Consider the following 72,089-nt stretch of genomic DNA (forward strand, 5'->3'; position numbering starts at 1 on the left):
AAAAGTTATGACTTTCATAGTTTTCTTTAAATCATTTGGATCATAAAAATCAAGACGAATGTAGAGTAGGATTTCTACCAATTGGTTTTTGTTTGTTTTGTGAACTTTTGTTTGTCTTTTTATCTTTTTCTTTTTTGCTATGTGATTGTCAGTTTATTTTCGACTAACGAGTTGAAATGTCTGTTTGGTAGTTTTCGTCTCTCTGATTTTTTTTTGTCTTCAGATTAGCAAAACAAAGAAGCGGCTGTTTTTTGCTTTTACATTACGTATGTTTTGCATTACAATACTTGTATCTTTTTTTGAGATCTTAGGAACCTGATTCAGAAAGCAACTCAAGGCATTCTGAAAATCAGAGGCTATTGAATTAAAACGCAACTAGAGTTTTTTTTTTTACAAAAACACGTTAATTTACAAAATAATGAACTGGGAGGAAAATTGACAGCATACCATATAGATAGAAAAAACGGATGTAATATTCTAGGTCAATGCGAGTTTTGTAGTAAGATATCCTACATCTTTATTAAGCAATGTCTGGACATTTATTATATTTATAGTTTAATCATTACAATCCAACTCATAACATAAATTAAAGTTACAGATCACACGCAAATGAATATACTGTGTGACATGTTTTGGGAACTATGACAGACAACAGCTGATAAGCCAAGAAGGCTCAACACATACAAAATAACTGCACTTTTTTCTCAGTGACTTAAAAAAATGTATGCTAGATATGTCACAAGTATGGCATCAACAACATAGAAAAAAAAGTTAAGGTAAATAAAAGATTATTTTTTTTCCAGAACAGATATAGCTGTTATTATAATTATTTGTTTACCGTTAAATATATTATAAGTCGGTATTTCATAAAAAAAAAAGTACAAAAAGCACCCCACCTAATGCTACACGTTAAATGTGTGTCTCCTCTTTCCCGATAAACTAGAAATGGATACTGTTAAATATGATACTATGACCAGTATTAGTACTTCTAAAACATTTGGAGTCAACCAATCCTCAAAGAAAAACCAATAAATTGTGTTATCATATTATAAAACAAAATCAGATATGTATTTGACTATGAAAACATTCAATTGCTTAAATCAAGTGTTAACTTTTGTTTAAAAATTATGTATGTAAAAGTATTAATAATACACCAAAATACCTTTTGATGTACATGAAAATATACAGAAATATGTCATGAAGGTGGACTACAAGTAATAACGTATGATACAAGACATGTGCTACCTGAAATGTAAGAGAAGAAAGCATCTTAAATTTCCGACATAATGTGAACACCAGTTAAATCAATGCATAAGTTACCAAAATTTATGTATTCTTGTATTCGTAAGCAGTCAGTTACAATTGGCATTGTATTTAACATTCACGAATACACGAAACTCTTCTGTTTTGTTTGTCCTTTTCGTGTTTAAAAGGCATATCAGAAATGTTTTATCTATTATAAAAAAATTAACAAACAAAACCAAGAATTTGATTTTAACAATCTATTGTATAGTACATGTAATATACTTTCTGTGATATGAGACATATTCCTTTAATTAAGAATCGCTTGAAAATTCCTCCATTAAATCTATGACTTCTTCAAGTTTATGTGCGAACTGAAGGGTTTTGCTTTCCTCCAAGTCCTCAAAATCATCAATAATCTGAAACAAAGACAGTATATGTTTGTACCGCTACGTTAAAACTGAGCTGATGAAACCGATCCTTTAAAGGTTTTTAATTGGTGAAGTTCTTTAAGAATATGTTGCAACCGGGAAAATACTTGTGGATTATATTTTCTGGCAGCTGAACAAGTATAAATAAAGATTATACCACTGCATCGAGTGTGATACGATATTTATCCACTCGAGACATGCAAATTTTCAAAATTTAACGCGAGGCTCGCCAAGTGTTGTAAATATTTAAAATTAAAATTGGAGAGTGGATCCATATCGTATTACACGAGATTTGGTGGTGGGATCTGTTTTCTAGTGATTTTAAACAATATGCAGACAAATTCAATACTTCTTTTCAAATGATCTGCAAAAAGATGCGTTCTTTCTATGTGACGTCATCAGACATGGTCGCCTTTTTACGTGCCGTCACAAAAGGTTAATTCAGAGGAGAAGAAGAAAATTCGACGTCATATTCGAATTTCGACCAATTAAGAACTCATCAAACGATCCACACGTTGATTAAATAAAAAGATAAAAATTGAACATTTTACAACTTGAACCTAAATCAAAGGCGCATGAAATGTAAGAAACATCTACTCGTGAAACTACTCGAATTATGTTAACATAGCAGTGTTCGATATATTGTAAACTGGAATGAATTTAAAACTTGGGAATACAAGTCATTTAACTTTATTTTAAACAAAGAGAGCTACTCCGCACCTAAGTGATTTCTATTTGGATATTGTTATAATGGTTATTTTTATAAGTTTTCTTACATCAGATCTATACTTCCCAATAAACAAATTATACAGTTGATGAAGAGTAGCTTGTCGACTGAAATTCAATTCTTCTTTCTGTGTCTGTAATGAATAAATCACTTTGTCTGCTTAGTACTGATTACTATTACATTTAATAAATTTAAATAAACTTTGAGGTCCATTACAATTGGCAAAATCAAAAGCTTTTACACTTCAAACGAATGTTACAATATAACCTTCGCTAAAATGTAATCAAATGACAAGTGCGAGGTTTGGCATGCCACAAAACCAGGTTCAACCTGCCATTTTTCCTTTAAAAATGTCCTGTTCTAAGTCAGGAATATGGCCATTGTTATATTATAGTTCGTTTCTGTATGTGTTACATTTAACGTTGTGTTTCCATTGTCTCGTTTGTTTTCTCTAGTCATGCTAGTGTTTGAGTGTGCATTCACATTACTATAATACCTGTCACGGTACTTTTCTATCCCAAAATGTGTATTCGGTTTTGATGTTATATTTGTTATTCTCATCGGATTTTGTCTAATGCTGAGTCCGTTTCTGTGTGTGTTACGTTTTTTTGTTGTGTCGTTGTTCTCTTCTTATATTTAATGCGTTTCCCTTAGTTTTAGTTTGTTACCCCATTTTGGTTTTTTTCCCATGTATTTACGAGTTTTGAACAGCGGTATACTACTGTTTCCTTTATTGATAAAGGAGTTTTGATATACCTTGATAATTGTACAGATATAGAATAGACATAAATGTGTCATGAACACAACAAAATTGGTAAATTGTACATCATGTGAAAACAATGTTTGACCATCTCAAATTGTCCTTTAGATTTCCTTTTTTGGTTTCACCTATCCTAAGTCTGGAATCTAATGTTCAATGGGTGTCGTCTGTTATGTGGTGCATATGTGTTCTCGTTTCTTGTTTTTTTATATAGATAAGACCGAATTGGTTTTTGTCACGTTTAAAGGGTTTTACACTAGTAATTTTTGAGGCTCTTCATAGCTTGCTGTTGAAGACAGAACCTTGACCTATGATGATTTACTTTTAAAGACTGTGTTTGGATGGAAAGTTGTATCATTGGCACTCTTACCACATCTTCCTATATTTTTGGGGGAATCTCTAATAAACCTAAGTAATTGATAAAAAAAATAGAGTACTAATTACATTTGATATTTCTTCTAATTCACTCCAGAATTCTTGTTCATTCACTTGCTCTACTCGTACGAAGAAAGGAGCGATGAGTTTCCTGTATCTTGGTATATCTTTATGAAACAACAGTTTCTGTGGTGGTGACTCCTGTTAAATTTAATGATAAATAATTATTACTTAGTTACTTATACTTGCCTCTCTCTTATAATTGTAATAAAAATATTCACGTGCATATATTTTTATTGAAAATGTTAGTGTTTCATGTTACCGCCAATTTTTTATTTTTAAATCGAACCTATTCCACAACACAATTATTCGACATTCCTTGCATTCCGTGTATATTGTGAGAAATATTTCATAGCATTTTTGAAGTAATTTAGTGAAAATTAAAGGTGCCAGCATAAACTAAAACTGTCTATAAATCTGCTCATTCAGTAGAAAATAAATCTGACCTTGTTCACTTTGTGAGCTGTCTGTGTGAAGCTTTCTACAAACACTTGTCTTAGAATGTCCAAACATGGTTCCACATGACCAGGTACATTAACATCAAACAGTATTTCTGGTTTAGCTATGAACGGAGCCCACACTCGCGCGGCATAACTAAATCAGAAAACACAAAATTAGAAATTAAGATCCAGTTTTTAAAAAAAACGTCTAACATGATGTAGTATGATTGCCAATGAGACAACTATCCACAAGAGACCAAAATGACACAGAAATTAACAACTATATGTCACCGTTTTAAGTTCTTGGTATGCATAATAAAATTCTTCGTATTTTGATTAAATAATGTAGGTCATACAATATCTTCCGAGTATCATGCACTTACATACTGTGCAAATGACAAATATGATTGATGGATTTGCTTTTTTTGAGGTCCTAAAACTCTGTCTTATCTAATAAATGTTTGGTGTTCCAATTTTCGGTTTTACTTGAACCGTCGAAGGAACCCTCACCCCCCCCCCCCCAAAAAAAAAACCAAAGCGCTTCTGGTGCATCCATTTTATAAAATGTTGTTTTAGAGTTTTTTTTTTTAAAAACACTGGGTCGATACCGTTGCTAGTTGACGATCAGTCCCCAGTTGTATCATCAGCTCAGTATTCAATAACTTGCAAGTAACATGAATAATACCAGGCTTTCAAAGATTGTTCGTTTGTCAATTCAACATTATTCAGAAACTCAATCAGGCAAAAATTATCGTATATATTTATGTAGTTTTTTGTCATGTAAAACTTTTAACTCTTTCATTCTTGTACATCTTTGGCTTTCTTATACTCGTCCCTGGGCGTTTCTGATGAAAATACATCCATAAAAGCGTTTTGGACAAATACAATTGATCAGGCAGTGTTCTCCTTTTTTGAACAATACAAGAGATAAGTTTCAGGAGCCTGTTATTCAGTGGTTGTCGTTTGTTTATGTGCTACATATTTTTTTTTCGTTCATTCTTTTTTATATAAAAACGGCCGTTCGTTTGAAATGTTTTACATTGTGATATCGGGGCATTTTATAGCTGACGATGCGGTATGGGCTTTGACCATTGTAGAAACCCGAACGGTGACCTACAGTTGTTAATGTCTGTGTCATTTTGGTCTCTTGTGGACGGTTGTCTCATTGGCAATCATACCACATCTTCCTTTTTATATTCAATAAGACATTAAAATAAAATGAAAACGGATATTTAAGCATATGATACAAGAAAAATTAAACCGACAGGGTTTCCCATTAAACAGATGTTTATATGTCTATAAATTTCATTAAATTGGGCAATAATATTAGTTGAGGTAACTTGTCTGTGTGAATTAGTATAAGGAACACTCACCACTCAATTTTCCATGCTTGTAAAACATCTGACTCAATTTTATAGTCATTTCCAAACGTGTCTAACATGCAGAGGAAGTATCGAATTGGTATGGACAACGATTGCGAGTCTATCAACCCCTCAAACGTTGAGTCAATGTAGTCGGATAGAAGCAACTGGAAATGATTAATAAATAGATATATATATTTATTTTCTTTTAAAAAGTCTAGATATTAATAATCGATCTTTCTTTCGGCGGCGTCTACGAGTACTGATACATTTACTCAAAAATTGAATTACATTAACGCCTAAAAAGTCTACAACAATATTTGAAAAAAATTACGAGTTTTAATCGCAGGGTGTTATTCGTTTAAGATTTATAGGTACGTAGCCACGTTCAGTTACTTACATGTAACCTTTGTCAAGTATTTTTTTTGTTATTATCATCAAATTGCTGAAATTAAAGAAATGTACCAGGTCGATCGTATCGCACACGATTATTTTGTTTGCGATACTATGGAGTTGAATGATAAAGGATTTATTATATACAGTGTTTTGTTTGCTAACTTTGACTTCAAATTAAAAGAAGTTTTTATTTGAATCTTACCTTTGTATGGAATAATCTATTCAAGAATATGTCACCAAAATCAGTTTCTTTATTAGACTTTACGTCATCAGGAAGGTTTGGCTGAAAATATATAAAGTCTCATTTAATTGTACGCAGTAGTATGCGTTTGTTTTTAAATTATGTCAAACAAAAATATATTTATAATTCATTCAGAACATGACACAAACAAGAAGAAACATATTACTGTTGCCTTACCCAGTATATACAGTATAAAATGTAAAATGCATAAAATGTCCAAACGGCATATTGAAAGGTCAACTAAATATGATCTAAATACACAGAAATAAAACATTAAACACAAACGAGAAACAAATATATAAACAACTCAAACGATGAGATATATACAATTTCTAAAAAGTGTACTGAATAAGACCTGAATAATCAAGAATATGCGAGGAAATGTAAAAGCTAGTTGTTTACACTATTTAAGTTTATACTTTTATTCCCAATAATTTGACCTGAACCGTCATTCTAAATCATTGAACTTTAAGTCACATGTGTACAACCGAGCTGAAAATTATACCCGCAGTTAACTGTTCATTTATAGTTTACACTCTTTGACTATAGTTTCAACAATATCAGAGTCTAATGTATAGTGTGCATTTGCACTTTTTAGCTCCGGTTATTCAAAATAATAAAAAAAGATCCTTCTAAAATAACGTCGTCATCAGACTTATCGGAAATATTTATCTATTTATATTTATGGTTCTTCAAATTTCAAGAATTCAATTAATTATATTTAACATTTCGATCAAAGATCAAAGATCTGTTGATCAAGTAAACTTTTACATTGATTGCTTGGGGTACATAATATTGCAGTCGTTCGTCACGAAAAATGTATATACAATCAGAAACGCTAGAAGAAACGGAATACATTAGCAAATAATTAACTAAATTGCAGTATTAAAAGTTTTATATGTATTTTATTATGTTAATCACGTCAATATTGAAGTATAACAATTGTTTTATGGTTTAACATAAATAAAAAACAAAACACCTTACAAACCATCAACGCATGAACGAATACTTAACAGAGTTAAATGATGAACCGATACATTTGTACATTGTTGAAGTACCATTCTCTTAGACATATCTTCAATTGAAAACTTGGTACATTGGGGTCCATCTGTCTCATCGGCTAATCAAAATATTCAACATCTGTTTTTGGGGTCATTTCGAGTTTTCACTCAAATCACAAATTTATGGGGTATTCAGTGGTCACTTACATCCTAACTTTAGCATAAGTCTTGCCAATATTTTCTGGCTAGAAAGCTCAGACAAAGGCTTGTGCTAATTGTTTCGCAGATCGGCTCTCTCTGGCTTTCTACTATATCTTTGGCTACTTATCTGAATCACAGTTCAGATGCTTATCAATCACATGCTTTGGAACCAGGAGAGCGGATAGTGCATAATATAGTGTTTCTGTAGTAGCTTTAAACTAGATTAGACACTGGGCACTAACCAGCCGATCTGACAACTTTAAAGTTATGTTTGCAAGCAAACCGCAGTTTGCCTACAACTACACTATTTCTATTGTTTTTTCAAAAAATTCGGATAAAGTGACCATGCACGCTAAATTGCTGAGACAGCCGTACGCCAAAAATGTATTGTAAATATTGTATAATTGTATTAGTTAATATGTTTTTGTAGTTTAGCAATAAAATTATATTCCTAGTTGTCTTGTGTATAAATAAGTACCAACCCTTAGTATACGATATAAACTTATCATATGATCAAAACATCAATTTACTTACTGAAAAGTTTTCATCAATGAAAAAATATTGAAAATTATCTGAGACTGATTAGGCATGGCAGTAATTGGTTTTGAGTTTAAAGTGTTTAAGTGTTTGTGTTTAACTATGCATTGTATCTTCACAATCGATTTTTAAGATTTGAACATCAGTAGACTCCCGTTGTCTTGATATGTCATCCATTTGCTAGTTTAGGCTCAAAGTCAATGACTCCTCAATTTAACAACCAGCACACAATGAATGAATATACGTATACATATTCAGAGCGGAATGAAAAAAATGTAAGTAAGTTAAGTTGTATGCATTGAGAATTCTTGAATAGAAAACTATTAAATATGTAATAGATAAAAAGCACCAATATTAAGTATAAACTCAAAATCGTACCAGGACATCAATTTACCAACTAAACAAGTTTCCTTCAGAGAAATTTATTTACAAAATTGACATTTTGACATGGTGTGAATTCGTATGTCGATTGATGTATTATACCAAGAGAAAATTAACTTTTGATGCGTCCAGTCTGGTTTTTAAGTTCAATGAGTCCTTGTTTGTGACCTTTATTTTTCTCACGCTAACCAAATCACAATTTTTGAATATCGGTAAACTACTCACGCCTTAATTTGATATATTTTTCTAGCTCAGGGTTATACATATATGGCAATGCGATTGTCGACCAGAAACAAACTTAGAAGAAATAATCAACGAGCGAATATAAATACATAGTGAAATGGGGAAAACACTAGAGTGGATCGATCAATTGAAGTGTTATTGAAGTAGTTACTGTACGAAGTCTCTTAAAATAGAGAGCTTTTAAAGTGAGCATTTCCTGTAATTTATCATTAATAAGCAAAAAAGAAGAGGTATATGTTAACATGACAATCAGGACATCAGTTTACTTACCGAACAGGTTTCCTTCAAAGAAATGTATTGCAAAATGAAAATTATAATCATAAAAAATTAAAACAAAATTTACATTGATGAGGAAAAGGCATTGCAGATACTGTCCCTTTCTGTGTTTTTTTATAGCTCGCTGCTAATTGTTATCACTTTGTAACTCGGTTACATTGTTGAAGACTTGGATATATTATGTCAGAGAAAAAAAAGCTATCAAATTTTTATTATAAACATATATTTGCACTGGTTATTTACTTTCAGATTAAACTACAAACCACATGAAATTAATATTCAGAATGATGGTTTAAGCATAGTCTTCTTTAAAGTATTTTTTTATTAATTTTTAAGTAGCACCTTACTCACATGATGTTTAACTTAAGATTATCAAATGTGTCAAGACTTAAATATATTACATCAAATATAGTTTATATTAAGTATGTTTTTTTCTTAGAATTATTCATAAATGTTTATGAGCAAAAATGTATAGAGAAAAACAATGATTCAATATACTTGTACATGTACCAAGTGCCATTTTTGCGTTTCTGTATCCTCGCCCTCATCACTACCCGACACCAGTAATTGAATATCCTCTGATGTAACACTTTCTGTTCGAACTCCTGATGAATTAGCTAGTTAATATAAAAAAGTTCTCAATACCAATCTAGAATAATACATCATAATTTATCATAATCGAAGAATAATATATGAACTGCCTTTAAATCTCCTTTAATACATATTATTCGGGTTATTAGTAACGTACTTCACTAGTAAGTCCTTGCCTCTGTACATGTAAATGTTTCATGAAAAATACAAATTATCCGAAAAGGTTTCCTATTTTTGAAGGAAACATTTCAATGAAATTCCACTTTTACCTATTATAGGCACAGTAACGAGAATACCACTAAACACTGATTGAAATGAGTATTTTGTAAACCAAAAAATTAGAAAAAAATAAGCAAAAAACCTACAATACAAAGTTTTAATGATATAACGTAGTTGATATCGGAAACAATACATGTCTATGCTAAAGTTATAGGGCATTTAACGGTTCGAATACTATGATGAAACTATCTAACTCTACATATATGCTTATAAGTGTACATAAAGCCATATAGAACTAAAACCGACACTTGATATGTAACAGTATGAAAAGTTATTGTTTTGAAAACTGCAAAACATTAGAATATATTCACCATATACATCTTCTTCGTCAATGTGCTTGTACATAAGGGCCATTCTACAGTTGTCCGTAACCATATAATGTTTTAGGGTATTTAGACAGATCAATCCGTTGTTTCTGTCACTTGTATTGTCGATATCATTCAAAGTAAGTTTGCCTGATCTTCCTTCTTGCCATTCTACGATATAGAGATTGAATTAGTTCTACTACTGGTATACCTCAAAATCTAACGTATCGTATTATCTGTATAGTCATTCAGTATAAGATTAAAATGAACACGGTGTCCATCTAAATGAATCACATTTAATCTGGAGAAAAGGAAACTTTCAAATGTATCTCCAATAAGCGTAAACCTCGAAAAAAATTATCAAAAATTTTGCTTAAACACAAACACACTTGCGACACTTATTATTGAACAAAATGTAAATAAACTATGTAGCAATTTTACCTGACCATATCGGGAAATAGGTATTTAGTCGGATCTTAACACGTTAGTGTGATTTGTTTAAACCGGTTTTCGATAAAAATCTACGAAGAAATGTCAAAATGTTTAGGACTTAATTAAATCCGTATTTCGGTAAGATTGTGCAAGCATACGATTTTTATTGCGTCAAGTGGCTAGAGATTTTTTCTTGAGGAAGTTTTAAAAAAGTGCAAAAAATATTTTTATAGTGGGTTAGCTTTCATTAGTCTTCACTATCTATAGATTAACAACTTTTGGTTATATTTATAAATCAGAATCATCATTGAAGGTGGAGCGCGATTGCGCAGTTAATTAATTATATGGATGTGCCATTTGTATGATGAGTGACATTCCGTGGTACTATGTGCCAATTCGAAAAAGTTATACGAGAATTGTCTCCCCTTAACAGGTTCATTTTTTTTATAATTATGTTTAGGTTTCTGATATAATTTTGAATAATTACAAAATGAATCAATGCAATATATTTCAGTTTTTGTTATTGATGTATCAAAACAATTGATGTACGAATATAATTTCATAAATTTGAAACGTTTAAAATTTTTACATACCAATATAAAGAACTTTTTATCATTTTTGAAATATACTATGAATAAATAATGCATGAAATTACTTCCCGTCATGATAGATTGATTGGGAAATGGGCCAGAGTTATCTATTTGTGATCACAGAGAGGGACTAGCAAGCAAATTTTGATTGCAGCTAATTCATTATTAAAACAATGTTCCGCTATAAACGAATGTTAGTTTATACAAATATAAGGACTAAGTTAGCTAAATCTACAAATTTTATTTGAAATTATGAATTTTTATTGCAATAGATTAATATGCTAAACTATGTTCATATGCCTGATAACTACTCACATATTGTTCAAATTATATTGTAAGCAAAAGTGGAAAAGCAATATAGCATAAAGCAGATGTAAACATATTATTTAAACATCCTCATGTGTTACTAGATGCTTAAATTGGCAATCTGAAACATTTTAATTTATGGTTCAGGTATCACATGTATTAATTGAGTAACCTTTATTTCTATGATTATCTACAATGATTACAAACACCTCTGAATTATTTGCAAATGTCTATGCCCACACGTTGCAAACACAATTTTAGGATTTCAGTCAACCGAATAACTTTATGAATAACTATAATAATACCAATAAAGAATGATATAAAAATGATATTACTAAAGATGTGAATACAAATATATTTCATTAGCATCACTGACTTTACGACAAGGTTTTTTTCTCGCTTTTGTTAGAATAATGTATGTACGTTAAAACGTTTAACAACAAAATGTTTAGATACAAGAAGAGGTAAAATATATGATAGCGTTCCAACTTGCAAGATGGTTTGTTCTACTTTGTGTATCATGGATAATCATACCTTATTTATATATCAAAACAAACATACAGTGATGGTCTTGTGGTAAGAATTCTTCCGATGTTCTGATTTCGGCATAATCCCCCAAACTTAGAATGTAGTTTCAAAGTTCTCGTGACTTCAAAGAAGTCATATTATTTCTTTCAGATGTGAATTTTGTATTTTTCTGCTCATATGAACATGACAATACCGATTATTTAAGTACGATTAAACTATAATTTTTTTTTTTTATAAATAGAATAATTAAGTGATATATTGTTCCTTGTAATCTACGTTTACCAAAAGTTGTATGCAACAGACATCTTTGAAGGCTTGACAAATTATTCATAATGATGAAAAATAGTTTTGTAAAAAGTTATTTGCTTTTAATATATATGTAGTTACGTACCTAAAGACAGTTCATCATTGTGTGGAATCTCTGAAGCAGGTTTATTCTTATATATCTGCGCACAACATTTCTGTTTTACCTGTGATATTGTATCACAGTCAAGAACTTTAACAGGATAATGCTGGTCACTGTTTCCATTCAAATCTATTTGTAAAGTCTAAATAAAAAAAAAACTTCTAGAATACGACTCTATGATGGCATGGTAATACAAAGCCATATTCGTTTCATATACAGTTTGTTGTGTACTCTATGATAGACCTTGAATTTTTGAAACAGACTCACATATTCATGGATAAAAAGATGCAATGAATATGTCTGTTTTACCTTGATTGGCAAAATGTAACCAATCTTTCTTCTATAACAACTTGTAAGTGATCTGCCTATTTTCTTATTTTGTGTCTTAAAAAAACTAAAAAGATTAAAAATGAGTTCAGTTGAACTTTCAATTTTATTGTTTTACATTGATGAATTATACATACAAATCAGGAATAACAATCTATTGATTCATAAATACACAATTTAATCTAAACGCAATCGGAAACATTGAAAACATAAACTGTGTTTGAAATCACGCAAGAGGTTTTCCTCAGTCTTCCTAGAAACATAATTTCAGTTTTACGTACAAAGTAAAATTAAGTGAGTGGAAACATATACGTACAATAGTTTGATGTTCAATCCTCATTTTAAGTAGTTTTTCCTCTGCAATGGTGTTTTTAGAGTTAGCTGTAAGTGCATCAACTGGTGCCATTTCAATAATTGTCTGTACTGCTTTGTATAACATGAACAATTGCATACCACTGTGTGACTGAAAACATGAATGCAGAATCAATATTTTCGACAGGGAGTAAGCAACATAAGTTAATATGTCATTCATTCCGTTTTTACCTTCAAACTCTGATCATATATACAATAACAGGAATAAACTATGAGTATTTTGTTTATTTCATAAATATTCGTTTGAAACATGAATAGTGATAACGGGTATACATTTAAGATTTCGTGCCATAAATATAAGGAATATTGAAATAAAATTTTAAAAAAAATTTGATATCTCAAGCCTTTTAAAAATAGTATGCATATTTACATATGGTAAAGACAAGTATGTACTCAGACAGTATAAGTTAAACATAAACAATATTCTAAAACATTCCACCTAGCTAACCATGTTATGCAAATGCGTGTAGCACAATTGAAAGTAGATGGACACCAACTAATTTGCCTGTTTTTACTTTTTTCATGAACTTTTCAATACCTACTCTTAATTGCTTATACAGTCCTGTCTGTAGCCAATTGACCATTAATCTCATGGTTATTGAATCTAACCTACAAAATAATAAACCGATACTGTATTTTCGGGAAATTGTGATGTAATTCATGAAATGAATTTATTACAATATAAGAGAGTGCATGTCGTAAATACCCTAGAATTTGAATTTGCAATCGGTAGGATTTTTATTTAAACCAGAAATAACTACACTACCTTCTAAATAAATTTTTATAGTTCTTTTTAGTTGAGGTCTGAATAAGGTCTACCAGCAAACAATGAACCAATCTACAATAATAAAAAAAAACATTATGTGATAGTATTAGGTAAATGTGTCATTGCTTGACTTTGTGCAAAAACAAACAGAAGAACTATTAAATATGTGCTCTGAGGCACTATAGAGCAGATTATTTCAGTTTAATCCATACCAAAATTAGAACAGAACAAATTAAAATCTGGCAGTGAAATTCCAGAAAAGTATAAGACGAACCTAGTGATTCATTTAAGTAATATTTATTCATCTTTTTAAATTCATTCATTTATCAATAGATTACTAGTATTTGATGAAGACATTAATTTATTCAGATTGTAGAATAATCATGTAACTAATCTTTGGGATAAACATTGATATTTCTGCATATAGCAATATATATATTTTAAGCTAAAAAGAATAGTACAAAAAAAATTATTCACTGATGTCTCATTACACATTATAGTTAAAGTCGGTATATTCCATACGTAAGCGTATGTTTAAAATAAGTTACAAATGAAGTAATATGAACAAGCATGGTCATGACGTTAAATATAATCGTTATAGAAAATATCACTGTGCTATATGAACGATATAGTTATCTGTTATGCAAATCAGTTACGTACTACTCTCTGACATATTAGACATGTTTTCCATGTTATGCTATTAAAATGAAAAAAATGTCTGATTCAAATATTTTAAACTATGAAGAAGAACCCGAACAAACAAGTTGTGTCTTTACAAAGAAGTTTTACAAAAATAAAAAAATGAAGACTAATTTTCATTTTTACCTTAAACTTCAGCATATTTAGACGGATATAAACTAGAAAAGATTCTTACATAAAGTAGTTTTAAATACTCTATATCGTAACCGTAACCATTGACAGTATTCAAGGTTAGAACTAGTCATTTATAAGAGTTTCATAACAAATTGTTCTTATAGATCAGATAAGGTTACTCCAGACCTGTGAATGATCCGCAATTAGTACATGACACACAAAAAGCTTCCCAATGATATGTTGTTTACTCACAAGTACCGATAAATATACATTTTATGTTTAATGGAATTGGAGTCATGCGACATACACATCTGCATCATTCAAATGCACACTTTGTTTTTATTAGAAATGAATGGAAATGTGTTGTAATCGAAATCAAATAAACTTACTCAAAAAAGAGTCTCATATTTCCAAGCAATGAAATCGACAAAACTGAAGAAAAATGAGCCCTGAAAAATACAAATGGAAGACTTGTGAAATATCCTTTATGATCGAAAGCAATTAGTTAATAATAATTCATCAACTCGACAGATGGTAATATGTCTAAAATTTGAATAATCAAATAATGATTTTTAATCTAAAATAGAAAACTGAGTGCTTAAGGGTATTTAATTACACTAAGAGAAAAAAAAACCAATGTGTTTGATAACATCAATTATTGCGATTAAAATATATATGATTATCAAAAAAGTAGTTTCGTCAGAATATGACCTTAGAGTGTACAAACATGAATACAATATTTAATGCACTTAAGCTAAATATTTGTTGTTTGAGCTAAATAATACCAACTTACTTGATCTTCCTTATTATATAAACATTATATTAAAAATTTTAAAAAAATGCATTTATAATACTTTTCTTGCATTGTCAGCATATTCGGCCGATCTAATGTTTGAACTAGTGACTTCAAGAAAAGCTTATTCGACAACAATGTTTCAAATTTTTCCATTGGATTCTGTATTTTTGTTTTCTTTGCGTCTGTTTTCTGCAATAGAAAAAAAGTTTTCTGTTTTCAGACAAATCAATCTAGATATAACAAGAGGCTCACAAGAGCCTGATTCGCTCACTATTATTTGTTGCTTCAATCTTTCATTAATGATTATTTTTGCATTTTGATATATATGAGTTGCTTAAAAATTACATTTTAAAGTTCAAAAGCGAATAAATGCATATTTATTGTAAGACTACATTCATCTGAGAAGAATTTCTAAAGTTAGAACACAAACAAATTGGTTAAAAATGTCCTTAATGGGTAATAGCTCCTTATGTGATCAAGTGAAATTTTTGTCATGTTGACTTATTTGTTGATCTTACTTTGCCGAACAATATTGTTGTTTCTAGTTTACCTTTATCTATAAAATATTCAAGACAGTTTTCCAAAACTGCAAATTTCCTGATGAATCTGAAATTTTCATGGCAAATAGATCTAACATTAACATTCACATGTTTTCCGCATGTCCGATTTGCTTTAAATTCTTTAGTTATTGAGATATAAGCTAAAACCTGCATTTTATATTCTATTTTTATTGTTTTTATGGATAAAAAATTCGGATAAATTTCATAAACTGGATTTCTAAAGGAACATTCATTTAAAGTTTGGAAGTAATAGTCACAGTAGTTTCAGATAAGTAGAATTTGAAATGAAAGCAAACTTGAAGAACAAATTGTGAAAAAATGTCTTTAAAAGAGGGACGAAAGATATCAAAAAGATAGTCAAACTCATAGATTGAAAATTAACTGACAACACCATGGCTTAAAAGAAATAGACAAACAGACATATAATAGAACAGAAGATACAACATAGAAAACTAAAGACTACGCATCAAGAACCCCATCTAAAACTAAGGGTTGATATCAGGTGCTCCGGAAAGGTTAGCCTATCCTGCTCCACATGTGGAACCAGTCGTGTTACTTATGTTGTGACAAATTCGGGTAATAGTCTAATTCGGTAGGTTGCATTCGTGAAAAAGGGAAGGATATATTAGTTTCGAAATAAGAAACATATCCGATATCATCTGTGAAACATTTATTTCATAACAGTTAACCAACTCGTTAAGGGGCAATTACTTCTGAAGGGGTCTATTGGCAATTTTGTTCATATTATATTTTTGATAGATCTTACTTTGCTGAACTTTATTGGTCTTTATAGTCTATCTATATATAATAATATTCAAGATAATAACAAAGCAGATGCTCCGCAGGGCACAATAATATACGACCACAGAGGTCGAATCCTGAACATTAGGGGCAAGTATGGACACAACATTCAACCTTGATACAGTTCTGAATTTGGGTTGTGATTAAAAATTGACACAGCAAAGGTTTCTGACACAGAATGAATGTGGTCTAATGAACTTGGAAGTTTGTTGCTTTTGAGCATTGAAAATGAATCCCCTAAAAAAAAAAATATTTGAAGAAAAATCGTTTTTAATTTCTGAAATCTGAAATGAGTAAATTTTCATCCCCCTCCCTTTTTCCCACAACTAAATTTGTTTTTACTTTCCCTTATTACAGAAATAATCTCATAAGATTTTTTAAATTTTTTGAATAGTTTACGACGACGGACGACGACAGACGATGACGACAACGACGACGCCGGAGGCCAACGCACGACGACGGACGCCAAGTGATGGCATAAGCTCACATGCTGCTCTTTGGGCCCTGGTGAGCTAAAAACTGCAATTTTGTTTTAAAATTACCAATTTAGTGGAAGCATCCCAACTATGTGTTGTTCAATTTGTCTGAAATTTGAGTGCTGATAGATCAGACCAATCGCAAATTTTAACCCCAGTCAGATTTGCTCTCGAAGCTTCTTTAGTTTTTGAGATATAAGTTAAAAATTGCATTTTACCCTGATGTTCAAATTTTAGCCATGGCCTCTATGTTTATTGATGGATCACAACTTCAGATACCATTGACAAATAAGATACCTTTAGGTACATTCAGTTAAAGATTGAAAGTATTTGGCCCAGTATGTTTTGAAATAGCATAAGACGACAGACGACGGACGACGAAGGACGCCAAGTGAAGGCATAAGCTCGGTGAGCTAAAAAGGTGGTATGTAAAATAGAACTCGGGAATTATAATTGTCATTTGCCAAAATCGTGTTCTTAGGATGATGCAATTGTCTACTCTGTACACCATTACTTCTTAAATAACTACATTGTTTTTATTTTGGAAAAGGAGAGGCGAGAGAGATACGAAAATAGGGACATTCAAACTCATGAGTAGAAAACAAAATGAAATCATGATGGCACAAAAAAAACACACGTAAAACGAACAAATGACGGACAAAAGTTTACAAAACAAAATATAGAAAACTAAATACTGAGCAACACGAACCCAACAAAAAATCGGGGATTGGGGATCATTGGTCTTCCTGAGTGGAAAGCACATCCTGCTTCAAATTTAATAAATTAACATTTGTTTGTATACTATTATGTCTTTGATTTAATAACTTAAGTTTTCCAACAGAAAGACGAAGTTATCAATATGAATTCCCATTCGAAACTACAAAAAAGACAACAAACAGTAAAAACAATCAAATAAAGAAACTTAAGACTAAAGAATCCCACTCAAATCTTGGGTACTCCCAAAGAATAGGCAGATACTGCTTCAAATACACTTTCATCTTTATTTTCAGTTATTAAAAATTGAAATTTCTAAAGCCCTACAAATCAAAACCAATGAGGTATATAAACGTATTCAGCATCTGGATAAACTGTTCAATTCATATCTGACGAATAAGCGTAATTATGTATATGCCTACTATGTGTTTTGCCCCTCCAAGAAAGTATAATGAATTGTAACTGCGAGTACTCACAGATCTTCTGTTTTTAGTGTTTTGTTGTTGTTTGTTGGGATATACATGTACCCGGCCACCTTCACTTTTTATCATTTGAATTTATAGTTGTAACCACCTGATGAGTTAAGCCTTCTTCAAATGATTTCAAAAGTTAATTCATTTGTTGTACTGTTACACCAATCTCACAGGTTAGGTGGAGGGTTGGGATCACGCTTACATGTTTAATCCCTCCACATTCTGTATGTATGTGTTCGTCCCATGTCAGGAGCATGTAATTCAATGTGGTCGTTTGTTGATGTATTACATGTTTGTTTTTCGTTCATTGTTTGTACATACATTAGGTAGTTAATTTTCTCGTTTGCATTGTTTTACAAATGTCATTCCAAGAACTTTTATAGCTCACTTTGCTGTGTGGACTTTGCTCTAATATATGCAGTGACCTATAGCTATAGTAGTTGATTTCTGTCTCATTTTGTCCCCCCCTTTTCCCACAACTAAATTTGTTTTTACTTTCGCTTAGTCCAGAAATAATCTCATAAGATTTTTAAATTTTTTTGAATAGTTTACGACGACGGACGACGACAGACGATGACGACAACGACGACACCGGAGGCCAACGCACAACGACAGACGCCAAGTGATGGCATTATCTCACATGCTGCTCTTTGGGCCCTGGTGAGCTAAAAACTGCAATTTTGTTTTAAAATTACCAATTTAGTGGAAGCATCCCAACTATGTGTTGTTCAATTTGTCTGAAATTTGAGTGCTGATAGATCAGACCAATCGCAAATTTTAACCCCAGTCAGATTTGCTCTCGACGCTTCTTTAGTTTTTGAGATATAAGTTAAAAATTGCATTTTACCCTTATGTTCAAATTTTAGCCATGGCGTCTATGTTTATTGATGGATCACAACTTCGGATACCAATGACAAACAAGATACCTTTAGGTACATTCAGTTAAAGATTGACAGTTTTTGGCCCAGTATGTTTTGAAATAGCATACGACGACAGACGACGGACGACGAAGGACGCCAAATGAAGGCATAAGCTCGGTGAGCTAAAAAGGTGGTATGAAAATAGAACTCGGGAATTATAATTGTCATTTGCCAAAATCGTGTTCTTAGGATGATGCAATTGTCTACTCTGTACACTATTACTTCTTAAATAACAACATTGTTTTTATTTTGGAAAAGGAGAGGCGAGAGATACGAAAATAGGGACATTCAAACTCATGAGTAGAAAACAAAATGAAATCATGATGGCATAAAAGAACACACGTAAAACGAACAAATGACAGACAAAAGTTTACAAAACAAAATATAGAAAACTAAATACTGAGCAACACGAACCCAACAAAAAATCGGGGGTTGGGGATCATTGGTCTTCCTTAGTGGAAAGCACATCCTGCTCCAAATTTAATAAATTAACATTTGTTTGTATACTATTATGTCTTTGATTTAATAACTTAAGTTTTCCAACAGAAAGACGAAGTTATCAATATGAATTCCCATTCGAAACTACAAAAAAGACAACAAACAGTAAAAACAATCAAATAAAGAAACTTAAGACTAAAGAATCCCACTCAAATCTTGGGTACTCCCGAAGAATAGGCAGATACTGCTTCAAATACACATTCATCTTTATTTTCAGTTATTAAAAATTAAAATTTCTAAAGCCCTACAAATCAAAACCAATGAGGTATATAAACGTATTCAGCATCTGGATAAACTGTTCAATTCATATCTGACGAATAAGCGTAATTATGTATTTGCTTACTATGTGTTTTGCCCCTCCAAGAAAGTATAATGAATTGTAACTGCGAGTACTCACAGATCTTCTGTTTTTAGTGTTTTGTTGTTGTTTGTTGGGATATACATGTACCCGGCCACCTTCACTTTTTATCATTTGAATTTATAGTTGTATCCATCTGATGAGTTAAGCCTTCTTCAAATGATTTCAAAAGTTAGTGCATTTGTTGTACTGTTACACCAATCTCTCAGGTTAGGTGGAGGGTTGGGATCACGCTTACATGTTTAACCCCTCCACATTATGTATGTATGTGTTCGTCCCATGTCAGGAGCATGTAATTCAATGTGGTCGTTTCTTGATGTATTACATGTTTGTTTTTCGTTCATTGTTTTGTACATACATTAGGTAGTTAATTTTCTCGTTTGCATTGTTTTACAAATGTCATTCCAAGACCTTTTATAGCTTACTTTGCTGTGTGGACTTTGCTTTAATATATGCGGTGACCTATAGTAGTTGATTTCTGTCTCATTTTGTCTCTTGTGGAGGGTTGTCTCATTGTGGAGAGTTGTCTTATTGGCAATCATACCACATCTTCTTTCTTTACGTAAATCAGAACTCTTACTGTATATTACCACGATAAAATGTCAACGCAAAAAGTTAAGTTCAAGAACCCTTCTTTATCTGTTCTAGTAATAGCTTTATTAAACCCAATTTGGAAAAACCGTTGTCATTATATGCATTACGATTTTCTGTTGCTAATAAATATGAAAATATGTTACCTCTGAATAGTGAAGAAGCGGATTCGATGTTAGGTTTTGGTTTGGAAAGAGGAGATGAAGGACATAAGTTTGGTAGTCACAAAATGGCACTTTTGTGGTAACAAGGTCTGATTTGATGTCTCTTATATTCATCTGAGCATCAGCAAATTCTGTAAAATCAAAATATCGCAAGATAATATAATAAATTAAGAATGAGAATCACAATTTTTCAAAAAACAGGCAAAGAAAACGACAGAAAATTGTGTGGATATAAACGACACATCAATGTTTTAATTTACATTATCCCTTGATAGGTGATATGATTAATATCACTTGTTCGTTCATCTACTTTAGGTCGACATTTTTAAATAATAGGTCATACAACCATTCTTTTTAAACTCAGCTTAACGTAAAAAAACCAATAGGATCATGGTGAACGTCTTTAAAGAACCACTTAAAAAATACAAACATTAATAAAAAAAAAACTATATTGACTCCATCTTCCTAGAAAAAAACCCAACAACTACTTCGCAGAATGAACAACAGTTAACAGTTTTGTATCAAACAATCAGTTAGTCAAAGATCTGATCGTATTTTATGTTTGTTTTCCTGAGCTTAAAGGCTTGTTTTGTAGTTAACCTTTTCGAAACTTTGCATTGTTTCGAATACAAGAGGTAGTTTACCCTTAGCATAGATTACCTTCACTGTGTTTAATCAAATCTTTTTTCTCTGCTGAGTCCTGAACGCTCTCAAACTTTGTACTTTATTTGATGTTTTTTTGTAGATCAAAAATACGTCTTGAGTACAATATGATAATTCTGGTATGTTTGTTACTTTATTTGTATAAACTTTATATCTGTTTTAAAACACATCGGGATTTTCGAACTGTTCCTTTTCATTCGTTTTATTTAGAAGTTGTTCTAAAAAAAAGCGTGGGAAACTAATTGTGTAAAATGATGATGAACAACTTTGCAAAATATGTATCAGCTAATTAAGATTATTTGTTAATTAATATTACAAAAACATATAACCTTCTCTACTAGCTTTTCGTATCGTTTCTTCTCTTGTCATAAGTTCCATTTTGAATTCTTTGATAACTCTTTTCCTTTTCTTCCTTAAAAAAACTACAGCCGATACGCCAATAATAATAGCTGTGACCAATGCCACAGCCAAAGCACCAACTACAAAGGCTAACGTATTTACGTCTTCTTTGTATTGTAGGTCACCAATATATTCTTCGATCCTTCCAACCAAGACCTTTGTGTTTAAAACAAGTAAAAGTGTAGAAGAACTTGTATATATTCACATAAAACAGAATGAGACTCATATTATTATATTTCTGTTGTTGATGTAACACTTTTAATATGGTGATTTTTTGCAATGTGACCATGAATTCATCATTGTTTTTTCATCGGAGTTAAAATTAAGTTATAAGAAATACTTTACTACTTTTTTCTATATATTCGAAATAATCCCAAAAATTGTGGTGCACACTTTTTAAGAACATGATTCGCGGGTTATTCAGTGTGCTATACAGTTTTTTAGTAATTTTTTTACAAACAGTATATATATAACAGTCATTCCTAACATAGAAATAAGTAACAGAGTAATGCTTAAAACATTGTTCATGGTATAGTTCAAAACAGCGTATCTAATTTTCTCTTCATATTAACATGTATTAAAATAAAATTCCTTTTTTCATGATTTCTGCCAAAAGAACACCTCCCTCTTTCCTAAGCAAATCATCGAGTTATTAAAAAAAACGTCAGTTGGCTCTAACTATTTTCTACCTATCGGTTGGGTAGTTGTCTGTTTGACACATTCCCCGATTCCATTCTTAAATCTATTGACACTCAGAATGGTTTTTTTTAAATGCATATATGATACTATACTTACAAGTACATTGACCGTATTTACATCTGCATTATCAGTCCGAGGTACTGATTTTGGAGGTAAACATTTGATAAATGTCATAGCAATATCAGTTATGGGACAACTTCCATCCAAGCCAATATGTATACTGTAGTCGTTAAGTCCAGCTCCATTTAGAATATTTGCCCCCTACACAGGAAAATCAATAGAAAATGATAATCTGATGAAATTGTAATAAACACTGACAGCTTAGCCGTTACTTATTCGTTTGAAAATCTTGGTTGTAAAGCAAACGATTCATGCAATTATTGATACATCTCAACACTTTTTGCACACCGAAAACCGTATGGACTACTTTAACATGTTTAAATTGACTTCAAGTGACTTTGAATGCCCCTTTAGCAAAGGTATAGCAAAACACGTGATATCAAATAATCGAATCTGACAACAAGCCTATTATAAAAAGATTTGTTCATACATTTAAATAATATTATTATATATAGCGTTTATTTCCTCACTGCAACAATCTTGACAAGTTTCTTCATTATTCATTATTACAGTAATCAATTTTTTTTGTAATCAATTTACAATAAACTTAAGGTATTCAGCTTTAGCTTGCAATTTGCCATCATACTGTCTCAAAACCATTTATACATCTATGCCAGCCTATGATGTTGACTCACCGATCTAATATGTTTGAAATGAACGAATTGAGTGTAAGTGTATATAACGGCGAGGGGAGTGAATCAAGTATATGAACTTATTAAAACATTTTGCACGTGCTATATGAATAGTTTTAAAATATACCTTGATTTGAATAGTAGACTCCTTGTCATATTCTACAACGCTTGAAAATCTTTGAAATGTGGGATCGTCCACATATTCTATAGTGACTGTAAGTATCAAGCCATCAAAATGAACCTTAACAGTTTGATTGTTTGGCTGATTGTCCAATTTTGGTGGCGTTTCACAGACAGCTGATGTATCTTCTGGAACATGGCAAGGTTTGTCCTAATTAACGATAGCAAATAAAAAAAATGAACATTTGTTGAAGGTTAAAGTAGCAATTTTACCTGACCATATCGGGAAATAGGTATTTAGTCAGATCTTAACACGTACTTGTGATTTGTTTAAAACCAGTTTTCATATAAATATACGAGGAAATGTCGAAATGTTCAGGACTTAATTAAATCTGTATTTCGGTAAGATGGTGCAAGCATACGATTTTAATTGCGTCTTACACTTTGAGAAGCGAATAATCGTAAACTACTTTATTCAAATATTGTGTAAAAACGTTAATTTTGAGCTTTGAAAGTCAAGTGAATCGATCATTTTCCTGAGGAAGTTTTAAAAAATTGTAAAGAAATATTTGTACAGTGGGTTAGCTTTCATTAGTCTTGACTATCTATAGATTAACAACGTTTGGTTATATTTATAATTTAGAATCATCATTGAAGGTGGAGCACGATTGCGCAGTTAATTAATTCCATTGATGTGCCATTTGTATTCAAGAGTGACATTCCGTTGCGTTATGTGCAAATTCGAAAAAGTTATGCTAGTATTCTCTCCCCTTAACAGGTTCATTATTTTATAATTAAGTTTACGTTTCTGATATAATTTTGAATAATTACAAAATGTATACATTCAATATATTTCAGTTTTTGTTATTGGTGTATCAAAAAAATTTATGTACGAATATAATGTCATAAATTTGAAGCGTTTAAAATGATTACATACCAATATAAAGAACCGTTCATTATTTTTTAAAAAGACTATGATGAAAGATTGATTGGCAAATGAACCAGCGTTATCTAAAGATAATCACAGGAACGGACCGGCGAGCAATTATTAAATGTAGCTAATTCAACCTTAAAACAAATTTCCACTATAAATGAATGATACTTTATACAAATATAAGGACTAAGTTAGCTAAATCTACAAATTTTATTAGATATTATGATTTTTTATTGCAATAGATTAATATGCTACTTAAAGACCACGTTTTATTTGGATGATAATGTAAACATTGTTAATAGAAATTCGTTGTATCAGAGTTATGAAAAGTAATAATCCAGAAAGGATACTTAAAACAAATAACAATCAAATTTTGATACATATTATGTATTAAGTTCTAACATGTTGTACTGTTTCAATTTCCTTGGAACTTTTATTTAGCCATTTGATGAGGGACTTTCAGTGCTTTAATTTTTCGTGAGTTGGGCATTTTTGTAATTTTAGACTTACCTTAGTTACAGGAATCTTTAATTAACCACCAATTACAGTTGTTGATTTAAGACATTTTTATTTGATATAGGTTTAGTTATCTGCTGATATATTTTTATTGTATAAACGACTGGTGTTTGAAAAAGTTACATTTATAAACAACATTTTATCATTGCTACGATGAAAATATATATGGGTATTATATTCTTCAAACAATGACGGGACTGAGTAACTGGAAATGTATATAACTCGTCGAAAATACTACGTTTATAATTCGGTCAGCTTGACGCCGGTTTCCTCAAAGCTCACAGTAATGCTCGCCTTATATCGGTTGGAAACAAAATCAATATAGAAAAACGGAGCAATACAAAATAACAAGAATGTTTTAATTCAATCCGAGTTTTAATTTTATAAAACAATGTCGCCATTGTACATAGGGAATTCTCTTCCTATACATTTGACAAAACATCTCTTGTAATCTGTGTAATAAATATAGATATTTTTTTCTTCATCAGAGCACACTAAAGTTAGTCTAACGATATCAGGTTTTTTCCTAAAAAACTCACCACTCTTTCAACAGTTATTTGTCCTACATTGGTAAACCCTTCACCCTGAATTGTAAATGTTGCACCGCCACTAAAAATTAAGACAAAATCATTATCAGTAAAGAATTTTTTTTATGTTTTTTTCAATCGTCCTTACATTTCTATCTCCATCTACTTGTTTTAGGTTTTGGGTGTTCATATAGTTTTTGACTCGGGAATGAAGAAAGAGACATTACTCGTCGAAATGATAAACTGGTGAAGGAAAATTTGCACCGCTTAATATGCTTTTAATATCAATGGGTCGATATCTTGACTGGTAGCTTGTCAATAACCGAAGAGAACACAAGCCCAGTACGAAGTACTTGCATGGTAATTCGCATATCGATTTATAACAATTTCCTGTTATAAAATTTCTAATCATTTCAAATTGAAGAATGTGTCCCTTACATAAAGTTCAATGATTCCTTGTCCGGGTCTGATTTTATTTTGGGCTTTACAATTTGTTTTATTTATGAAATTAAATAGAAGTCAGCCACGAGATTACTGATCATCATGTGCAGTAAAAGAGGTACCGTTAATGCAATTAATGCATTTCATGATTTCATTATAATTTATTTCATTTTATATATTTCAGTATACTTTTACCTTTGTTGAGCTTTCGTTGATTTGTTTGAAAGACTGAAGCTTGGATCCGGTAAGTATTTAAAAGTTGTGTTTAATAATAGTACTGTCATGTCATCAATAACAACCTGCAATCGACTCATATTTCTAGGACCATCTGATTTGCCAGTCTTGCACTTGATGCGATTTTCACTTGTTAAATCTTCAAAAGTACTGTAATCAAAGAAACACTTGATAATTAACAGTAATAAAGAAAAAAAAATGCAATTAAAGAAAGATCAAAGATTGAAGCACGATATTAACAGAAGCAACATTTTGTTCTTGGAAGGAATGGTCGATTTTTCTTACTCATATGGAACCTATTGCCCTTATGTTTTTCATTGACATGGGTGAACGTTGTTGACAAACAAAACTCATCACATACACACATATAATGCTGTAATGCATGTACTTGACAATAGTTTTTAAACAAAATAGCAACTTTGGCGGAGAGTTGTCTCATTGGCACTCATAACAATTCTTCTTTTTACAATTTCTTATTTTCAAATTATGAAAATAAATCTTAATGAAAACAATTTCTCTCTATTGCGGTACATTCAATAAAAATACGTCATCAGCGACCGTCCATTTGGGTGACTTTGTAATTTAAAATATACAATTGAAATATCTAACAAATATAAATTCAACAAGCACATAAGAACAATTGAGACGTGATTATGTGTCAGAACTATTCTCTCCTATGTAAAACATATCATAATGTTGACTTATTTTTGCCAAAGTGTTAATAATGTTTGCTTCAAAGACGATGGCCACATGCAGGGATCACACTATTTAATTATGATGTGTATATGATCCATATACAGCGTTTCTATAGCAAAGAATTTTGGTGTAGCGATCAGAAATGAGTTAAAACTGGCAATTTTGTTAAATTTCATACTTTGTAGCTGCTAACATATTTTAAACAAATATTTGAATATAAAACGATTCAATATATTTTTAATTCGCAAATTTATGCAAATTTATAATTTTAAGAAAATTAGCTTTTACACATAAAATTAGAGATATTCATTGTTTTGGTTATTAGAAGGCCATCGCAGCCATACTCTTTTGTTCGTTCCGTTTGTGTTCTACATGAGAAAGTTGGTATATCTAACACTATTGCCAAAATTGTGTGATCGAGTTTCAATTAAAAGAACTTGCATTCTTAAATATGATGCATACAATTGTATGCAGATTTCTCTAAAATTCCAGTTAGTAATCTCACATTTCTGTCTTTGCTTATTTTCTTTTTTCAATTGTTTCATAGTTTGATATGCGTAATGTATGTTTGTATGTTACGGTTTTGCTCATTGTTGAAGGCCATCTAGTTAGCTGTAGCTGGTTAAAGTCATGTTTTTGGTCTTTGGTGAGTAGTTGTCTCATTGGTAAACATAACATGTCTGTTTATTCTTATACTTTATTTTAAATGATGTTAATTAAAAATGTGAAGCTTTTGTATAAGACTAAAGTCCTGTGCTCTCCTAATTGGTAAATAATGTTAATAAAAAAATATTTTGTGATCAATGGAATAAACTAGAGTCAAAAAAAGGAATTAAAAACTGAATGCTAAATGCACTTATTTGTTTTCTACAACATAGAGAAGGTTAAGAAGTAACGGGGTCATTAAGGAATTAACTGCAAATCTACAGTATTTGTAAACAGGGCTTGTGAATTCCTCAAAATACAGCAAGACTCTATGCTTTTTTGTTGCAAAAGAAGGGGTTACAATTGTAATTTCAGGAAGAATATCTGAAAACTTCTGATTTCTTAAGATAAACCAGATATCAGTTTATTGCAACACATAGATTTGGAACTAGATAAAATAAGCCATAATGACAAAATATTAACTAATCAAGTGAGCAAATACTGGCCCTATATTAGCCTTTTTTCCAAGAATTCGAATTCATTTCTTTTGGAAAAAAACTGCAGGTCTGTGTGCACAATTTCAACATTGTTTTTCAAAAATTCAATGCATTACTGAACATAGAAATAGGTGTCAGTTGTGTATTGAAGTGATTATCATTACAAGTCACTTCGTATCAGTTTGAGATGTCAGAGATGACCCTGTTTTATAATCGACATTTTGGACCGATTGGCAAATGCGAAGTCATACGCCTAATTAGAATTTCCTTATCAACCAAATTGCAATAAAGAATCAGCACAAAACATGTTACTTTACCTGCATTCAATAGGAAACGTATCGTCATAAAACGAAATTTTATATCTATTTTGTCCTTCGAAACCGATATCAGAACCTTTAATTGTTATTGTTGTGTCTCCAGATTCGATGCCGTTCTTTGGTGAGAAATCTGAGACCTTAGGTTCCTGAAAGAAAATGAATAAAATGTTTCTTTCTATTACTATTTCTTGGAAAGGTTCTTTTAATTATTTAATTTCACTTTCAGATATATTGATGATGTTCTTTCCATAAACAATCCGAACTTTTCTGATTGGGTTCCATTAATACATCCCCCATAACTAGAGATTAAAGAAACAACAGACACGGCTTCCTCCGCCTCATTTTTAGACTTATATCTCGAATTTGACTTACACAGTCATCTCAGTACTAGAATCTATGACAAACGAGACGATTTTAATTTTGAAATTATAAATTTCCCCCACCTTAGTAGCAATATACCAACTTCACCTGCATATGGGATATATATTTCCCAACTTATTCGATATTCAAGAGCTTGCAGCTCCTACTCAGACTTTGTAAAACTTCATCAGTGTCTGAGTAGAAAGTTGATGAACCAGGGGTATGTCAAAGAACGTCTCGTCCTTTTTTAAAAAAGTTCATCGGAAGATACCAAGACCTTGTTGATAAATATTCCGTATCAACTTCTCAAATAATACACGATGGTCTTGATGTATAGATTCTGCGTACTGATGTTGTGTATCATCTTAACAACATGTTTTATTGTTATATTTGTTATTCTCGTGGTGTATTGTCTGTTGCTTGGTCCGTTTCTGTGTGCTGTTGCGTTTCGGTGTTGTGTCGTTGTTCTCCTCTTATATTCAATGCGTTTCCCTCGGTTTTGGTTTGTTGCCCCGATTTTGTTTTTTGTCCATGGATTTATGAGTTTTGAACAGCGGTATACTACTGTTGCCTTTATTTATTGTTCTTTTATTTGTTTTTGTTCTATTATTAAGATTACTTTTACTGTTGAATGGTTTTATGTGATATCCGATCCGTTTGACGTGGCTCGGTACTTATACATCTCGTCACTGTGTTTGTATTGGCTTTCATTTTTTGGTGATTTGTTTTGTATATGTGACTATATATTTCTTTTGTGCTTATAACGTGACTCTGTACTTTTAAAGATCCCGTCAGTATGATATTTGTCTATAATATGTCATTATGATATCTTTCTTTTATGAATTACTATATACGTTGAACCACAAACGTCAAAATCATTCAATGGCGTAGTGGAATTAACAATTTTTGGATTCTCATAAATTCTATGTATAACTTTTGGACTAGTTTGAATCTCGGTCTATTTCTGTAATTTATTCTTACATACTTTTGATTTTTTAACCCTGTATGCGTACATTGCCTATGTAAGTTTTAAAATTGTTTGTATGCACATTTTAAGACAAATTTATGTGACGTATATAATTTTTCTGACGTCAGACACTCAAATCAATCCATGTGTTCGTAGATAGTAGATGTTTTTGTGTCCTGTTAAATTGTTCCTTTTAAAAGTTTTGGCTTCTCATAAATTCTATGACGTTTGGACTAGTTTGAATCTCGGTCTATTTCTGTAATTTATTCTTACACACTTTTGATTGTTTAACCCTGTATGCGTACATTGCCTTTGTAAATTTTAAAATTGTTTATATGCACATTGAATGACAAATTTATGTGACGTATAAATTTTTTCTGACGTCAGACACTCAAATCAATCCATGTGTTCGTAGATAGTAGATGTTTTTGTGTCCTGTTAAATTGTTCCTTTTAAAATTGTTATACGATGATGACTGATGTACCCATATTTTGACTATTCCATTAATTGTGACTGTTTATTTAACGCATCATGTAAAAGTAGCGGAATTTGATGAGACTGTTATTAAAGTGAGAGGGTTAGCGCTATAGAACAAGGTTTAATCCACCATTTTCTACATTTGAAAATGCCTGTACCAAGTCAGGAATATAAAAGTTCTTGTCCATTCGTTTTTGATGCGTTATGTTTTTTGATTTTGCCATGTGATTATGGACTTTCCAAATTGATTTTCCTCTGAGTATTTTTTTTTTCAATTTTTCAAAAAGTATTCAACATGCAGAAATCTTATACGTTCAGGTATTTCACATCCAATCTTTTATGGTAATGTTCTTTACACAGTACAAAAATGTCAGTATTCAACTCATTAGCTTACAAAACCTTTAAACAGATTTATTAAGAAGGGAAATAGTGTTGTCAGGTCATGAAAGATTGCATATTTTGGCTTTAGTTTTGATTCACTTATAGGGTCTTTGCATCGGAACTAAACACATTTATTTAAAAAGAACCCAGTTGTTTCTCATATATATTATGATAGTATGATACTAAACTCCTAACGGGAGGGATTGTGCCTAATATTCATATGAGGTAGACATAATCTTTCATTCAGTTTAATTGAGGTCTGGAGCTGGAATGTCAGTTAACTGCTAAAAGTCTTATGCTATTTATGTATTATTGTCATGTTATTTGTTTTCTTTTGTTACATTTTCTGACATCGGACTCGGACTTCTCTTGAACTGAATTCTAATGTGCGTATTGGTATGTGTTTACTTTTCTACATTTGTTAGAGGTATAGGGGAGAGTTGAGATCTCATAAACATGTTTAACCCCTCCGCAATTTTGCGCCTGTCCCAAGTCAGGAACCTCTGGCCTTTGTAAGTCTTGTATGGTTTTTTCTATTTAAGTTTCTTGTGTATAATTCGGAGTTAAGTATGAGGTCCATTATCTTTGTACTAGTATATATTTTTTGAAGGGTCCAGCTAAAGGAAGCTTACGGGTGCGGGAGTTACTCGCTACATTGAAGACCCAGTGGTGGCCTTCGGCTGCTGTCTGCTCTATGGTCGGGTTGTTGTCGCTTTGACCCCGCTTTTCCTTTCTCAATTTTGTTTCACTACACTGGTTTAATATACCTCAATAGTAATTTTCAAGTAAATAGGCAAAATATCGGCATTAGGTTTCTTCTATGAAATACGAATTTGTCATGTTATTTTTAGGACCAGTGTATAGTTTATAAGGGATCTCGGTATTTTTTGTAAATTCTTATTTATTCCGAGGTTTGTACTTACATGATCAAAACGGTGGACACAACCTACGGAGCATGCTCTGCTTATGCTGCATTAGGACTGATACAGCCCCGTGTTGGTGGTGGTGTTTGTGCTACGTAGTCTCTAGTGTTTCTATGTTGTGTTTTGTGTACTATTGTTTTTTTATTATAATTGCCCTTCTTTGCAATGACGGTGTGAGTATATTTCCTACGAATGATTTTAAATGTTCCTTTGGTATATTTCGACTCTGTTTTACTCGATAACGAATTCCAAAGTATGATTTTTTATTTTGAAAATAATACTGATAGAAGCTGTGACTGCTTCAAAATCCGCATACAAGTATTTGGCGTGAATAGAATAAAGAATTCACTTTTGGGGGTTTTGAACACGTTTATTGATATTCTTTAAGCAATGTTTTCATGCATCCACTACATGTTTTGATTTTGGGTCGTTAACGGATACATTGTACCACATACATTGTATCTATTGTTCTTAAAACCACAAAGTCTATATCAAAAACTATTCACATCTGTATAGGGTGGAATTTGGAAAATCTTTAAAATAAATATATGGCCATGTTTTGATAAATCAAGATACGATTGTAAAGCTTGATAAACGTCAATTTTACTATTAGTTAAGATATTCTCATGTATTTTGATTAAATTTGATACAAGAAAATTTAAAAAGTATAAGAAACAATTTTAAAAAGTAGTTCTTAGTTGTTTTAACCTATATCATTATTGTGTAAAGTTTACACTGTTTTTGTTTCATAAGTCAGTATTTTGGATGAATTTTGATTGTTTTATGTGAAAAAACTATAAATGTTGTAGATGTTTTATGGCAATGAATATGTGTCACTTCAATAAAAAAACTAAATCTATAGAAATATAATCATGATTTGGAACTTGCACATACAGATTCTTCCAATGCACCGAGTGTGACACGATACTTATCCACTCAAGTTCATTTTTTTCAAATTTAAAATGCGAAGCTTGCCGAGCGTTTTAAATATTTAAAGTTTAACTGTCGAGAGTGAATAAATGTCATGTTACACGAGATTTGGTGGTGTAATCTGTTCCTCTAATGATTATCAAACAATATGCAGGCACACTTGTTCCTCTTTTTCGAATTATCTGCAAAAAGGTGTGTTCTTTCTATGTGACGTCATCAGGAATTGTCGCCTTTTTGCATTCCGTCACAATAGAATTTTCAGAGGACAGCAAGATAATTCGACGTCCTAATGTGATTTGAACTAATAAGGAACCGAGATCAAACGAACCACACGTTGATTGCATATTTTTCATACAATGGGTGCAAAAACGTGATAAATTGACAAATAAAATTGAGAAAAGGAAATGGAAAATGTGTCAAGGTGTCACACCACCAATTACATCCTCATATTTAGAACGTAGTAGGCCTACTCGGACAAAAATAGTGCATTTGATGTCATTGTTTACTTAAATTAACCAACGAATTGGCAGAAATGAAACTTTTGGTGAAAGAGAAATATATTTAGACCATTTTGAGCTAAAATGTACTTGTTTATGAGTTTGCATTCGAAATTGAGGATTAATGCATTGCATAGTATACTAATTTAAGATTTCCAGAAAACCAGGGGTTAATTTTCGTGGTACCTCTGTTCGGAAGACCTTTTTTATATGATTTTAAACATCTGTTGAAAATTGGCATGTAGAAAGCTGATACATGTATGATTCAGGATATACCTGGTTTCTATGAAGTTAAACTAAAGCTAAAATATTTAGAAAGCTGTGAAAATTGCAAAATTTGGTTGAACAGATAAGGACTTTTAATTGGTGGTATGACACCTCAAAGCAACCACAACCCGATCATATGGCAGACGACACGCGAAGGCCAAGAATTAGAGAAAAGGTAATATCAACTTTGTTGGTTCGCATAATAAAATATTATATTATGTTAATACTATCGCTTCTATTTCTAGCTAGAGATTACAAAAGATTCATTTACCGTCATCACAACGAAAAATAGCAAAAACATTTAAAATAAAAAAAAATCTCTTTCCTGAAAATTAACATTTTGACGTTCTTTTTATGATAACACAAATAGCATAAAATACACCTTAATAATACGTTTATGTGATTTATAAATTTATAATATAAAATAACTGTGTTTGGTATATTGCATAATGTTAATGATTGACAATAAAATTTGCTAAAAAAATATATGTCTAAACTTTTTATAAAATGGACTTATTATTCATTACCAAAATGACCCCGACCAAACTTACCCCTTTTCATAAAACATAGAATAGAGCATAATGCATCTTATGTTTAAGCAACTTAAAACACTTATTACTAAAGAATGAACACAATATCCTCCTTTGACCTACCTTAAACCTGAAGTAAATGCTATCGGAACTGCTTTTATTTCCATTTACTGAAACATATGTTATGTTTGAGTTTGAAGCGCCCCACTTTCCAGTAACACAGGTCAACCTGTTCAGATTTAAAACACGAAAGGTACACAAGATGAAAATATCTAAAACATTTTGTTTTATGTAAACATGTTTATATTGTTAAAGTTTAGACGAAGTACATAATACAGCAGTTTCTGAATGGGACAAAATGTGTTTTTTTCATTACAAAGATTGTTAAAAATGCATAACCAAATATTACATTTCTAATATAAAGTTCATACAACTATAGTTTTTAAGTATCGAGTTTGATGAGAACATCCATTACGGATTTAACTTCGTAGAATCTTTTTTGATGAATGCAAAGCTATGAAACAGAGTGAACGCCAGTCACATGTTTTTTATTCATTGACGATTTCCTTCAACATATGGTAATTATATAGTCCGTTTTTGGAGATAATAAAATTATGATTTTCTCTGTATTCTTGTCCTATTTTTTTATTTTTTTTTTTAAATATTATGTCTATCGATAAGGCTTTGTTATGGCTGTCTTTATTTGTCTGTTTATTTAACGCATCATGTAAATATAACGGAATGAATTTGATGAGACTGTTATTAAAGTGAGAGGGTTAGCGCTACATGTAGGCCCAGTAACACGCCTTTCTGGCCAAAAATATATCAGTCTTACAAAATTATTAAAAGGTATACTTTTAGCTATTAATTTAAAAGAACACATTCGCACGAAACTGTATTCAATACCCCTTTCAAAACGTCATTCTCTTTTCGATTATGTTCGGAATCAACTGTTACAAACCCTCATTCAAACAAAGACAAACTTGAAGCTATATTTCGGATATTGCAAGTTACAGAATTTTTAAGCCAGTCTGCTTTTGAAAAGATGAAAAAGAGAAAACATCTTTCTTTATTTCTTTTTTTGCCAACAAAGGTATTATTCAAGTCTAAACCTCCTGATTTCATGCGCACTTGTGCTAGTCCCCAATTAACATATCATCCTGCTGGTCACAATATTACCGGTGACAGCAAAATTGTTTTAACAAAATTGCTCTACGAAATGTGTTATCGAAAGGTTCCAAATGTCATGAGCCTCAATCCATCAATTGGAAATACAACTTTAAAATGTTGATGGATTCAGTCGAAGATTATGCCAGGCAATTGGCTAAGCGCGAGAAGGAGGACATAGACACTCTTTCCCGATGGATTCAGGCGGTAGTATTGTTGATATAATCAGAATTAAGAAACTGAATGGGTCTATCAATGTTCATGCTACGTCAATCTTCAAAACACCTATTCTACCTCCATGACAAATATGTTGTTGTCCCCGCAGATAAAGCCCAAAACAACATCGTTTTTTGTGTGTAAAACTCATTACATTAACAGCTTGATAAACGAATTAGATATTCACCATTCATTTAGAAACTCAACATCTTCCCTCAAGACACTTACCAAAGAGGAAATCCAGGATAATCATAGGTATTTTCTATGTTCCTTTGGAATTTTAACCAAAGATGAAGAACTTTATTTTCAATCACTGTATTGGATACCTAAACTAAATAAGTGTCCTTACAAACAGCGGTATATTGCTGGGTCTTCCAAGTGCTCCACGAAACCTGTTTCTAACTAATTAACATTAATTTTATCAGCAATCAAAGATGGGCCTCAAAGTTATTGTGAAACTGCCATTTTCAGAGGTGGCGTGAATCAGATGTGGATACTTAAAGAATCCAAAGATCTTTTTTCATAAAATCTAACTCTCTTTCATCTTGTAACAGTATTAAACCACTTGACTTTTCTACTCTTTACACAAGTATTCCACATTTCAAACTAAAAGACAAATTGAAAGAGTTGGTATTACTTTGCTTCATAAAAAAATAATGGCCAACGTAGATACAAGTATATTGTCGTAGGGAGTGATTAATCCTACTTTGTGAAGGATCACTCTGATTCAGACAAAAAATTCTCTGAAACTGGTATTATCAAGATGTTTGATTTCTTGATGGACAACATATTTGTTACGTTAAGAGGACGTGTTTTTCAACAGACTGTCGGTATTCCAATAGGAACAATCTGTTTCCCTCTTCTTGCCGACTTGTTTCTTTATTTTATGAGGCTGACTTCATGCAGAAACTTCTTAGGACGAAAGAAAAGAAGTTAGCATGTCATGTAACTCTCCTTTCCGCTATATAAATGACGTTCTTTTACTTAATAATTCAAAATTTGGTGACTATATGGAGCGCATCTAGTCAACCGAACTAGAGATTCTACAAAAATATTGTACATGTTATAACTTGTATAATGCAAAAATACAAGTTATAACATGTACAAAAGTACCTCGTACATGTTATAACCTGTACAAAATATTGCTTAAAAATGGTTTTAACTTGTACAAAATCGAAAAATAAGGATATGTTTCTATTATCGTGACAGACGTTTTTAACCTCAATGATATTTTCATAACTTTTTTTATTATTCCTTTATGTTAGTGTGTTTTGTCCTTTTTTTAATATAGTTAATGGCCAGGGGTCGGTATTATGAAGCATTCCTAAGACCTGTCATAAGATATATCTTAGAACATATCTTATGATACCTTAGCCGTATTTGTCACAACTTTTTGGAATTTTGGATCCTCAATGCTCTTCAACTTTGTACTTGTTTGGGTGTATAAATATTTTTGATTTGAGCGTCACTGATGAGTCTTATGTAGATGAAACGCGCGTCTGGCGTACTAAATTATAATCCTGGTACCTTTGATAACTATTTACATCACTGGGTCGATGCCACTGCTGGTGGACGTTTCGTCCCCGAGGGTATCACCAGCCCAGTAGTCAACACTTTGGTGTTGACATGAATATCAAAAATGTGGTCATTTTTATAAATTTCCTGTATACAAAACTTTGAACTTTTTGAAAAACTAAGGATTTTCTTATCCCAGACATAGATTACCTTAGCCGTATTTGGCACAACTTTTTGGAATTTTGGATCCTCAATGCTCTTCAACTTTGTACTTGTTTGGGTTTATAAATATTTTTGATTTGAGCGTCACTGATGAGTCTTATGTAATAGTAAAAGTTCAATGATAAGTTAATATTGATATTAAAATACCTCCGAACAAAAAGGGGTGTTCAGATCCCCGAGCCCGAAGGGCGAGGTGATTTGAACCGCCCTTTTTGTGAGGAGGTCTTTTAATGTCAATATTAACTTAATAATTGAACTTTTACTGACTTACAAACCGTCAAAAATATAAGAAAAGTACATAAAAAGAACTTGCAGAAACCTAATTTCCCTGAACTGGACGAGTCTAAATATGTTCAACATAAATGATAGTTAAACAGTACTCAGACTGATATATACAATTAACAGTTACAAATTGAAATGATAACGGACCGATTTAATGGCATTACATCATATAATTATTTATTTATGATAAAAAAAAAATTGGCCTATAAATAACACCAAATGATTGTTTTACAAAATTAGGGGGAAAATTTATACTTTTTTAGCCAACTTTTCGAAATAACGATTTCTTATTTAATAAATCAGGCAAACAAAACCCCATACAGACCTCATTTATAACTGAACAATGAATATTATGCCCAACAACTTCATGCTATATATACTTGATGTTTTTGATCTATCAGTAATCATGAAATAGATTCGCAAAGATCAGACCTTAGAAAACAGTAAGTAAACTCTTCCAACAATTAGCTACAGCTTGTTTCAGAACTTCTAATCGGACAGACCTAGATGCACAAGGTCCTTCACAATATTCATTCGGTAAATGTTCCTTTTGTTTCTGATTTGGTAATTTGGTAATTTTCCTACATTACGTTTAAATGCAAAATAATTAGTTTTGTCTATTCAGTCCAATTAATTAATAGAACTTGCTTTATTTGTGTGGTTTTTTTTTTAATACAAACTATCACTGGCCCGATCAAAACGTGTGAGGTGAGATATATTCGCAAGTTCAATGCATTATATGAAAACAAACTCTTTAATTTAGTCGTCCGTTATTTCCTTTTCATTTCTAAATGAAGCAAAAACACCTGAAAAAAAAAACTATCTTTCTTAGTTTTATCCTTGCCTGACATAAACAATCATAATTTTGTTATAAATCGTATTAAAACAGTAGATAAGAACCATAGTAATTTTTTTTTTTAATAAGCAGTCAGTTATGTGATGAACGGAACAGAACCCCCCCTTTTCCAAACAAAAACCCATAGAAATAGAAATGGAAATTGTAAATTATAGCATTTTACAAGATCTTGTCTTTGTGTGCTAAGTACTAGTACAGATAATTCAATTAAGTTGATTGATTGTTGTTTGCTTTACGTCCAGTAGCAAATATTTCATGTATGTTCATGACTTTAACACATGAATTTTAAATACAATAGGAAGGTCGTACAATAGGAGGTCGACAGTGAGGTTGGACGTGAAACTTTAAAATGCCACTGTTAAATGAGGGCATATTGAAAAAGGACAGAAATTTAGACTTGAAACAGCTGGCAATATTCGGACCACTCAAGTAATAGGAGTAAGAGTTTTTAATTTGCCGAGAGCGTTGATCCATAAAATTTACCCTGAAGTCGATCATCCATGTTTACAATATTATTTCACGCATCCAATTTAGGTTAGATACTCTTAGCTCGCTTTTGTAACCGTGAGAATTCTGTGAAGGTGTATTGTGTATTGTACTACTGATCACTACCGCTCTCCTGGTTGGTATCGTATGGGGGTGGTTCGCCTCGAGAGCGGGAGGTAATTTGTTCGAATCCCGAACTGGTCAAACAAAGACGTTAATTAAATTGGTATTCTATTTCAACGCTTAACACGTGGCATCATAGAGTAAGAGCACAGACTGGCCGACTCAGAGTCGGAAATGTGTCCGGACGGGGTGACTTTTAATCCTGCGAACTAATATCTTATGAACTTGCACGATAAAAAAAACCCGACTCAGCTTGTCAGTCTAGTAAAAAAACGGGGGTTAAAACTCTTATTATATTTACATGTTATCGTCCTGAATATTAATTGTATTTGCCGCTGGGCGTCATCCATTATCATTATTTATTTTATCGTTATAGTAACAGTGAAGTGTTTTTCTTTTGCTGGTTTATATTACAACTTCTTAAATTTTCACCGAACAAAATTAAAATATGGCAGGTGAAATTTTTCAACCAAACACTTTTTGGTGATTGTTGGGATATCTTTGACGGTAGATAATATTAAATCAATTGTGCATTTTCGGATACATAATATTTGACGGAAAATATTATTGAATTAACTCCGTATAACTATTATTTAGTCATAGGTCGGTTTTGAGCTTATTATTCTGTCTATACGCATCTTTCTATAAAAAAAAAGACCGAATGTTGACTCTAAATATTTTTATTTATCTGTGTCTTTGGGTTGCTGTCGCATTAATGTATACCTTTATCTCCTTTTATTTAAAACCAAATGATTCGCATCGGTATACAAATATTGACATCTCTGGAGCTCTCCCGTCCCACAGTATACCCTAGGCTTGCTAAATGGGTGCGTTCGTTTGGCTTATTGGATATATAAATACGCAGCTTTGTCCGATCAAAATATAATATGAATGCATATCTGATGCCTGGTGCAGTGAGAATTTCACGCTATCTATAAAAAGACATAATTGGGAAAGACGATCTACGCACGAGTTGAATAATTGAAATGTGTAAACAACAAAAAAAGGTCAGCTAAATCTTTTCAAACAAGTCGCATGGCTGATTTTAAGAACATTTTTTGTGACTTTTGCTAGAACAATTATAGTAGATGAAAAAAAAATATATAACAAAACCGACCAGCAAGACAATATAAAAAAAATGAAACGCCCAAAATAAGTTGAATCTATTTATAAATTGCTGTCAATCTTTTTTATCATTTTTTTTTTGCTTTTGTGACAACTATTTGACCAGTCTGAGATACAAATAAACTTGAAACAGCACATTTTGTCACCTAGACGAGACAGCCATCATTGTACGCTTTAATACATGAGTTATTGCCACTCAATGAAGATTGTTTTTCTATTCTAGTCCCCTCACCTATAAGTTTTGATGGAAATTATACAATGTAATCCCTGATGTGTACTACGACAACGTTTTTTAATGTTAAAAAAAAATCCAAAGAGAAAAATGATGGAAGAAATGTTAAGATTTACGCATAAAAATTCAAATGTAAATAATACTGAAATATATAAAAATTGGAAAACTGTTTGAGACTATAATCAATTGAGGACAAATGATTATACATCACTAAATGAAGCTGACTAATTTATTGCTCCTTTGTGTCCAGTGGCAAATATGTCATGCATATGCTAGATGCCAAGTTGATCAATATGAAGCAAATGCTTACAAATTTAGAGTGGCATATTTTTTTTACAATAAGGCAGAGCGTTCGCTAGAGGTAAAACGTATGCCGTACACGTAATAGAATAGATTTGAACCATAATGATCGAACTCTTAAGTTAAGCTATTAGCCCTCCTTCCCTCATTTTTCTCCACGATAGACGAATGCCATAAACAAAAGGGCATGAATTACAATCAATAACGGCCACTATAAGTAAATGAGATATGGACTTTTTTTATAAATAAATTCCTATTGCAGCCAACATCTTCTGGTTCGGGACAGGTTATTATTTCCACAAAATACCGCCTGATTATTGATCGGCGATATTTAAGCAACCAAAAGCACATTGAATCAAACAAATTCTTAAATTGTAAATTAAGGTATTTTGCTGGGTGTTTTTTCACGATCCTATTTCGGACCCCCTGACTTTAAGAGGGCGTATCTAATTAGTCATGCCCGATTAACTTTAAGTAAATTGAACCTCAACTTAAAGACCTACATCGGGTAAATAAGTTCGAGGTACAATAAGTAGACAATAGAAATCCTTTGTGAAATGAGATCGTCCCAGGTTTCTTAGATAATTATTTTGCGTTGAATAACAATGAAAAATGCACGAGCAGGTTTGTAAGTAGACGAAACGCGCGTATGGCGTACTAAATTATAATCCTGGTACCTTTGATAACTAATTATGATCCTGTTATGTCTATCTATGGTCATATCTTTATTTGATGAATTTTAATTGTGAGTGTCCACTTTAAAGGCAATAGTAAAATACTTTCATTCAAGTTGACACAAAAAGACATAAGAAGATAGCCAGGATAGATGTCCACAAATAAAATTGGGAATGCAAATGAGGTATGTGTCTAAAAGATAACAACCCGCCCATGGAGCAGACAACATCCAAATGCCACAAAAACATGTTTTCAAAGTAGAGGATATATATTTAAAACATCAAAATGACATTTGCCTCATGCAATGATCTTATAGTTTATAAAAAAATGAGTTATAAATTTACATAAGTGACATGCTGAAGGCCAAAAATGTTGAAGAGAAATCCAAAGACATTGATAATGAAGTGTGGTCCAATGAAAACTATTTCAGCTCTCTCTTGCTTTAAAAGGAGTAAGCATAAGACATTGTTTAAGTCTTTGCATGTTATACAACGAGAGGGAGGAATATTACCCAAAATTATTAGGCATTGTTCTTAAATTTTTTGGAAGAATTTAGTTACTAGAACAAGTATTTAATGTAATTGTCATTTAGGAAATGCAAGCTTATAGTTAATAGTGTCACACTTATTTAAGACATGATGGACTGCATAAAACATACAATTACATGAAAACACATTTTGCCAATAGAAGTCATGAAACAAAAATTCCTGAAACTTTGTGATCATTGTCCTCTACGGAAATAGATACGTTCTGGCCTTTTTATTGTTGTTCTTTATGCATTGGTGAATTTAAATGTATATTTTACTTCATTAAGATTTATCTTAAATTTTGTACAAGTAAAAACCATTTTAAGCAATATTTTGGACAGGTTATAACAAGTATGAGGTACTTTTGTACATGTTAAAACTTGTTTTTTTGCATTATACAAGTTATAACATGTACAACATTTTTGTACATGTTATAACCTGTACAAAATCGCAACTTGTAAACGACATATATATGTAGAACAAACGGGGGAAACACTATATCAACGGATGCTATTGAACTTTTAAAAAATTCGAACAATAAAAACAGAAGATCCGGTAGCCAATCACGTCAGTAATCATAATCATTCGACGACAAAGGAGTAGGTTCAGTAAAACCCCTTTTTGGCCCCAAAATATAGCAGTTTTAGAAAATTGTGAAAACATAATCTTTAAGCAATATTTTAGAAAAAAAACATGCTTCTGCTACATGAGTAATTGCTGTTTTTAACAATACAATGCACACGCATCGCGTTCTACCATCATATATTATGCTTAACTATTGAAATCTTAAAAATTTGAGCTTTTTGGCTATAGAACCAGGTTTAATCCACCATTTTCTACATTTGAAAATGCCTGTACGAAGTCAGGAATATGACAGTTCTTGTCCATTCGTTTTTGATGCGTTTTGTTATTTGTTTTTGCCATGTGATTATGGACTTTCCGAATTGATTTTCCTCTGAGTTCAGTATTTTTTGTGATTTTACTTTTTATAAAGAACATAAGCTACAATTTATTTATTATGGAATACCAAAAACTGTAATTTACATAATTGTTCAAAGTGTGAAAAGATCCTCTTACAAAATAACATGCAAAATGTCTTATTTTGTCTCATTCGGTCAATGTCACTTTCAGATTTCCATGATTAAACTCTAATATGATACTTAACGCTGACAGCACCAATAACAAGTATTATTCAGAAAAGAAAAACGTAGATATAGTGTCATGACAAATATGCAATTCCATTTACCCAGTACCTATCGGTTAATGAGCATGTGTATCTGATGCACTTATTTGAAACTAAACTTCCAAATGTATTAAGTCTTCATGTTTAACATGTTTAACTGTAGTATTCAAAGGTTTGAGTCAATCTCAAGCTGGTTCATTATTGAAGCTAGACTTGCTTTAGCAGCATGGTGTCAGTATCATACAAATTGTTATGAACAACTCATACGTATACCAAACGTATTGTTCTTCATGATTCATTTATATGAAATATACTTGTATTAAAGTCATAAGAAACCTCAAATTAAAAAAAAAAATATGCATATGTTTTTTATAACTAAATGGATAGATTTCATTATACAACTTATGTACAAAATTATACTTTTTTCTGAGGAAAATTCTTTAATTTGTCCACATTTAGAAGAAGTTTACTTATTTTTAATTGCTTGCTCCCAGGAAGCAATTCGCCGACATATTTTCCGTATGCATAGTGACCCGAGCGTAACTCCTCGTAAAAATCCGGTGACCACAATACGCATGGATCTGTCATTGAAATAAACAAATATCTGATTATACATGTTAAACGTGTTAAACGTGCTCAATACCCATGCTTTTTGTGATTTGTTTACTATAAGGTGACAATTGGTAAAACTTGGCTTCAAAACACGGCATTTAATGAGCAGCCATATTTGTTAAATCATAACAAACAGAGAAAACAAAATTGACGATTATATGATATATTTGCGAAAATAATGATAAAATCGTGCACAGAGGACTAAGTTTATGGTGTATACATGCATTGGTTAAAGAATTGGACAAACATTATTTTCACCACTCACTCGTTTCATATGACTTTAAACTTTATGTGTCCTTACTTTGTAAACGGTTTTTGGACTGTTACGTTGTGACATTCTACGCCATTAAGATCAACAGATATACTATCATTGACATTTCCAAGGTATTTTCCAGTAAACGTCACCAATGTACCACCCATTCTTGGACCATTTGATGGATACACCTGAATAATAAATATTTAACTTGTTTTCAATAGTATTGTTTATGAAAATGAAGAGTCATCTGATTTGTTAGGTTACCAGTTGTGGAATTTTGTTTGACTTTTATTTCGCCTGACGGACGGTGCATGTATTGCAGAAGACGCTCATCGTGTTGGTGCATACAATATTGGTCTACCGCGATTCCTTCCATGTTTGTGTGTTATCTTAACTTTTATCTTCAAATTGCATTTATAAGAATCGAACATTTAACATTATTCAAATGCAGTTTATCTCAAACTTAAGACATGGACTCTGATTGTAAAAGATCATAACATTAGGTTTGACAAAGTCTTTCTGTCATGAAAAGTGATGACATCTTCAAGTATGTCTGTTTCTATGTAATACAATCTCATTTTCATTTAATGCATATGTGTAAATTGGAACGCATGGTTGTTAATCTGTTGAAATTATTAATGTAAATGATTTATTAAAAAAAATATGTGATATGAAGGCCGCGATCAACTAGCAATCAAGGGATGTGAATGTAAGGAGTTATATGTGGATTTTCAAAATTAGCAAAATTCTAACTATATGGCATGCATAGTAAGCTATTATATAATGAAATGTTTTCTGTTCGAATACACAAAATTTAACCAACTTTTCTATCTGATTTTACTGCTATTATAGTACACATGTAGGACATATCGAAAATTTTGGTTGTTCAAATCCACTTCATTTCGAGTATGTTTAAAGGTTTTGGCTTTCGCAATAATTTTACATTTCCTTATTTTATATACACCATTTTATATATTTAAAATTCCAGTGTCATTACATATAAACCTGATGTTTTTTATGAATGCTTATTTTTTCTTGAAAACGTCAAACTATTTCTAATTAATGATATTTCCAACATATTAATATTTAAAACTAATTTTCCAATTTCTTTTTCTTTAGTTATACAGTTAAATCAATGTCCACGGCAGTGAAGATGAAATTGTACTTAGAAGCATGTTAGACAGCATCATTTTTTCAAGTGTTTGTCCCTACTCGTACGAAATTATACGGCGTATTACCTAAACCAGGGGTAAGTGGTAGTTACGTGTCCAGATACATGCGTAAGGGAACAGGAGACGTAAGTTTGTAATTTTTACAAGCTTAGAAAAAAGTGGTAAACCTGCCGTAAATTGAAATAAGCAAGACATACATTTACCTCTGGGCGTAAAACCGTAAGATGGGAGTAAATCATTATACCCATAATGCTTTGTGTATAGGATCATGCTTTTTTTCAAAATCTAGATCTCTGGTATAAGCTTGAAAGAGTTGTTTGACATTTGACGGCTTGATATACTCAGGGGAAAATATTTGTGTTGTGCTTTTAGGAAGAAGTTGAAATTGGAATTATGGAATGATCAATGGAAATTGTGAAATGAAAGGAAAGTAGTATACATGTGTGAGTTTAACTGAGTTAGTAAGTTTAAGTTTTTTAATGAACATTTATTTCAATTTCTGGAAACCCTATTATCCTGATTTAGAGTAATTTCTCGCAATTTGATTGGCTGATATTGTCCTAATAAATTTCAGTACAATTTTTTATTATGTCGATATGAATTATCTCCCTTATTTATTACGTCAAATGGGATTATCTCCCTTCTACCATTGACCTAATAAATTATTTTTTTAAATGAGTTGCTTCATAGTCCTAATATTTTAATTTTTCACAGTTTTAGATTAAATATCTAAAATATATTTGGTTGATGTTGTCATTATATTGAATTTAAATATAATAATATGTAATATAACAAAATCAGGATAAATTCGTTACACAGTGTTCAATTGTCCTAATACGGAATTTATCGGGTCAATAAAATTCATATCGGGTTTGGCTTCGCCTCACCCGATATGAATTTTATTGACCCGATAAATTCTCGTATTAAGACAATTACACACTGTGTAACTAATAATATTGGATAATAACATTTAAATCTTAAACAACAGTACAAGCTTGTAGCAAATACACAAAGAACACAGTAAGGGTAAATAAATTGTAGCATTATGTAAGGATATTACGACTAGTTTATTTATGGACCGGGCGTACTAACGCATATAACGCCTAATTATACGTCTGGTTTCCGCCTCAATTACGCTTGGTTTTCGCCTGGTTGACGCCTGGACATGTATTCCTCAAACACCAAAATGACACCAGAATAAAGTATGATTCATACGCCTTGATTCCGTGACATTTTGAGGCGACACATTTTGTATGTGTGGCAAACAAAATGTAGTCAAGTGTTAGGTGTTTATTTCGTAAATTGGGAATGGGGAATATGTGAAAGAGACTACATCCTGACCAAAGATCAGAAAACAACAGAAAGGCCACCGATAAGTCAGCTGGCCCCTAAATAAAAATGTGTACTACTTCAGTGAAAATGGACGTCATACTATGAAACTGTCTACTATATAATGTTTTATTCAGTGTTCCATTAAAATTAAAGTTGTCGATTCTGATATGTTTGATTCATGTTCTAAAATGGTAAAAATTCCTTAGTTAACAAACAGGTTCCTTCTGTAGTTATGTATTCAAAGTGCATGGAATGTATTTATAAAAGAAACAACAGCGGTTTAATGTAGTATCATTGTAATCCAAATATAAACACATAAAGAATATGGAAGAAGAATGTTGACAAATTAAACCTTACTTATGCATGGGAGTTTTTTTAATTTCCTGAATCAAATATTTACAATTTGTAATTAAAATGTATATATAGATTCTTATATTGATACCAGTGGATTATCAGATTTATTCGATCGAGTAATTAAATTTGAGAGTCAGAGCCTTGGCGAGGACTTTGAAATCGATTATTTAACTCTCGAGATTAGATGAATCAGAAAATCCACCAGTAACCATGTAAGAATCTGTTTTTTTAATGATTATCAAATAAATTTTCATTTTTGATGAATGAAAAACCCATTCGAATGTCTTCCCGCAACAAAGTTGTCAATTTCATGAACACCTGTTAGCATATTACGAGTGATCCGGTAAGCTGGTAAAGATTATGCCCCTTTTCCTCATCCAATCATCTTCTAAGACCATCGGCAACAACACTTTGGTTTATTTGTTTTATACAATGGGTCCGGAAAGGGTTAAATTGACGAACAATTAGAAAAATATAGGTTCTACCACTGCATCGAGTGTGATACGATATCTATCAACTCGAGACAGTAAGATTTTCTAATTTTTAAAGCTTAACTGTTCAAAGTGGGTACAAATCGTATTGAACGAGATCTGGTGGTGGAATCTGTTTCTCTAATGTTTTGTAGACGATATGCAGAAATCTTAATCCTTCTTTTCGAATGACCTGCAAAAAGATAGGTTCTTTCTACGGGACGCCATCAGGCATGGTCGCCTTTTTCATGACGTCACAATAGGAATTTCAGAGGAAACAAGATAATTTGAAGTCATAATCGAATTTTAACCTATGAAGAACTGTAATCAAACAAACCACACGTTGATTAAATAAAAAAATCAACAGGCCTGGAAAGGGGTAAATTGGGAGAGAATAAGAGAAAGATCTATATTACATCTCCATACCGTATGTATCGTACACATTAATCAGTCGAAACACGTATTATTAATTTTATTTCGTTAATTAGTGACTGATCTTTAATTTAAAGTCTTGTACCTGATAAATTTCTGGTGGACACTTCGAAACGTAAATGTCTGTAAGAGTGGTGTAGTAACATGTAGGATCTGAAACATACATTACTGACTATTAAATCATTAGTTATTCATTATGCACTCTATGTGCACGCTACGTGTTGTTGACATTAGTCAACAACATTTTTATGAACAAATTTGAAAGAGAGAAAAGAAATGGAAATCTTTCTCAGAAAATAAGAAAATGTTAAGAACAATTTTTGTTTTTAATAAAACTACATATTATACTATAAAATTAAATTTATCAGTAGGATCAGTTAGATTCTGTAAATAATCTATCAGAAAGGAAAAGAGTATATTTGTGGAATTGTATGACGTGTGGATTTAAACGAAAATGAAAATTTGAGGTGGATTGTGGAGTTCCGCAAGCTGGATGATACGAACATTGAAATACATTTTGTATCAATAAAAGATTTATACAAATGTATTAAACAAAGGATGACTTATAGTGTAAGCTACAATAAGTTCTTATTTTCATTGTACAGTTAATTTTCATTGTCTCGAACTCGGTTGACTCGAAATTTCGGATGGGTCGAAGTTTTCACGTGGTCCCGAACTTTATTCCATACAAAAGTATATGTAACTCGACACCTGATGAGTTGAAATTGCGGTTGAGTCGAACTAAATTTACGGTCCCAAGGTTAACATATCATGAAAACAAATGAATATTGATCCGGCTAATATTTACCATGCATGATTATTTTAAATTCATCTTTGAAATATCATATTTCAACAATGTTTTTTTAGCTGTTTGCATATGCAAAGAAACATTTATATTTGAAATGAGGACATTGGCAAACCATTTTGCTTATTGTAGTAGCTGTCACAATAAAAATGTATTATCTGGTTATATCAATGCTAAGGTACCTTTAAACACTTACAAATCATGGCTAACTTCAAAGAGGACTTGATGGAGAAATTTTATCTTCTCATGTGAGTAATGTGGCATTGAATAGTAAACAACAAAAGAAAACAAGTCCTCTATTTCTAACTCTATAATACGATCCATGCATGTAAGCAATTTACGACAATGCAAAAACCATGAAATACACTTCAAAAAAACATTACGTGCATTAAAGAGGACACTATAATAACTAATAAAAGGTACACACATTTATCGAAACATTATAGTAGAGTATGCTTTGTACACACATTAACAATACTATAGATTAGAAATGCTTATATCCCTTGAATTAAACTATAAGATTTTTGTTTTAACTAACATTCAGATTCAGAAAAAACAACAAAGATGTATATCATCAAAAAGATAAGGGAAAAAATGAACGTTTGGTAAAAGGTAGATAAATAAAAATTCGGTTGTTTATGAACTTCATTTCGAAATTACAAAGATACATAATACCTATAACTTTTTTAAGAACAATAACCCGACTGATCATTTGAGATAGCCGTCAGTTATAAGATAATGCAAGTTGTGTCCCACCTAAATTCAAAACTGTATGACAGACAAAAATATATTCATGTATGTGTATACAGATTATGCTCAAAACGTTACTGTATTTAGAGATATCCCAGAGTCATTGAACTCTTCACCTAGGAAATAACGTAAACCATTATAACTAATTGAAATATCACGGAAATGTTGATTATTTTTTTGTTAAAATGCCTTTTGAATCGCTTAATACTAGTGATTTAAAATACCCAACGTATTTTGTTGTATTACAGTGTCACTAAAATCTACACGTTTGATTTAGAAATTAAAAAGAGCAAGTTATTGTAAGGATCATTCCAAAACATCCCGCTCTCGGGGCCATCACGCTACCAAGAGACTCCCAGTCGATAGAATTCCTGTTATTTTGCATAGTCTTATTGCTAGTTTATATTTGAAATAGTAAATATACTTTTCATACCTAATTCACATTTGTCTCCAAGCCATCCACCTAAACAGCCAAATATGCAATGTCCTGTTTTAAGGTCACAAGGTCCACTACAGTTTACTGGACACAGTTTATTGCAAAGAGACCCAAATTTCGAAGGGGGACAACCTAAGAACACATTAAGGATACAAACATAATTTAACTTAGTTATAATAGTTCTTCAGGGGTTCAAACCAGATGTTCACTGAAAAAGTATTATGATTGTTGCCTAGTTATTGAAAAGGTAATCTTTTCTATATTAATGGTGTAAAAAGCTTGACTCTAATTAATAATTATCTCAAATAGTCATGCCACGGTTCTATTTCACTCAGGTTACAGTGTGTGTTTAACGTGATGCAACAGTTACAATATACCTGATATGCCTTTCAGACAAAATTTATTAAGTGAAACTGAAGAAGCATTCAAACTGATTGAATTTGTACCATTACTTATAAAAAAATGTTTTTAATTTCATTTTTGTAGTGTATAACACTCACCAGCAATCCCAATTTCGCATACTTTAGAAATAGTTCTCTCGTAAGGTGGAGCATAAAGTAGATATCTGAAAACACGTACGGGACTGATGCTAATTTCACTTGGTAAAAAATCATTCCTATATATAATAGTTTCTTCTCCTATAAAATCGCTGGAGTTTGACGCGTAAATGGTATGATTATCTTCTTGTGTATCGTAACCTGAATCATAAACAGTATAACGTTTTGTAAATGTGACGCGACACTGAAAATTCAGTTACCAGCCTGTTATTGATAATCATTAATTGGAAACATTATTTTAGTGGGGAAGGGGGGAGGAGGAGGTGCATTTTTTTCGTATAGCGATTTTTTTTTATTATTTCAAATAATATTTATAATATCGAAATGAAAGACAAGTGTACAATTAATAAATTTTTGGACAGCGATAGATCAATATTTCTATTCCAAGATATCATTATAAATCTGCACTCATTGTGAGCGATAGTGTTCCATGTTTTGTAAACTTGATAACACTGTTGATTTTTTTTAGATTTCATGAGAAATGGCTATCGCTTAATATCATTTCATGTTTTTTTTTTATTTCAATATCAATTGAAAACTCGCCAATGACTTGTTCATGATTATTTTGAATTAAATATCCGAGTTGATATCGAATCCTCAAGAGTTGTTTAACCTTTTTGTTTTACATTAAAAATTGTCCTCGTGCGAAAACAAAATTACAAAAGACATTGCACTCGTATTATAATTGTACATCTATTTTTTGTGACATTATGTTTATTAGAATAAAGATTCGTGTTTTGTTTTCGACCTTGGCAACTATTAACGCAAACACATAAACATAAGCAATCAAATTTCTTGTAGGGAGACGCTGAGATAATTCTCGATTATCACGTACCTTGTGTAATAATGCAAACGTTTAAAATAATATAATGAAGGTAAATATTGATGGGAAAGGGAAATTTCTGTAGTAAACTGTTGATATAAAATCTGAAAATAACACATGGTATCTGTTACATTAAGAAATATATTTAAACATACCAGCGATGATAAAATACATTCCCGTCACAATACTCATTTCCTTAATATCAATATGTATCCGTGTATTTGAGCCTTCAATACTAGAACACGATAAAAAATTCCCGTCATTTACTTGAAAAGACGGTTGACTACTATTTGAATTCTGCGAAACTGAGCCTGCGGATGCAAGATTATCTGTAATATAAAATATATTGAAAATATATTTCATCGTCTGTTTTGGCAGATATGTTGGTTGATGCTGCCGACTTGAAACTAAATAAAGCTGCTCATTATAACAACCGTAAGGACAGAATATATCCCGTGTACAATTAAATTAATGTTAATTTCTTGAACAATAATTCGATAGATTAGTGTTTAATGATATCTTAATTAAAAGAGGGACAAAAGATGCCATGGCTAAAAATTAAAAGGACAAACAAACAAACAATATTACATATGATACAACATAGAAAACTAAAGAATAAACAAAACACTAACCCAACAAAAACTAGGGGCGACATCAGGTGCTCCGGAAGGGTAAGCAGATCCTGCTCCACATGTGGCACCCGTCGTGTTACTTATGAGATAACAAATCTAATAGAATCATATTCGAAACAGTGTGGTCCTGGTCATTGATTGACGACCTTAATTATCCCATTGACTAGGACAGATTAGGTGAACATTTGTCGGTAACAATCACTGCTCACTATGTACTTGTTAAAGACATTGAATCTGTGGGGTCACCAAAGGTTCTCAACACCTAAAAAAAGCAATTCGAAAAACGAATCCGGAATAATACGATGTGTTGATTTATATCAATAATATAAATCAAAACATAAAGGTTATTCCTGAATAATCTTTCGAATTATTTTATTATTAAAGGCGTTAAGAACCTTTGGTGACCCCACAGTTTAAATTCTATAATAAGTAAGAAGTGAGCAATGGTCGTTACAGACAAACGTTCACCTAATCTGTCCCAGTCAATGGGATAATTTAGGTCGTCAATCAATGGCCAGGACCACACTGTTTCGAATATGATTCTAAATAGTCTAATTCAATAGGTTCCATTTATGAAATGGAAGGGAATTGTAGTTACGACGTAAGTGACATATCCGATATCGTTTGTTAAACGGTTATCCATAACGGTCAACAAACTCGTGATGGCGTCCGTAAGATTTACGAAAAGATGATTTCAACTTCACCATTTACAACTCTTGATTTGATAGCTTCCTTGTAGACAACAACCCTCTATCAAGAAAATCATGATAGGTAATACGAGCACGGGAATATCGTATCAATTTTGAGATACAGTGGAGATCACTTCTAACCTCTCATTAAATCTGTCAGAATCTGTCAGCAGAACTGTTCTAGAACAGTACGTAGAACTGTCAGCCTGACACCTTTAAGTCAGTTCTAGGCTACCTAGAACTGATTTGGATAGTTCTACCTAGAACTGATCCTGACAGGTCTACCCTAGAACAGTTTTAGACAGTTCTACCTAGAACTGACCAAGTCTTTGGTCAGTTCTACTTCTAGAACAGTTCTGCGGTTAGAATTAATTACAAATTCTACGGTTAGAATTGATTTATAAATTCAATGGCTAGATTTGATTTATAAATCATACGGCTGAAATTGATTTAAAAAGTCTACGGCTAGAATCGATTTATTAGTTTTAAGAACTCTTTGTCTAAATATAAAGGCTTTGACAAAATAGCGATTAGTGTTATAAAGAGTTTTGCTATTTTGCCGTTTTTATTTCAAATTTTTCGTCGGCAAGAGAACATGTTTAACCAGTTAAGCCCGCCATTTTCTGCATATATGTGACTGTTCCAAGTTAGGAGCCTGTTATTCAGTGATTTTATATTGTTGATGTGTTACATAAATTATTTGTTTTTCTTTATTTTTTTTTAGCATAAATTAGGCCGTTGATATTTGGGGGGGGGGGGTTGTTATTTCAATTGTTTTACATTTGTCATTCCGGGAGTCAGGATGGCTCGTTTTACATAACAAAATTATCTGACCTTAATGTAATGCGTTGTTTCCCAACCCACTAGGGGCGGATCCAGCAGATTTAAAAAGGAGGGGGGGTTCCCAACCCAGGAAAAAGGGGGGTGGTCCAACTATATGTCCTCATTCCATTTATCGTCCAAAATAGGGGGTCCAACCCCTCCCCCATCTGGATCTGCCATTGATCCACTATAAACTTAAACTAACCATATTTGATTTCATCATATAAATCTATATAGTTTTAGCTGCACACTGCAGGAATCCAGTTTATTTTTAGGCATGGATACCAATTATATTGGAAAGCTTTAATGATTTCAAAATTTTATTTGCACTCAACTTATAGTACTAGCATGTCCTCTTTTTATTTAAAATATTGAATCGTAAACAAATGTGATATCTGTTTACGAGTAGTTTTCATACCTTGGACAGACCTGTTATAAAACAATGATTTGACCGCATCAATCTAAACTGACCCTATTTACTCTTTCTTTCTGCAAATCTAAATAGCTACACAGTAATTCAGTTATAATTTTAGGTCAAGAGGGACTGTAATATACAAGTTACAGCGATATTTGAAAAACAATGACCTAAAAATTTTGTTCGCATTAATTTATAGTGCCAGTGTGTCCTCTTTTTATTCAAAGTATTTAATCGTAAACAAATAACAGTAGTTTTCATACTTCAGACTGAGTCGTGTAATAAAATCTTTCGACCGCATCTATCTGAACTGACCTTAGTTGCTCTTTCCTTCTGCAAATACACATAGCTGCACAGTATTTCTGTTATAATTTTAGGTCAAGAGGGACTGTAACATACAAATTACAGCAATATTGGAAAACAATGACCTCAAAATTTTGTTCGCATGAATTTATAGTGCCAGCATACATCCTCTTTTTATTCAAAGTATTGAATTGAAAACAAATATCAGTAGTTTTCATACTTCAGACTGAGACTTTTTTGAAGCAAGTCTATATAGCTACACAGTACTTCAGTTATAATTATAGGTCAAGAGGGACTGTAGTATATAAATAACTGAAATATTGGAAATTAACGACCACAAAAAAAAAATTCGCATCTATTGAGAGTGCCAGCATTTCCTACTTTTATTCAAGATATCGCATCAGAAACAAACATTTAATTCAGTAGTTTTTGTCTGCATCAATCAAAACTGACCATGTTTGACACCATCAATCACAACTGATCACATGTATGGGCTTTGATCATTGTTGAAGGCCGTACGGTGACCTATAGTTGTTATAAGTATTTGTGACATTTTGGTCTTTTGTGGATAGTTGTCTCATTGGCAATCAAACCACATCTTCTTTTATATATATATATATGACTGCATTGATCATCCAAAACTGACCATATTTGCTCTTTTTTATGTAACACTTATAGACGCATAGTAAATCTGTAATATTGTTATGTAAGGATGGATTGTATAATACAAATGATAGAAATATTGGAACACAAAGATACCTAATTTCTTTTGCATCTATTTAGAGTGTCAGCGTGTCCTCTTTTTAATCAAAATATTGCATCATAAACAAATATCAGTAGTTTTCATACCTAAGACTGACTGGTATAACAACATTATTTGTCTGCATCAACCAAAACTGACCATATTTACACTTTATTATGTAAATCTTAATATATAGATAATTATATAGCTGCATAGTAAATCACTTATAAAATTGAGAAAGGAAATGGAGAATGTGTCAAAGCGAGAACAACCCGACCATAGAGCAGACAACAACCAATCACAATGGATTGTATAATTCAAACGACATCATGTCCTCTTTATATTCAAAATATTGAATTGTTAACAAATTTCAGTAGTTTCGATATATCAGTCTGAGTTGTTTAAATAACAGTCAACATTATTTGACCGCATCAACCAAAACTGAACATAAAATTGAGAATGGAAATGGGGAATGTGTCAAAGAGACAACAACCCGACCAAATAAAAAAACAACAGCAGAAGGTCACCAACAGGTCTTCAATGTAGAGAGAAATTCCCGCACCCGGAGGCGTCCTTCAGCTGGCCCCTAAACAAATATATACTAGTTCAGTGATAATGAACGCCATACTAATTTCCAAATTGTACATAAGAAACTAAAATTAAAATAATACAAGACTAACAAAGGCCAGAGGCTCCTGACTTGGGACAGGCGCAAAAATGCGGCGGGGTTAAACATGTTTGTGAGATCTCAACCCTCCCCTGTACCTCTAACCAATGTAGAAAAGTAAACGCATAACAATACGCACATTAAAATTCAGTTCAAGAGAAGTCCGAGTCTGATGTCAGAAGATGTAACCAAAGAAAATAAACAAAATGACAAGAATACATAAATAACAACAGACTACTAGCAGTTAACTGACATGCCAGCTCCAGACTTCAATTAAACTGACTGAAAGATTATGATTTCATCATATGTACTTTATTATGTAAATATACATGTGTATGGCCTCATTGTAAACTAATACTATTTCTATGTTAGGACAGATATTGCATGATAAAGATGACATCAAAATTTGTACACATCGATAATATTATTATTTAAGGAATGACTGTAATATTGTTTCTGTCTATGAAGATATAACAACAAATTTGGTGCACACTGAATAACGCGAGTAGTGTTTTTTTAACAATGAGCATGCACCACATTTTTATGTGATTTCGAATAGACAGAAAAAAAATATTAGAGTCATTTCTTATAATTTAATTCTAAAGTCCATTTTAAACCTCAGCAAACCGTGAAAAACGTTGATGACGTTACGGTCACATGACTAACTTTTTTCTATAGGCTGATAACAAAATAACGTCAGCCAATTAGAAGACCCATTTCATCCCAAATTAAATAATTAAAAAATGAATTGTCACAAAAGTGACTTTTTAAGTCAATTACTGTAGTTCATGATGTTTTTTTTAAACAAAACTATTTAACGGTATCATCCAACCAGAGATGGGTCCAATTACTTTAAATGTAATTGATTACATTACAATTACTTTGTCATTTGTACGATTAAATTAAATTAATGATTACATCATTTCTGAAAGTATCTGATTAAATTAATGAGTACATTGGCAAAGTAATCATGATTACATCTGATTACAATGAATTAAAAAAAAAACATTGATCATGATGTGAATGAATAAACGTTTAATATATAACTATAGCATTTTTTAGAAAGTATTGTGTTTGCTATATTACAAAACGATCACTTTAAATTTCATCTATTTAATAAACCTCAAAAGTTCACTTCACATACATACATGAACATTATTTCACTGGTTATGACCCATTACACTTTATCATCATTAATCTCTGAATTATTTTGACTTCAATTGAATATAGTTTTATAAAAAGCGTTCGCTGTTTGTCTTCTGAACTATTCTAGACTTTAATTTATATTTATTTCAAGGTGCAGTTTATGGGAGTTAATATATTGATGAAATATAGTTACCAGTTTAATCAAATTGTAAACAAAATACAAGTGCTAAAAATCATTGCATTTTACATGTCCATTCCAAATACATACAAACATTTGCTTATTTAAAACAAGATATTTGTCCAACTTTTGATTAATTTTGTTCTAATTATAGTACAGTGACCAGACCCAATATTGTTTAGATTTAATCGTCAAAGATACTATATGGCTATATTATATATCATTGGATTCTGAAAAATGAGTTCTATTGAAATATCGATGTCGTCAAAAATAAATGTGGTAACAGTTTTGCATTAAATTAGGTCAAAGATCAAATTCTGTTATTATTTTTTTCTTCCATACTTTCATAATTTGAAGAAATATATAACAATTTAGGTTAAATTCTAGATACAGACTTTTTCTTATATCAATTATCAATGAATTATCTCAAAAATGTTAAAAAAAAAGGAATAAGAAATCGGTTTTTTTTCTCAAAATTTGTGTTTTTCAAATACTTGTTCTATTACACAAGATCCACACATATTCTGTTATAAATACAATATTTACCTTGCCGGCTGACATTCAACCTCATCAATAAATGATAAATATTATTTTATCTGCATCCTACTGTCATAAAGGCATATTTTGCTTGAAAAGTAAAGTCACAAAAATACTGAACTTAGAGGAAAATCAATCCGGAAAGTCCATAAGATCATTTATGAGATTTATTAACACTAAAATCTAAAAAGAACTCAATACTTCGATTAATAGTTACAATTCAACATTCCAATCAAAGAGATCCACACAACAGAATGATATCTTCTGGTTAATTGTCAAGGAAGATGATTTGAATTTTTTTACATAATTCTGACCCTTTACAGGATCAAAGTCCAGGACATGTAAGGTTTTATAGTGAACAAACACATGACTCTTTCACATGCATATTTTCCTTTCAATGAAGACACAAGATTCTGCAAGAATTCTGCTGAAATATTCCCTTTAAAATACAAGGGGTGTAATGCATCAATTTACTCTCTCCAACCGTGTTCTTAAGGTCAGCGGAAAGGGGTTTAGCAATGTGTAATGCGGTCCAAATTTTTAGTTTGAAACGAAGTACGTAAAACATATAGAGATATTTCTGATCATAAACCTTTGAAATTATCTTTCATGCCAAAACAAGGGCTACATCATTGTCAACATTACCGAAACTCTAAAAACAACTGAAGTAGTCGTGCGTGTCCTTCGAAGTCTTGTAGACAGTTTGTATACATACTCCAAACATAGACGAAGTTACGTCGCATCCGGATAGTACATGTGCAGTAGGCAACCGTTTAAAAGTTGTTGACAGACACATAGTTATTGAATGGGTGGAAATCTCCGCCCATCATTTACACTGCTAATGTTCCACATCTGCAACCACAACTCGCTTGTATGTGACCTATTCTTTTTTATAGTAGCGAACACACAGTACAATTACAATTGTATAAGAGGTCCGTATGATTATTCTTTCACTCTTTCACATTTCCCTAAACTCCGTGTCAAAGTTTAAGGCCTTGGGTATAGGCCTTCTCTTGAGTGCTGAACAAGCTACGACAACCATGAACAATGTTGGTATTAATAACTTTGACAATTTCGGAATTAACAAACGTTCTGACTATGTAAAGCTCACATCAGGTGATTTGTCAAAGTTTTCCAGTCAGGAATACTTCTCCGCTCTATAATCTGATACACTTTGATGGAAGCTTTATGTAGTCTCTGTGCGGCGTTCCCTTTAGGCAGACTTTATAGAGTTGTTCGTGTCGTAGCGGTCAAAAACATGTGCTTCTATGTTCGCCATAGAAATTCATTGGGACATATACTTTTAATAGTAAGCTGCAAGATAGCCGTATGTTTTACCTTATTTTAGCATTAATAAATTGAACCAATGCCATACTATCTCTTATGTAAGTTGTGATCGAGTGATGGTATAAAGGAAGGTAGGGAAAGTACACAAGAGACTTAAGATTCGAAGTGCTTCACAACTCCGACTTTTTTCTCATAGTGCCGTCATTTTGAAAAGGGGTTCTATAATAACATCATCTCTACATTTTGCCGCAATCAGGGCACGTCTAATCACAAGTTATGGATTTATGCAACCTGGAAGTATTTCAACCGATCTATATTTAAGGTTTGTGTTTGGCTTTGATATTGGACTATAAAAACTCCTTGTGATCTTAAGAAAGAGCACTAGTGATAAAATGTTTACACATGTTCAAGCCTTCATAAACAACTGTGAGCAAAGAAACTCGAATATGTCTTGAATATAAAAAAGAAGATGTGGTATGATTGCCAATGAGACAACTATCCACAAAAGACCAAAATGACACAAACATTAACAAATATAGGTAACCGTACGGCCTTCAACAAGGAGCTAAGCCCATACCGCATATAGTCAGCTATAAAAGGCCCCGATAAGACAATGTAAAACAATTCAAGCGAGAAAACTAACGGCCTCATTTATGGAAAAAAATTAACGAAAAGCAAATATGTAACACGTAAACAAACAACAACCACTGAATAACAGGCTCCTGACATAAATAATGTGGTGGGGTTTAACATGTTAGCGGGATCCCAACCCTCCCCCTAACCAGGGACAGTGGTTTAACAGTACAACATAAGAACGAACTATAAAAATCAGTTGAAAAAGGCAGAAAGACAAAAAATAAAAGTGGAGCATGCATTTAAGAAGAGATATTGATAAGACAATGAGGGTGGGATTCCACACCAAAGGGATAAGTCATGGATTATTTAGATGATTCACAATGACAATAACATGTTCATCATCTCTTTTCATTGCTGTTGGCTTTGTTTTTTCTTTTGTATTTGCATAATTTGCAGCAATTCCATCCGTTTTTAGCATTCCACGACAAATGATTTTATGAAATATCTAGTAAGGGTCCATCTAACAAACGCAGACTTTTGATTTGTTATTCCTACAGTGGCACATAATCCCCTTGAGGCTTTTACAACGGTCTTTTCTGTTGCAATGTCATAGTACTGTTGAAATGTCCAGGAATATGTATAAAAAGCAAAGTAGTCATCTATAAAAAGTGATCGAATGTTTTCAGAAAATTGAAGCATATCGAGTATCTACCTTCGTGCGGTACGGTTTGTTACAAAAATATAATGTTACATTTGAGATGACGATCTCAAGGAAGGGACTCATTTCCCTCTCACTCTGCTCTAACATTTGACAGCTAAATGTCTACTGCTTCAAGGAACATATCCCAGTAAATGTAAGTAATACATCACATCCCAATTGCGTATCTATAAGAGGCTGTATATGAGCTTCGAATAGCTCCGTCATATGAGCGTTATGAATTTTGCTGAAATAATGCATCTGAGACAAATGAGTATGATATAATTGATTAATAAAGGTACAAATGTATGAAATATCATATAAATGTTAATTATTTTACATTTTGCGTTAAAAATATGAAATTAAATTGGAACGTACTCTATAAAATGCAAAGTATTCGTAGTGTTTAACTTTTACAAAAACTCTTTAATAACGAATTAATTTTGCTAAACTTTATTTGAAATCTTTAAAATAACATGAATAAGGTGTAACAACAATGTATATAAAAACAGAAATCATATCACGGATGTTATTTTACAATGTTGACCTCACAAGTTTTCTTCGCCGATTTTTCATTCAAGTAAACTAACGTACTTCAAAGCCCATTTTACGAAAATTGCACCGTACGATTTTTTGACGACAAGTCAAAATGTTAAGTTTAACATTTGAACTACTTATACTGTGATTTACAGCCGTATAGTCCGAATGACAATTAAACTCCTTAAATAAGCGACTTTTCGTTACTCGTCACCGTACTGATGATACATGTCTGATTTATCTCTTACCATACATATATTGTCCTACAGCTATACTCAGTTGGTAATTGCAATAAAAACAAACCTTAATTGGTTCCTACCTGTCAATTCAAAGTTGACAAAAATCACAACATTAACAAAAGATAATAATTAAGGTTTAAGAAACGTATTACTTGAATATAACAGTTATTATCAAATATATATATATATACATCTTTAAATTGTGAATATATGTACCATATTTTTTACTATGGCCAGAAACATATAATTGTATTATATGTCTCTTCTTATGCTATTGTTGAATGTTCAATACTGTAAGTTGTTTTTACTGAAGTATACAAACCAATTGTCATGCTTTATAAAAAGTAAACCAAACTATCTTAACATGTTCAATATAAATCATAAAGTAATCAGGATTACAGGGTATTTTGAAAAGTAATTGATTAAATTAAATTACATGTAATAAGATTTTTGGCTGATAAATGATTACTTGAAAAATTGTAATCAATTACAGATGATTAACGATTACAATTACAATTACAACAACTCGGCATCTAACACTCACATGACTGGTTCATATACTTTGTTTCTAAATGAAAAGAACATGTATGAGAAGTTCTCTTCTTGGAATAATTTGAAGAAAGAAAAATGATTGCTTTTGTTTGTAGCCTAACATCCAGTGGCAAATGTTTCATTCATGTTCAGATCGAGTATATTTTTCTGACGTTCCAGACTCCCAGATATTACTTATAATCGTTATAGATAAGTTTGTCTACGAGATAATGCAAACGTTCATAGTTTTTTTTACGTTTAACAACACTTTTTTCATTAATTTCACATATTTCATCCACTGTACACTTTTCGTCTGAACAGTTGTCAAAACAGAATCTTAAATCTTGAATGTAAATCCAAGGCAAATAAAGTAAATTCCATGAATTAAATCAGAGTTATATTTAGGAAGAGACTGTTAAAAACGGGGAACGAAGAAACGCAAACAATGATTTTTCATATACAATCTTATAACAATATTTCTCCGATGAGTTGGATAACCTTCTATCCACTTTGTACATATAACTTTTGATTAGTAAAAAATATAGAAAAATTTGCTATTATATATAATAAAGTAATTAGAACAGATTTTTTCTTCTAAATTCTAAAGTGCCCTTTCTGCAGTGACATGATTTAGAACTGTTCTACAGTCCTGACTGATGTAATTAGTTCTGCTGACAGTTCTACGGTTAGAACTGATTTGGAGAGTTCTACCTAGAACAGTTTTAGACAGTTCTACCACAGAATTGATCCTGACAGTTCTAGCTAGAACTGATTAATTCTCAGTTCTACCTAGAACTGATTCTGACAGTTCTACTTAGAACAGTTCTATGACAGGTTAAAACAGTTCTATGACAGATTATTCTGACAGTTCTAGTGAGAGGTTAGAAGTGATCTCCACTGTATATACACCGTATGCATGTGATGCTTGAATGATGCTACTTAGAAATGGAAAGTTCACAATTGAAAAGCTGAAATCATCTCTTTTGTCGTAATGTTTTGTTTTCAATCGACCCTCATTGTCCATTTCTAGATGTAAGTCAATATATGAAGCCGACTTAACTTATTTGGTGTATTCTTTATCCCTAGTTCAATGGGATAATTGCGTTCTAAATAGTCACCAAATGTTAAAAAAATTATTTAGTGAAGAAACATCATCTTTATAGCTTTAAGTAGAGTTAAAGGGTATTGCTAACTTCTTATAGTTTCTTATAAGATGTTTCTGTATGAAGTCAACATCATAATAATAAAGAAACAAGTCGGCAAGAAGAGAGCCACAATTCGTTCCCATTGGAATGCCGATAGTCTGCTGAAAAAGTCTGTTGAGTCAGAGTGATTCTTTACAAAGTAGGATTTATCCCTTCCTTAGACAAGATGATACTTGTTTCTTCGTTGGTCATTCTTTTTTACGAAACAAAGCAATACCAACTCTTTCAATTTGTTCTTTTTAGTTTGGAATGTGGAATACTTGTATAAAGTGTAGAAAAGTCAAACGTTTTACTAGTAATACTATTACACGATAAATAAAGAGTTAGGTTGTATGTACTCTTAAAGATCTTAAGAATTTTTATGTATCCACATCTGATTCACGCCACCTCTAGAATAGGTAGTTTCACAATAACTTTAAAACCCGTCTTTGATTGCTGATAAAGTAGTTGTTAATAATTAAGAAAGATGTTTCGTGGAGCACTTGAAAGACCCAGCACAATATCGTTGTTTGTAAGGACACTTATGCAGTTTTGGTATCCAATACAGTGATTGAGGATCAAGTTCATCATCTTTGGTTGAAATTCCAAAGGAACATAGAAAAGACCTATGATTATCCAGGATTTCCTCCTGGGTAAGTGTGGTGAGGGTATATGTTGGATTTCCAAGTGAATTATCAATACCTAATTCGCATATCAAGCAGTTAATGTAATGAGTTTTACACACAGAAACGATTTTGTTTAGGACTTTATCTGCGGGGACAACAACATATTTGTCATGAAGGTAGGATAAATGTTATGCAACATTCGGGTCTCTAAATATTGACGTAACATGATCATTGATAATTAATTTGCACCTCTAAAACAAATAGCATCAATGCTGATCCATGCGTTATGATATATTTAAAATGATATGAAACTGCTTACATTTGTTACAACTTAATCCAGTTCGATTTTCCTTACAACCATCTAGTAAACAAAGTGCATTACAAATACCAGGACAGTTACATCCGAAAACACAAGAACCATTTCCAGGAAAGCATTGTTGATTTATACAATGTTTTGAACAGGATTGTGAGCAGTTTTTACCCCATAACGTCTTTTCACAGCCTAAAATATCAAAACAATGCAACGACAATTCTATTTATTTCAAACATTTATTTAAACATCATCAACCTTCTATAATTGCTTAAAAACAAAACACTGAGAATTTCTACTAGCTAAATTGATTATGTATTTTAACAGATGTATCAACGTCAAGGAATTAGTACATGTACATTAAATTGAGAATAGAAATGAGGAATATGTCAAAGCAACAACATCCCAACCATAGAGTATACAACATCTGAATGTACCTTTTATGTATATTTATGTTTGGATGGTCGCCGAGAAATTCGTTATGACAAAAGTTTACTGTACAACGAGAAAAAAAACAAACAATATAGTGATTAAACATCAATTTCATTACTGTTATTTATGTCAAATAATTGTCAATCAGCAGTAAATATATCTTTATTGCAATGTCTTTATTTTTATAATATTGATTATTTAGTAAGCTTTTGCAACCATTGACATTAGATTAACTTACAAAAGTATTGATTATTGTATGTTATGCAATAATTCAACAGTATTTATAATAATTTTGCAAATACACAATAAATCTGAACTTACCATTTATCGCAACGTAACACAGCTCTATGATTGGTCCGTATTGTTCATCTCCTTTAGTATCGTAATAAATAACGTATTGTCCAAGTTGATAGCAGGGAATGATCTGAGTGATGTTTGGGAAACCAGGACCAGAATCGTTATAACAAAGGTAACCGTCAGGAGGAATTGTTGATGTGTTTGATATATACAGCTGAAATCCACTCATTCGATATGCGTCTGCAAAAACAAAATCATATATAATTAAAAACCAATTGTTCAGAGAACAATTGAAGGTCTTTCCATCAAAACAATGTATTTTGATATGAAAAGTTGTGAAATTAAGTTTAAAATGTCATTTCAATCGTCAAATGATAGCTCCTAGTAAGCTGATTCCAAAAATATATTGTTTCCATACATTTTTTTTAAATAAGGGAGATAATTTGTTACTGCCGGTTTGAAAAATGTTACTTCCGATTATATTTGAATATTTACTTGACACTGATTCCAAAAATATCTGGTTCTATATACTTTTATATTAATAAAGTACAAAAAAATAGCTACTTCCGGTTTACAAAAGGTCACTTCCGGTTGTTTTTTTTCAAGGTTAAATGGTTTGATACCTTTTTCTAAAAGTTGTATATCTTTATCATGTATACATATAGAATAAAAGCAAAGGTCAAAATCTAGAACGTCAAATTAAGCTATGACCTTGAGATCAATTTCAAGGTCATAAACCAAGGACCTCAAATCAAAAGACCATAGGTCCTAATTATATTTAGTTAATGAGTTATATCACCAAACGCGTATTTTTAAATACAAGAGGGGAGAAAACTCCCTTTTACATTCAACGTACGCTTGCAATCAAAATTTACATCTTACGACATGTCTCAACTAACAATTTAGTAAAAATAATTTGTTGATATCTTATACAGTCTTTGGATATAAGTGAAAATAAGCCAAATTCAAATATTAGAATATGACCTTGACCTTTGACCTTGACCTAATTTTCATTTTTTGGGACCAAGGACCTCAAATCAAAAGATCCTAGGTCTCTATCACTTATGATTTATAAGATAGAAATTCATATCACTTATATCAGATGAATAAGGGGAAATAACTCTAATATGGAGCGGTCATATCGCTTCGGTCAAAATAGGACAAATCATGCGAAGGATATAACCAGCAATTTTGTAAAATAAATTTGTCATAATCTTTTACGGTTGCGAAGGAGATGCGATAACAAGGAAAACAGTGTTTGGGGAGATAACTCCTACAAAGAAAAGTATTCGTTTACACAGGGTAAATTTCAAAAGCGCATAAACTGTTCGATATCATATACAAAATATCTAAGCGACATATTGCGAAACAAATGTTTATCACAAGAACAAAATTAGGCGGAAGAAAAAAAAAATAATCAGAAGAAAAACAATAGGTCTTTCCACAGAAAAGTGGAAAGACCTAATAAAGGGTGATCGCAAATTTTGTGATGGGTTTTCGAAAATTCAGTAAAATATTATTTAAAATACGCATGACCAAATGTAAAAATGTGATACGATACGTTATTTTCAAATACTAGTAGTGTCAAGACAACCTATCAGAATGAATTGACTAGCATTTTGTTTTAATGAATTTTCGTAGTCAAATGTTATTATATGTTCCGGACCATACACGTATGGTCATGATTATATGTGTATACTCATATGTTCCAACCATATGCGTATACATACTCGTTTGGTTATTAACGGGCTGGACCATATGAGTATTTGAACCATATAGGTACTATTTTTCAAATATGCATTATAAACGTTTCAATAATACAATAAACTTTATTTCAAAGAAAACAATGATGATTACATGTAAATGTATTTTTTTTTTCCAATTCAAAGGCTATATCAACATAATATTAATAACACATAGCTGAGAGGGTGATAATGCAGATTGTCACCTGATAAAAAAATTGTCACCTGATGCGAATCCGAGGTTGATAAAAAATTTCGAGGGCTAGCCAACTGCTTTGTCATCATTTTTTTTTATTGAAAGTCCATTGTCTATAACTGTTGAATTTTACCATGACGTCACGTACACAAGTTATTAGCCAAAATGTACAATTTGAGCATTGCATTTAATTATTTGATGGTAATTCAATCATTGTCTTTTGAATTATCGATTTTTTGGTTGGTCTGTCTGTGAAGGTGACATTCAAAACAAATATCTCGCGCTTGGCCATGGGATAGAGTAAATTATCTCCCTCGTATTAACCATTTAAATCTGGCATTTTAACGTAAAGATTGATCACAAATATTGATCCCACAGTTATTTTTATCATTAATATAATTCTTGCATTTATGCTAAGGGTGACATTTACTTCCTCACGGTACCATATTGTTTTTGCTTTTGCACGTCTTGGTTGTGAACGATCTTTTGCAGTTACACCTTTTGCTTGCAAGGGAAGAAATAGCATTCTTAGCAGCGTTATGTGATACCGAGGTCTTGGGACGTTCCATAATAGTTTATTAAAAAATTGGAAAATATCTTCACTAGTCGATATTTTGCCGTTCACACCTAATAACAAATCGATTCTAATTCATATAGATTGCATTTCTGTTAATACAGACAATACAACTTTCCGTAGTTACTGTGACACTGTTACAATAAAGTTTTCGCAATTATATCCTAGAATAAAAAAATTGATATGCACTACTATGTTATTCAAAGGTCAAAACATAGGGCTCTGTGGCATTATGCTGGTAACAGTTATATCTGGTAACAGTTATGTCTACATGAGATGAAACATAGCGAATATATATGTCAACAAATAAAATTATCTATGAATATTGTATATCTTCCAAAAAGAGGCGTGGTTTGAGAAACAGCTGTATTTACAAAGTGCAATCTAGAGCACTGTTGAAGCCTTGCACTTCTTTTTAATACAGCTGACATTGTTCTGTTCTAACTACTTATTTACAAAATTTAGACTGTAAACAAGACTGGTTATATATTTTGACAAATAAACTTTCCATTATTCATTTTATTTATTTCCTATTAATCATAACTTATTGGAAGTTTGTATTTCAAATATTTGTCACCACCCAAGCATGTCAATTGTTTCAAAATATCCTCGATGATGTTCAGGATTCCGGAATCACAAGTTTTTAAGTCTATGCATATTTATCGCGTGTAAACAGCCAGTATCAAATCTGTTTAGTGCTTTGAGAGTATAGATGGTATGAACCCACCTTCATCTGTGGTTTCGAACTACAGTTAGCGAATAATTTTAGGGTCTTTCTATCCGTACTACCAACATTTCATATAGAATCATATGCAAAATAGTGTGCCTGTGGCCATTGATTGACGTCCTACATTATCCCATTGACATATTATGTGAACTTTTGTCTGTAACGACCACTGCACACTATTTACTTGTTAAAGACACTTAAGTGCCAGTCTTTGTAAGAATCAGGCAATTTAGGTAAAAATCAAAAAATGATAAGAAAAAACCCACCGAGCTAATCATGCTATTTAATACTAACCATCATCCTGAGTTAAAAAAAAATATTAGTCTTTCGTTTGTGTGTGTCTGGTAATGTCAAATAAATTGGTTAGAAAATTGGTTAGAATGATAGCAAATTACAGAGTTATCTCTCCTTATTCGTTAATTTCTAGTGCATTTCAACCAAATTGTATCTTCTATTATCAGAAGAGAAAACGGAAATGAATGTTATTTTTGTGCATAACTACATATTATGAACTGAAATCAATGTCAAATTGGGTGGGTTTTTTGTCATGTTTTCACCACTGTCTGATTCTTAGGCAGACTGGCACTTTAAAAACTGTGGGGTTACCAAAGGTTCTCAATACCTGAATAAAGTAATTCGAAAAATTAATCATGAATAACACGATGTTATATGATTTATATCAATAATGTTAATGAAAACATAAAGGTTATTCCTGATTAATTTTTCGGATTATTTTATTATTAAAGGCGTAAAGAACCTTTGGTGACCCTACAATTTAAATTTTATGATAAGTAAGAAGTGGGCAGTGTCGTTACAGACCCACGTTCAGATAATCTGGCCCAGTCATTGGATGAATTAAGGACGTCAATCAATGGCCACAGCCACACTGTTTTGACCATGATTCTATGTGTCTTTTGAGTAGATTATAATAAAAAATAATCCTCGTTCGGCTCAACGGCTACGGCTGCTATTTATCCTCTCTTTGCTTGATCAATAATTTCAATTTCATCCTCAGCTTTTGGAAAGTGATTAAAGTCTGTAAATGGGTTGGACAATTTAAATTGTGTCAGTTATGAGTAATTTACCTACGACAATAGTTTTGCTACCTTTATATTTTTCCATTGAAAAATTAAGAATGAGATGTACTTGAGATGTAATTGAGTAGAAAAATGACAATACGATGCAACAGTGTTATTCTAGTAAGAGCATTTTTATTTTGACTTTCTTTGCATTTTTTTAAGGGAATGTTTCTTCAATATAGCGTGATTTGTCTTAGCAGCTGGAATATGCATGAATTTCTTTTTAACGTTTTCAATCAGCCTTAATTTTTGATTCTGTTCTAAAATCTTACTTTTAAGCATAAATACCACATTCGTGCGCGACACCTTTAAGTTTTAACGAAAACTGCGTAGACTAGGAAATGTATTTACAGGTTAAAAATGTTTTATGATAGATATCATTTTGTCCGCCAATTTTTTTATTTTTTTTTATTTGGTTCTTATAATATGCCATACATCTGAATATTTAACAGAATTTGACATTAAATTGTGCATTTTACTCTTAACCGACATATAACCGACCCGATTAACAGACCAACCGCCCATATAACTGCATACTCAATATAGATTAACAGACCAATCTCTCGGTTAGCCGAGTGACGGTCGTGAATGTGATTAAACCAAGATCTAGAGCCCATTGGGATTGTTGTCCCTATAAAAAAATGGGAGAAGTAACATTTTAATTGTGGTTTGAACACAGTTAAGAAAAATGAAACACAAATAATTGGGAATTTTCCCCTAGCTTCACAGTTATTGAATAATCTTAACATTCATTGACATAAAGAAGAATGAGATTTCAAGTTGGAACAACTGTTTCACATATGACAACTAATTTGTATCAATTTTTGTAACAACACTCCCTTCCTCCTTTTAGAAGGAGTTATTATGGACTTAATCGTGCAAATCGTGATACAAGCATGAAATTCAGTATAAAGGACGACTAAATAATACTGAAAAAAATTCGCTGCTGGCCATAAAAAAAAATCATTTTTCAAGATGGCCACCACTCATTTTGGAAATGGCGTCATTGCAAATAGTCAATACTGCATTTATCCTTTGAAAGGTGTGTGATACATTAAATTCAATGTTAGTTTTGATTAGAAGTAGTTAACAGATTCTTAAGGTCGACCAAACAATACATAAATGAAACAAAAGGTGATATCCGGTTTTAGAATGCCGGCAAAAAAGTCAAAATTGCCAATTTTTATACTTTCAAGCAACATCGCAAGGGATGTTACTGATTGTTTTCGGTTTTCTTTCATAGTTTGGTTAAAAATATTGTGCGTATCTAAAAATTAGCCAACTGACAGTTGTATGTACACAAACCCGTACAAGGAAGGCCAGAACGGTAGCATTTACAATTACAAACACAGCTGGCTTTCTTGCATCCGCATTTCACAAGTTCCTGACACAACGATGCAACTGCAGGTAACGAAGTCTATTTTTGTTTCCAATTGTCGGTGTCGTTTTCTTTTGTCCAACCCCGGTGTTCAGTACTTGGTACCTGTTGAATACATGCGTCCGTTTGGGCCCAAACATGTCCACCTTGGAATGCTGCTCTTTTTGTGTGTTCCAGAAGAGCACCTCTGGTAGGCGGGATAGCATCATAAGGCCGTTGCTTTCTCGCAAACAATTCAAATCGCACCTCGTTCACTGCAAATGTTGCTGTTGATCTGTCATACGTAATGCAAATAAATGCTACTATGAGATCCATGTCTGTGTCTTTAATAGAGTTTGGTCCCATACTCAAGCGGGCGAAAACGTCTGTTAAATCCGGAAAATACTTCCCATGTCTGTCAAGCTGATTTTTTTCCCTTTCCCACGAAATGCCGACACAGTGTCACACCCACTGAATGCATGGAAGAAAGCAAAACAGCTACGCGAGGACATAACGAATTCGATAAGTCATGCACTGGAAGCCATCGAAAGTCTGTATTTCTTCCAAAACCAATCGGATCCACAATTTTTCCTCACATAATCTTTCAAATGCTGCAACTCCTAACACTACTACATCCGTGTCAGTACTGCTTATAATCTCTTTTTTACAACCATTTGCAGCAGCATGTTTAACATGGACAAACAGTCGTGTATCGGCTTCTTCTTGGTTACAAGGAGATAGTTGGGAGATATTCGTATTGATATAACAAAGAACATTTTCACCTTGCGTCACATAAACAATATTCTATCAGTCTTTTAACGAGCGATTATGTGGGCCATACACTGGAGCAATTCAGTTTTGTTGTCATCCGGACGGAGAAAAAAAACTACTCCAAACCCTTGGCGTTTTACCTGAACCAACAACTTTCAGTCTTACACCAGCACCTTTCTTTTTTCTCGTTCCAGCGTTCAAAATATTCTTCAAGTAAACGTCAATTACAGTGTCTCCTCTTGAATAATCATCTGTGCAAGATTTTATGTAAGACAGAATGACATCATTTGCATAGTCATCAAATGTTTTTGCCCCACGTGGTGGTCTAGAATTAACCATTGCTGCCCCATCAACGATGAATGCGTCAGAGTGTGGTTCAGTTGATGGCAAATCGCAGAAGAATTCAAGTATATCCATTAGCTGCGATTTATTTCCACTGTTGAAAGTGCCATCCTGAGACAAAGACGGTGGAACAGTTTGGGTTTCATGACTAAAGAAATCTTTTAGTTACACTGTCTTCTTTGACACGAATTGAAAAGTCTAGAAAAGAAATCGCAATCACTTTTACGGTTCTTAAGCTTTGTTTTTGATGAAGACGTTTCTGGTTTTGTTTTACGGCTGAATAACGGGAAATAGTTCTTTTTTATGGGGCCATAAAAAGCAGATTCTCCTTCGTTTTGCATTTTTCTGTAATAGATCTTCGTATTGTTTCGATCAAATATCTTCGAGTCTACTTATACTACCAGCCTCCGATTCAACAATTTCATTAAGAGTCAATTTTGTATAAATCTAATGACTCCTCTAGAAAAGGATTTCCAAAATCAGTCATAACTTTAAAAAGCCGTTGAACTCTTTCGAAGAAATTCCTTTGGTTTTAGTAGAGACTTCATGGTGCCGTTCGTCTGTTGTTTTATGACTCAAACCACAAGATATTTCACATTCTTCTACCAATCTACTGACGTCTGGTCCAGCTACCATACATCGCCTCAAAACTGAGGGATCTTCATTTAAACCTATGGCACCACCATCGTCTTTCACAATTGCATTGTTCTGTTCTTGTGCATGGCCAATTGCGATATAAGAAAACAACTTTTTGGTCTTATGAATAGTGAAATTACCATTGGCAAATTCCATTGTCACCTGTTGGTGATCTTCGTGAAGGGAAACCATATCGCTGAGATGAATCGGTTACCATCGAGCATAATTTACACGATCACAATAATACTGGTACCTTTGATAACTATCAGGTCCTACATATAACACAAGAAGTTCGAAATTCATAATGGAACGCCACAAATAAAACTGGGGTCTAGTTGACTCTCTTTCTGTGCACCAGTCCATCAAATTATCGAACGTCACAGAGTCATCGGCTATATATCTGCGTTTATGCTTTCATAAGCCGACATAAGCAATTCAAACAAGACACAGGCAGTTATTTGATGTGCGTGTCTAGTCCGAGGTACATTTGAACATGCAAGGAAGGAAGCTGCCGTGCCAGATGTTGCAATATAGGCGTTTGTTAGGGCACTAGTCCATCCGCTTACACGCATAAAGTCACCAAGAACTTTAAAACAAGCCGTTTCAATGTAAAATCCAACAAACATGACGACAAACTTATCTTCTTCATACAAATTTGGCCATTACCACTGAATTTGCTTTGTCAAAACAAAAAGTGGTTGATCTGCAGTTGAAATTGGTGTTTGTCCTAGATTAAGAAGGTTGACAACTTTCTTCACTTTATCCATAGAATGCTTTATCATTGCAATTGAATGTGCTTGTTCTTTTAACAGTGGCATCAAAGAGGTTAAACTTGTATAGAAGGGCCTCTTTTTTTTGAGGAATGATATGATGACCAAGATATGTGTTCAAAACCCAAATCCTCATCTGTTAGATAAACCTCGTTTTGCCTTTCAAATTCACACTGTATGCTTTGTTTAAGTTTATTATGGTGTGTTAACTTGAGTATGGTGTCAGGGCTATTTGGAGGTTTAGGTTTTTTCTTTAGGTAGGTAGGTAGGTCTAACATTTGGGTATGTATCTGGAAGTGAAGATACTTGTCTTGAATTTGATTTATTTCCAAGTATTATGTCTCCACGTTCAATTCCACTTATGTCATCTGATTGGTGCTGAAAAACAGAAATTCCTGTCCCATGGAATGATGTTTTTGCAGTTGTTGAACTAGGGTTGTGATTAATATTCTCAACAGCAGCTGTAGTGAAAAGCCCTTTTTTCAAACATGTTGACATACTAAACCTTCGGAAAAAAATCGTTAAACTTCAGCATCTCCCAGTTGTGTTGATATTTCTAATACCCGGTGATATGAAATAAATAACCCATATTTAAATAAAATATCGATCAAGTGACGTTTCCTAGTCCTT

At 32.1% G+C, this 72,089-nt stretch overlaps 3 protein-coding genes across 3 annotated transcripts; all 3 read right to left on the reverse strand.

Moving 5' to 3' along the window:
• Window positions 1-435: 435 nt before the first annotated feature.
• Window positions 436-7,321, reverse strand: LOC134701043 (plexin-B-like). Its single transcript, XM_063562185.1, has 7 exons — window positions 7,242-7,321; window positions 5,995-6,075; window positions 5,409-5,563; window positions 4,042-4,189; window positions 3,605-3,736; window positions 2,450-2,533; window positions 436-1,661 (listed from the first exon to the last, which is right to left on the reverse strand). The coding sequence occupies exons 3-7, from the start codon at window positions 5,474-5,476 to the stop codon at window positions 1,557-1,559; spliced, it is 537 nt and encodes a 178-aa protein (XP_063418255.1). The 5' UTR covers window positions 5,477-5,563; window positions 5,995-6,075; window positions 7,242-7,321; the 3' UTR covers window positions 436-1,556.
• Window positions 7,322-8,632: 1,311 nt separating this feature from the next.
• Window positions 8,633-15,365, reverse strand: LOC134701039 (plexin A3-like). The gene is made up of 9 exons (XM_063562181.1): window positions 15,242-15,365; window positions 14,777-14,836; window positions 13,575-13,646; window positions 13,351-13,417; window positions 12,753-12,899; window positions 12,095-12,251; window positions 9,854-10,018; window positions 9,183-9,289; window positions 8,633-8,678 (listed from the first exon to the last, which is right to left on the reverse strand). The coding sequence occupies exons 1-9, from the start codon at window positions 15,334-15,336 to the stop codon at window positions 8,646-8,648; spliced, it is 903 nt and encodes a 300-aa protein (XP_063418251.1). The 5' UTR covers window positions 15,337-15,365; the 3' UTR covers window positions 8,633-8,645.
• A 5,331-nt stretch (window positions 15,366-20,696) lies between these two features.
• LOC134701036 (plexin-B2-like) lies at window positions 20,697-26,914 on the reverse strand. Its single transcript, XM_063562178.1, has 7 exons — window positions 26,898-26,914; window positions 25,985-26,173; window positions 25,361-25,430; window positions 23,379-23,582; window positions 22,596-22,760; window positions 21,731-21,956; window positions 20,697-20,869 (listed from the first exon to the last, which is right to left on the reverse strand). The coding sequence occupies exons 1-7, from the start codon at window positions 26,912-26,914 to the stop codon at window positions 20,697-20,699; spliced, it is 1,044 nt and encodes a 347-aa protein (XP_063418248.1).
• Between the last annotated feature and the right edge of the window lie 45,175 nt (window positions 26,915-72,089).

Source organism: Mytilus trossulus, unplaced genomic scaffold (assembly GCF_036588685.1).
Source record: "Mytilus trossulus isolate FHL-02 unplaced genomic scaffold, PNRI_Mtr1.1.1.hap1 h1tg000211l__unscaffolded, whole genome shotgun sequence".
In the NCBI taxonomy this organism is placed as follows: domain Eukaryota; kingdom Metazoa; phylum Mollusca; class Bivalvia; order Mytilida; family Mytilidae; genus Mytilus; species Mytilus trossulus.

What these genes read in the sequence shown, in the direction of transcription:
- LOC134701043 (XM_063562185.1), bottom strand. Translation starts at nt 5,476, where the DNA reads ATGTTAGACACGTTTGGAAATGACTATAAAATTGAGTCAGATGTTTTA. An exon ending in CAAGCATGGAAAATTGAGTG is followed by an intron (nt 4,190 to 5,408) that starts GTGAGTGTTCCT and finishes TTTCTGATTTAG; the next exon opens with TTATGCCGCGCGAGTGTGGG. An exon ending in CAGCTCACAAAGTGAACAAG is followed by an intron (nt 3,737 to 4,041) that starts GTCAGATTTATT and finishes TAAATTTAACAG; the next exon opens with GAGTCACCACCACAGAAACT.
- LOC134701039 (XM_063562181.1), bottom strand. Translation starts at nt 15,336, where the DNA reads ATGGAAAAATTTGAAACATTGTTGTCGAATAAGCTTTTCTTGAAGTCA. An exon ending in GGATTGAACATCAAACTATT is followed by an intron (nt 12,252 to 12,752) that starts GTACGTATATGT and finishes TTTTTTATTTAG; the next exon opens with ACTTTACAAATAGATTTGAA. An exon ending in AAACGCAAAAATGGCACTTG is followed by an intron (nt 8,679 to 9,182) that starts GTACATGTACAA and finishes ATTTCTTTGAAG; the next exon opens with GAAACCTGTTCGGTAAGTAA.
- LOC134701036 (XM_063562178.1), bottom strand. An exon ending in TCAACGAAAGCTCAACAAAG is followed by an intron (nt 25,431 to 25,984) that starts GTAAAAGTATAC and finishes CTTAATTTTTAG; the next exon opens with TGGCGGTGCAACATTTACAA. An exon ending in AAATAACTGTTGAAAGAGTG is followed by an intron (nt 23,583 to 25,360) that starts GTGAGTTTTTTA and finishes ATCGTTAATTAG; the next exon opens with GACAAACCTTGCCATGTTCC.